Below are 65,635 nucleotides of genomic sequence, written 5' to 3'. Positions count from 1 at the left end.
TGAGCCTTCGGATTTCAACAAAAATATCTTAATTTGTGTTCTGAAGATGAACGGAGGTCTTACTGGTGTGGAACGACATGAGGGTGAGTAATAAATGACATTATTCTAATTTCTGGCTGAACTAACCCTTTAAAACTCTCTAAATTACTGGCAATATTTATGGATTGAAATGTAATTATAATTTGCTTTTCACGTTTTTGTATTTTATTATTATTATTTATTTGTGTTGTTTACAATATGCTGCTTGGTCGTATTGTTACCAACATGAAAAAATACCATAGTATATTATAGTAAAACTACTTTAGTAAATACTATAGTGTTTTACAACCATACTATAGTAAAGTTTCTACAGTAAATTGTAGTATACTGTTGTATATTATAGTATTTACTACACTTTGCATACTGTAGTATTAACTATAGTAAATTGTTAAAATATAGTAAATACTGAGATATACTACAATTTATTGAAGTGTATGGTTCAAAAACACTATAGAGTAATTTTACTATATAGGCCTACTAGTATTTCTTCATGTGGGTAGTAATGTGTTTAACAATGATAATGCGTTAATGCCTGTTTGTTATTTGAAATGAATTAATAAAGTTGATGCTGATGCTGCCTTCACGTGCTCACGGAACCATCGTAAATACTATTTTGCAGCATTAGTAGTTTTCAACTGGTCACGTGGTCGCGACTCGCTCCATTTTAAAATGTAAAATATTTGGGGAGGAAATAACTATTAATTTATTAAGGTTTAAAATAGATAAATTAGACAAAAAAAAATACTGAGTGCGCGGTTAAACTGCAATGCTGACTAAAATACGGTAAGAATCCTACAGCACCATCCTCCTCCTACACTCATACACAGTTTATGAAGCCTACACGTAACCTTGGCAATGGTTATGAGTGCAAGAAGTGTGTAAGTGAAAGAGAAATGTATACCACTGCTGCTTAAAAATAAGAATCGAGTACATTATAATAGTCACCTGTACTTTTTCCCCATTCGAGCATCGGTTTCTTTCACGTGGCTGTATTAATGTGCATTTGATGTGCCACAAATGAGCATGTTGAGCGAAAGCACTTTGACCAGATCTAGGCTTTCACTAGTGCCGAGTTTTAGCCGGTACAATGGCGCCATCTACTGTTCACAACAGGCAAGACGCTTTACACAGGCAGAGAAGGCCAATATGTCCTATTCATCATATTATGAATGTGCCAAAACATTCAAGCCAGGCTGTAAAGTAGACTAGCATCTCCATATTTAAGTGGAATATAAATGACTGCAGAAACGCGACAGACTGAATAATGATGAAGCAATGCAGTTCAGTTTTAAGGGGAAAAAAGCCATGATGGATGAAAACACAATAGCCTACTTCATTTGCACTGCTGTTTTGTGTAAAACATTACATGTGAATACTAATGAATTCTTGTTTTTTGGTCTTTTTGGTTGAAATTATAAATGTGTCAAGCTACTTACTGTTGACTGAAGTCCCCAAATACATTTGAAGATTGATTTTAGACTTCAGAGTCTGTATGTTATATTGAAGTCATGGTGGCATTTAGAGCTTTGCAGGAGAACATTATTAAATTGGGCATCTTGAGACTAGTGAAAGGTGGCAGCAATAAATGACAGAACAGAGAGGAGAATAAAAGGGTCATGATGATTCGATAAGCCGCTGTTATTTTATTTATTTAATATTTTCGCTTTCTGATCATCCCCAGTGATGGAGTTTTTTATCCAAAATAACAACCAGTCCTTCAAATTTGTTATTTTTTTTTTTTAATTTCAAATTGTTTTATTTTCAAATATTTTTAACATGTTTGACGTAGTGTTTTTATTAAACTAAACTAAATGATATATATTATATATACACACACACACACACACACACACACACACACACACACACACATTTTAGGTAGGGATATTTTCGACACATTTAGACATTTCTATTTTTAATTATTTTCATATAATTTTTTAGAGACAGTTATAATCAAAATATTCTTAAGGTAATTTGCAATGTATTTAATTAATCAATTTAAAAGTCTATTTTAGGTAGGGATATTTTCAATGGTTTTAATTTGTATTTTATTCACATTCTTTTTTTTTAATTAGATACAGTTATAATCAATATATTCTTAAGCTAATTTTCAATGTTTTTAATTAATTTAAAAGTAGATAGGGACATTTTAGACATATTTAAGCGTTTTATTTTGTATTTATATTTTTCATATGATTTATTTTAATTAGATACAGTTATAATCAATATATTCTTAAGCTAATTTTCAATGTTTTTAATTAATTTAAAAGTAGGTAGGGATATTTTCGACACATTTAAGCGTTTTTATTTTGTGTTTATTTTTTCATATTATTTTTTAAAATTAGATACAGTTATAATCAATATATTCTTAAGCTAATTTTCAATGTTTTTAATTAATTTAAAAGTAGGTAGGGATATTTTCGACACATTTAAGTGTTTTTATTTTGTACTTATTTTTTCATAAATATATATTTTAATTAGATACAGTTATAATCAATATATTCTTAAGCTAATTTTCAATGAGTTTAAATAATTTTAAAGTACATTTTAGGTAGGGATATTTTCTTCCATGGTTTATTTACTTTGAAAACAAACCGACACCGTTCGGTTTATCCACTTTAGCTAATCAACACATGTTTGCTTATTTCTCGCGAGATTTGCGTCCAATAGTTTTAAACGCGTGCAAAACCTCAAACTGAGAGTTAAGTTCATATCAAAGCTCAATTTGAGTATTTGAAGCCATTTCGACCTCTCCTACATTTACAGACACCTGCCACATAGCGAAATCCTTTTGATTCACGGTGTGTCGATTCAGCAAAAAAAAGCAGCAAAAAAGCCTATTCCGAGCAGCCTCAAAAATATGTCATGGCGGCCCAGAAAAAACTGTTAACTCCTGACAATTTCATTGGTTAACGGAGCGGCCATCTCTTTCATAACATGGTAGGACAGATTCGCTTGCGTAGATTGTTCTGTAAATATATTTCTGACGCTCTTAACGGACATAAAGCGTCGCGGTGGCGGTGCACGTGCGCTCGGTATGATGAAAGAAACGCTATTAAACACTGAACCGTGTATGACAGAGGCATTTACTTTGACTTGATGTGAGGCTGTAGGGGGAGTGAAGTGTCAGGCAGACATGGTGGTCTGGATGGGGGGATGCAGTCACTTCTTTTGCTGACTATTTATCCTGTGAAACCTGTAGTACTGGAATGTATAGATTAGCTACCCCTGTGATTTCTGTTGTAATGGAAACGAGTTTACATTCATATAGGCTATTCATTGCATGTATGCAAATATGTTTTGGTAATAATAAAGAAGAATTGGAACTGGGTCGAAGTGGCAATAAGATTTTTAAACGTGCAAAACATACTGTACAAGTATTAATATATTTGGGGAAGTTATATACAATAAATAAAACCTTTTCTGGGTCCAGTTTATAAATAACTTTAAACAGTATTGTTTTGTAAAAATACAGGGGTCTAAAGGGGTCTTGTCTTTGTTATGGTTGTTTTGTCACATGACAAGCAAATGGCTTCCACCACGTTGGTTGCAGACTTTTGATCTGGCATACACAGAAAAGGGTTTTATATTTATTTATATATATATATATATATATATATATATATATATATATATATATATATATATATATATATATATATATATTATAAGGGCTGTCAAACGCTTAATTCCAAAATAAAAGTTTGTTTACATAATATATGTGTGTGTGTACTGTGTATAATTATTATGTATATTTAAATGTATATTACAATACACATACATTAATATATTTAAGAAATGTATATACTGTATGTATATATATAATATATATATTTATATATCATTTATATTATATATAAGCATAAATGTTTTATATATAAATATAAAAAAACTTAAATATATATACATGCATGTGTGTGTTTTTCTATAGGCTACATAATAGTTATACACAGTACACACATGTAAACACAAACTTTTATTTTGGATGCGATTGACAGCACTAATATATATATATATATATATATATATATATATATATATATATATATATATATATATATATATATATATATATATATATATATATATATATATATATATATATATATATATATATATATACCTTTTAATGTTAATTTTACAGTCCTGGGACAGTTATGAGTTATCTCTTCTTATTTTTTGCTCCTTGAAGTTCCACACAAATTTGAGTCTTTGAAAAAAACAAAAGCACAAAAACAGAGCGTCACATCGATAACTTGTATGCAAAGTAATTTCATAATGAGAAAACTACATATAGGTTAAGTGATGTATAAAACACACACACACACACACACACACACACACACACACACACACACACACACACACACACACACACACACAGAGAGAGAGGCCTATGTGTGTGCATACAAAATTAAATTCTCTATCTCCAACTTTTTTATTTTATGACTGTGGGCCTAGTGCTGTGTATAAACGTAAAAGCAGAAAGAACATGTAATATAGTTGTTATTAATTAGCCTATAATGTTTGTAGACAAGTAAGGCAGAATCTTTCCCTTTTTGTTTTAGTATAGTCTAGCACTTTTTAATTTGGCCATATTGTTTACATAATGTAGCCAGTAAGCCTGTACTTTGTCAAATGTATCATATGTTGAATTCAACATTTCTCTCTGTATTTGTTGATGATAATATGCATATATGTCCATTATACTATTAAAACACTTATTTTGCTGTCTTTGGGTGTGCATCCACGAGTTTGAGTGAGTTGACTGCCACTTCTCTTCTCCAGATGAGTTTCGCCGAGTTTACATCCGGGTTTTTCCCTAGGCAATGGGAGACGCTTTACCGCTGTTCCTTAGGCAAAGTGAAATAAATTCGCCGCACCGTCACAAAAAGTAGTCCTCTTCACAAAGACGTTTTGAGGAAACTTCACGTCCACTTTTACACTGAGCGCGCGCACTTTTACAGCAATCGCGATGTCTCTGAGTCGTTTGAATAGATGTTTAAAGTATTTGTGCTTTTCGACGGCTACTTTTCCAGCCCCCTTCGTCTCTCTCTTCCTACGCGGATGGATACCCGGGTGCTGCGGCTGTGGTGAATGAGATTGAAGAAGAGTTCTTGTTTTGTATCTCAGTTTCTCTCTTTTTTACACACACAAATTAAAATTAAACAAACAAAAAATAAGGTGGTTAACCTAGCTAAATTCGGCCCCGAGGACCACTACAGCTATGTGAGGGATCGGATCGGACCGAGATCTCGGAGTGTTTGTAAATATTTATTTAAATAATTTGTGGGGAGAGAGAGAGGCACTACTGCTCAAGTGAGTAGAGGAGGGTAAGTGCACCTTGGGATCTTTTTTTATTATTGCAACTTTTATGCGCCTCGTTTTTGGACTTTAATCGTTCATAGACTCTTCGCCGCTTTCCCAAATCCAAACCCCGTCGCGATCGGGTAGGTAGAGAAGTCAGGATCCCGATGATTTTGGGGCAAAATTGCCGCTTATTTCTAGGAGTTGAGTGGTGTATTTCTAAGTGCAGCGCGTGAACCAAACGTTCCGCGCGTTTTGTTATTTTGTAACATTTTAAACTTCGCTGGGTACATTGTTGCCGCAACGGTTGTTTCCAGCTCAGTGGAAACAATGTATCCGATGGCAGCGTGCGGATAAAAGAGGGAAGAACGAAGATCTTTTGCTCATGCATGGCTTGAATTAGTGGTTGCGGCTCAGTCGAGTCCATCTAACTGTAATTTGTGCTGTTGGCCTGTTAGCTTTAGCAGAGTTAGCCGTAGCACAATATGAAAGCTCCTTATATCCAGCAGCAGGTTTGTAAAAAAACATTCACTCCTATTTTGGTAGTTTTCAACGCTTTTAGTAGCTGGACTTGTCGTGGGTGGGTGTTAAAGCGATGCTTTTCATAACGCTGCGATTTTTTTGCTTGTTTAGAAAGTGATTTTCTTTTATGTTGCTTTTCTTTTTTGGGAGGGGGGGTTGGCTGGTGGAGGCTGAGTTATTGGAGCTGAGGTGTTTTAGCTTGCACCAACTACGTCCAGATTCTTTTAGAGAGCGGAAAAGAAACTCAAACGCATATTGTAGTGGTTCAAAACATGCATAACCACCTCCTGTATGAATATTTGTTGAAGTATGCGGTGGTGTAAACACTGCATCATCTTCCGTGTTTCCCTGAGGTTTATAATACTGGCCTAATCAAAGTGCTGCCCAACTTTTCCTGTCATTTGCACATCCCTGATAAGATGTACACAAATAAAGCCGGGTTTCATGTATAGTAGCTAATTTAGGCTCAAACTGTACCTTAAGTGTTTGCACACTACTGTAGTTTTGCAGGTGGCATATTAAAGCTTATTTGGGATATCCGTCATGGTGGAATATTTCGTCTTTAGTCTTTGTTGGAAACTTTTTTTATTTGAATTAAGTACTTTTTCACCTAGGTTTAGTGTCACTTTACTAGTTAACAACTGGTTGTTGATGTTTGACAAACTCTAGTAACGTGTTTGCTATTGTTAACTTTGTTTTTATGCTCATTTTTGTCTTTCATTGTTTATATTTTGTTGATATTTGACATGTTTGTATAACTTTACACTGTGTTTCTCCTCCCTCACCTTCTTTCTTTAGGTTTTGCTTTCCTTATACGTGTAGTTTCACTTTGAATGTTTATGAATCTTTTAGGCCTCTTATGATTCAATATAGCGATGTATGTAATGCGTTTAATCCTCACAAACTGCATAGGAGTTTTGTTGTTTATGCCGTTTAAGACTATCAATCAAATATGCAAAACAAAACGTTGCTGGCTTATGTAACATGACACTGGAAGTATTTTAGTCGTATAGTTTGTGTCTTGTCAGGTGTACTGATATTCTGTTACCTTATCCAGGCCTGGATACTATTTATAAAGGGCAATATTTCACATTTCCATTATTACGTCTATTTTTAGCTGTCTTATATCAGTTTTCTTAAGTAAAGTTTATCTATTCTCAGCACTTAAATGAATCTGTTATTTATAGGTCAATTAAAACATGATTGCCTGTTGTTACATTTATAGGTATTCATGTAAAATAACAGCTGTTTATTTATTTATTTGTAGAGTACTAATATTGTGTATAAAATACATTACAATAATATGTTGTTCTGACTTATTCTCACTTTTATGTAATCCAGATTGCTGTGTTTTACTTTTTGCAAAATGAAGATTATATATCTGCCAAAGTTTTATTCTTCTAGATTTACAAAAAAACAACGTTTCAACAGGTCACTGAAAACTTTACACAGACTAGAAAAGCCGCCTGTTACTGTTCTGTGTAACTTTCATATTGCAAATAAGAACCTCATTTGAATTGCAAACTCAAAATGTAAATATATTAATTTTTCATTACTGATGCAAATTTGATCTGCTCATTTTGTTTTTAATATGCAGGGTTTTTAGACACCCTTTTTAAGACGTTGGCTAGTGCTTACTAAAAGCCAGTCAGCATTATGATTTAACATAAATCTCTTTTATGGCGTCCATGACGAGATCAATTTTCCTCTAACCAAAGTTTCATGAGTTGGATACTGATATCTATTATTGTTATTACTGATTGTTGTTACTACTATTACTGTAACAAATGCTAACTTTTTAATAATAGGAAGGTGACTTGCAAGTTTCAGTAAATCATTATTGAGACTTAAAGGGATAGTTCACCCAAAAATGAAAACGAGCCTATGATTTACTCACCCTCAAGCCTTCCTAGGTGTACATGACTTTCTTCTTTCAGACAAACACAATTAGGAGTTATATTAAAAAATGTCCTGGTTCTTCCAAGCTTTATAATGGCAGTGAATGGCTCTTCCATAAAAGTCCAATAAAAGTGCATCTATCCATCATAAAAGTGCATCTATCCATCATATAACTGCTCCACGCGGCTCTGGGGGGTTATTAAAGGCCTTCTGAAGCGAAGCGATGCGTTTGTGTAAGAAAAATATCCATATTTAAAACGTTATAAACTAAAATAACTAGCTTCCGACAGACAGCCGTACGCATCGATTTACGGAAAAAGAGTAACGCTTGACCTGACGCATGACGTATTGATAAATGTGGAAGCGCAGAGAATGGAGTAGAACAAAACACCAGTCACGAATTAGAAGTCTAAAATTAGAATTTTTAAAGAGAAATGTCGGAGGATTTCGATATAAGAGAAGAGGGGCTTGAGTTTGTTGCCCAGCCCTATTTGTTTGAACCGCGAGAGGTGTCAAAGCTTGCAATATTCCTACATCGCGTCAGGGGTTACTCTTTTGCCGTAAATCGACTTGCATAGGCCGTCTGCCGGAAGTTAGTTATTTAGTTTTCAAAGTTTTAAATACGGATATTTTTCTTACACAAACGCGCCACTTTGCATCAGAAGGCCCTTATTAACCCCCGTGGAGCTGTGTGGAGCACTTTTATGATGGATGGAATGGATGCACTTTAATGATGGATAGATGCATTTTTATAGACTTCAAAACAAAAACGGCCATTCACTGCCATTATAAAGCTTGGAAGAGCCAGGACATTTATTAATACAACTCTGATTGTATTCGTCTGAAAGAAGAATGTCATATACACCTAGGATGACTTGAGCGTGAGTAAATCATGGGCTCATTTTCATTTTTAAGTGAACTATCCATTTAAGGCTCGTTCACACCAAGGACGATAAAGATATAGTTCTAAAAATCATTCTAAACATAAATGAATATCCGAGTCCACACCATAACTATAAGGATAACGGCACAAAGAAACAATATCGTTGGAATCGCTTTCAGAATGATTTTTATCCAACTGATGAATGATAAAAAACATTGACAGCCATCAGAATCCTCCTGACTTTAAAGAACGCAAGCATTTAAAGTGGCAGACGACAAAACTGCTGCGCATTTTTAGAATAAACAGAACAATATCGTCTGCTGGTGTGGACGCTAATATAGTTATCGTAATAGTTCTCGTTCTTGGTGTGAACAGGCCTTTAGTTCGTGTTTTGGATGGTTACATATAGCGTTGTTTCCTGGTAGCAGCAGAGATGCTTAACCGCTGATCCACATCAGCTTGTATCTTTCTGCTTGTTAATATTAGTTTTCAAGAATATCGGTGCTGGGTCAGGCTGGTATTATGTTGATTTACTATATTATAAATATATGGACAGCGTGCTTTTAAAATACTTTTCAGAATGAAAACTGCCTGGAAAAAGGTACTTAATATCAATTTAAGTTTTCATAGTCACTTCCAATTTTTGTGAGCACCCAATTTGACATGGTTCCCCTCTTAAAGGGATAGTTCACCCAAAAACTTGTATGAATTTATTTCTTCTGCTGAACACAAAGTAAGATATTTTGAAGAATATGGAAAACCAAACAGTTGATGGGCCTTCCAAAGTATTTTTTATAAAAATATATTTATATATAATATGGAAGTCAATGGGGTCCATCAACTGTCTGGCTACCAACATTCTTCAAAATATCTTCTTCTGTGTTATAAATTCATACTGGTTTGGAACAACTAAGTAAATGATAACAGAATTTTCAAGTGATTGTAATATTAACTTGTGTGTTGTTGTTATATAGACTTTATTTGATCAAAGACTCGCAGACTGACTCAAAGACATGTCGATTTGAGAGGTTGTCATTTCCTGTGACTTGTAGGCTGAAGGTCCTGATATACCCGACTTCCGTGTGGTCATGACAGATGTCCTCTCTGGCGAAAACAGGCTTCGCTTAAAGGGTTAGTTCACCCAAAAATGAAAATCCTGTCATTAATTACTCACCCTCAGGTTGTTCCAAACCTGAATGATTTTCATTCATCTTCGGAACACAAATGAAGAACCTTTTGATTTCTGTCCCTCCATTGACAGAAGTCTACCACTTTGACACTTCAAAAAGTTGTAAAACTAATCCATATGAATTGAGTGGTTTAGTTCAAATTTTCTGAAGAGACTTGATCACTTTATATGATGAAGAGATTGAATTTAGGCTTTTATTCACATATAAACAGATCAGAGAATATAAACAGAAGCTCAACCGAACCTGCTTGACGCGCAATAATGAACCTCATTGGTTCTTGCTGAAGCTCAAATGTGATGCGTAACACGAGAATGAACCTCATTGGTTCGTGCTGAAGCTCAAACGTGATGCGTAACACGAGAATGAACCTCATTGGTTCTTGCTGAAGCTCAAACGTGATGCGTAACACGAGAATGAACCTCATTGGTTCTTGCTGAAGCTCAAACGTGATGCGTAACACGAGAATGAACCTCATTGGTTCTTGCTGAAGCTCGGTTCTTGTGCGTCGAGTGAACGTTTGAGCTTCCGTTTACCACAACTGATGTGTGTTGATGAATGTTTGTATGAATAAAAGCCTAAATTTGTTAAATTTGCCTACAATTTTTGTCATCTTTGACAAAAGTCTCTTCAGAAGTCTCTTCAGAAATGTGGACTAAACTGCTCAATTCATATGAATTAGTTTTACAACCTCTTTATGAACTTTTTGAAGCATCAAAGTGGTAGTTGCGTAGGTGTCAATGGAAGGACAGAAAACTCTCAGATTTAATTTGTTTTCCGAAGATGAACTAAAGTCTTACGGGACATGAGGGTGAGTGATTAATGACCGAATGTAAAATTTCGGGTGAACTATCCCTTTAATATCTCAGAACTCCATTTGGCAAGACGGCACAAAGGATAAATCCGATGCTCGAGTTTGGAGGAAGATATTTTTAGGTCCGCGAAGATGCCGGGAGATGCACAGGGATGCAGGACTTTTTGTCGTGGGGTTCATAGACGGGATGAGCAATTAGAAGCCCGCTGAATGCTGCGCTTGCAATGTCGCCCCTTTTTTCACAGACTGTATAAGAGAGAGAGAGGGAATTGGAGTGTCTCTCCCCAATCTAATAGGCTCTGTTTGTGTGTGTGTCTGTGTGTGTGTGTTTCATCTTGAGCAGGGAGTTGGAGAGAGCGCGTGAACACCAGTCTCAGTGCCAGCTGGTAAGTCCTCTAATAGCCTCTGTTATAATTGTCCTCTTGGCAAAGGGCCGCACACCAAAATCAATGAGAGTGAATGAATGTCTGTAACACTGCCTCCGATCCGCCCACTGTTACTCTAAAGTCTGCGTCGAGGTTGTCGAACAGTCCTGCCCGTCTTGTCACAAGTTTTTATCCTCCACCAACCGCAGTTTTCGTCTCCCAGAAAACTGCTTTACCTCTATTGAGTTTAGTCCTGTTTGGCCAAGTTACTTTTTGAACTTAAACAAGAGGTTCTTGCAGTGCGGAGTCACTCTGGGAATACGACCCGAATAAAGCGTGTCTGTTTACCACCACTTGAGACATCATGAATCATGCCTCGATTTAGAGAAGTGCGTTTTTCCCTCAAACCGCATTAGATACCGACTTGTGTTCCCCCTTGTGGTGCCGTTGGATTAAGTCAACCTCCAAGCATCTCGCGAAATAAAGGTTAAATATATAACATGGGAGAAAAAAATCCAATAAGTCTCCGAAACCTCTTTGTGTGATTTCTCTAGACAGGCTGAAAGTTTCCTGGGACTCTCTTTCTGGCGAACTGGATCAATGATGGAATTGCAAACATTACAGGAGGCCCTGAAAGTGGAAATACAAGTCCATCAGGTAGGAGATCTCACAATTGGGCTTCTAATCAGTTAAATCATGTGGGAAAAGCATTCTGAAGTGTCACTGCACTCTCATTACAAGAGTTAAAATCTCAAGCCCATGCCGGGAAAGCTTCTCCTTCGCTGTAATGACAGAACGCGGATGATTTCGGAGCCTGGCAGAACAGGTCTCCAGGTCCTCCGTTGCACTTGAGCGTTAGGGATAAATGAAGATGTGTTTCTCTCCTTGTCCCTCGCAGTCAAGAGACGGCGTGTCCCAGCAGGCAGAAAATTAGTCGAGCTGTCTGAGTGGGGTAGGAGAAAGAAAAAGACAGGGAGGGAGGGACCGAGAGAAAGGAAAAAGGAGGCGAATCGGGGTCATACTGGGCTGATAAAGCGTTAGCCATTACTTCGATTGTAACGAATCATCTCAAGCAGGTGTTCTTTTACATACTGAAGGGTTTTGTTTTGTTTTTCGTCTGCTGCCATCTGGTTTTGTCTTCATATCGCTTGGAATATTTGACAGGCAGGTGGAAGTGGGATTTCTTGCCTCATCCGGGGCAGCTGAACGGGTTGTTTTGTGGTCTCGCATGACTCACTGTTGCCTACTGGTGGACTGCAAAAACTTTAAAGAAACATAAAATCACTGTTGGACTTCTTTTTGTTTTTTTTAATTAAAGTGGGACAAGATGTGTCATGATTTGTCCTTATGTTTCATAACAGCCCATGATGTGGTTGTGAAATGTACATAAGAAAGTTGATGGACTTCTCTTTTTTACGTTACGTTTACGTAAAATTAGCTTGATTTTAAAACCAATATATGTATATGTGGCCAATGTATAAAACCAAGCTTTACTAAATGTGTTAGCTAAAGAAAAACCATGCTTGTGATTTAAATCATGATTGTTGTTAAATAATAAATGTGGCCTTAAGCTTTACTTCTGAAATAGTTTCACTGCATTTTACAACTGGTTTATGAAAATGCGATTTTACATTTTTCTTTAGAAGACATTTCAATGGATGCCGGTTTCAGTTGATAGCGGATGTCCTGAAATATAATTAGGGGGGACACAACATCTCATTTCTCCTTGCCTGGAGGACAACTGAGTATAAAGTGGCACAGCTTACCCCACTCTCCCCTATATTTTTCACTTCTTAAAGGGATGGTTCACCAAAAAATGTATTCTGTCATTTAGTCACCCTCAAGTTGATCTAAACCCCTTTCTTCTGTTTAACGTAAAGGAAGATGTTTTGGGAACCAAACAGTTACTGGTCCCCATTGAATTCCATAGTATAAAAATACTATCCAGAAACTTTGGTTACCCATATTCTTCAAAATATCTTCTTTAGTGTTCAGCAGAACTTCTAAATGATGACAGAAATGCTGTGAAAGATTGATTTCACCCCAACTGGATCAACTTATTTACTGAAATTGAATTTGCAAATGGAGAATGTTTGTCCTAAATGAACACATTAAACGGTGTGTGCACAAACCGTTGTTCACTGGAAGACAGTTACCCTTACAGAAAGCCGTTGGCAGGCTGCCTGCTGCTCTGCTTTTGTTTGAATGTGAGGCTGTAGTTCCACATGTGGCCTGTAGATGCCACACCAACTCTCTCCTAAACTGTCGGCATAAGTTTTGACTGCAAATTCTTGTCTTCTCTTCTGTTGCCATAGAAACTTGTCGCCCAAATGAAGCAGGATCCACAGGTAAATATTCTCTATGACGTTGCTCTTCAGAAATAATCCTCTGGTTTGTTTGAGAACTTTAACATGATTGACGGCTGAGCATTTATATTTTGCAGCTTGGTGTTGTTTAGAAGTGTTTTATTAAACAAAGGTTCAGCAATTCTGAATGTATATCTTTCCAAGCATTTGTACTCCGTGTCATGGTTGTTGAAAATAAGTGATTCTTACAATTGTCTTTGGTATTTTTAATAGAACGCAGATCTGAAGAAACAGCTTCACGAGCTCCAAGCGAAAATCACGGCTCTGAGTGAGAAGCAGGTAGGAACTTTCACAGTAGTTGTGACGTCATTCGCTGATGCAAGCGCTGAAACAAAGCTGAATGTTTTTGAACAGTGAAACGTGACTCGAATGCTTTATTGCCTAATGTGTCAATGAGCAAAGTTTGATTGTTTTTGTGATTTTTGGTTGGGGAAAAAAACTATTTACTACATTAGGCCTCATATCTTTTACATTTTTCACCTCAAGAATATGCATAATGTATACTTTATGTGTATATTTATGCATTTTGTACTGCTGTTCCCAAAGAGATTGATGGGAAATGTAGTATTTAGTAAAATTTCTGAAATTCCCCTGATGTCAAGCAGTGACTTGACTGTTTTTGCTTTGAAGCCAGTGTTATTTTAGTATTATTTATACATTAATATAGTTGTTATTAAGATTTTCAATTAGCTGTTGTTTTAGCAGTTTTTTATACATGCATACAAGTAGTTATTACATTGTTTTTTTGTTGATAACTACTTGGGTGTAGTATTTTATTTTAATTTTAGTTTAGTTTAAGTTCATTGCCAAGGCAGCAATTTTTGAGTGTTTTATTTTTTCATTAAATATTTACGCTTTATTCTATTTCAGCTTGATTTCGATTGACAAAATGTTTTTAATAGTTTTATATTACTTAGTGATAATCAGTGCTGGGTTGTAAGTGATTATATCTGGTTTACGTAATAAGATTCCAAAAAAGAAATACTAATAATTAGATTATAAATCAACATTTAGGTTAGATTATTATGTTTTTAAAGACCTCATAATCAAACTACAGTTATGTACAAAGTACATGTTTGCTTAATATTCACAAAATGGCCGTAAATTGTTCAGAATTCATTGATTCTCCATAATTAATATTTTTTTTTATTGGTTAAATGTGCTTTTCTCAAAAAATAAAAATAAAAAAAAGCTTATTGCTTATATATGTTCATAAAGTCTTCCAGTTTTGTGGAATTTTTTTGTGGAAAATTGTAAGGCCACACAGCGTAAACAAATGACATATTTAATCTTTTTGTTATATTATAAAATCATCTATTTCTTTTAATTTTTTTGGGGGGGGGGGATTTAAATAATCATTAGCTTTTTATCAATTTACAAACCCCCGCAGTTCCTTCCCGAACCCTAGTATGGGAAACCCTGAGGTTACTTCCCGACGTTAACAAAAGTTGGAATAATTTTTATTTCTCTTTGTATTTGTCAATATGGTACATGATGAAGTCAGGTCGAAAGTAAATAAAAAGTAGTCAGATTATGTTACCTAAAATGTATAATGTAATAGATTTACATTACTAACTATTTTATCATGCAATTTGTATTCAGTAATAGGCTATAATTTCGAAGTAATCTATCCAGCACCGCAGATAATAGCCGGGTTAAAGCAACACCACAAAAACACCAACGTGTTTCAGCAGATCTGTGTGTCCGGTGATTTTTGATTTGTTTACTTCAAAGTGGTCTTATTGATTTCCTGCAGTGGCAGTTAGACCTTGTGGGAATCTTAGTTTTTAATGATAAAATGACAGCGAAACAACATATATTTAATTGGTTTGCGGTATAGAAAAGAGCAGCCAGCAGGAGAGGCCTGCGTCTGTGCGTTTAAGAAGTGTGCATTCAGCCGGCTATGTGTGTATGCGCATGCGTTTGATGTGTGTGTGTGTCGGGGCTTGTCTCGTCTCCTGCTGTTGAAAACACTTCCAAATTGTCAGAGAGTTTTGAGATTGCACTTATTCGATCGCTTCTTGAAAAGTCTGGATTTTTAGCACAGCGGTTTCGGAGTTTCACTTTTTCTCTCTCTCTCTTTCTCTTCCTACTCTTGAAATTCTCCAGTTAGTTTCATCAAAAAATTGTCCCAGTTTACTGACTCGCAGATCACTGGCTTAGCTTTGAGCTTTTATCCTTCGAGAGAGAGATGGAGGGAAAGAATAGATCAGTATAAGTACACACGATTTGATTTTTTTTAAAAACTCTGTACTCAAATGTGGAGGGCAAATATTGTATGTGTGTATATATATATGTGTGTGTGTGTGTGTGTGTGTGTGTGTGTGTGTAGCTTTAGTCAAGCCAGACGAGGATTATAGAATGAGATGATGAGACAGTCCAGTGAATGCTAATTCAGTTCTCTCACGAAACTGTCTAGTACACATTTCACCTCAAAATCAAAAGGAAATAAATTGAATTATAATAAATTACCATTATATTATATTAATGTGCTGTAATTTCTTTTGACTGTACTAAAGCATAAAAATACCATGTTGGCTGTTATTTAGGAAACCTGCTGAGTTCACATACTTGTTTCTCAGAAAAGCAATGCTGCAGTCAGTTATTCTACTTTGAGATGTGTGCTCCATGTCGGGATGTCTGTTTTTGTTTTGGTCTGTGTTCCGCCCGCTGCCAATTCACCCAATAGTATTTCAACAGCCCGGGTTGCCAGTTGGCGAAAAGCACTGTGTATTGTAGCCATGGAAGCCAGCAAACAAACTGAGATTGCAGAGCATACCTGACTAAAAAGTCTCACCAACCATCTAAAAAGCTCTATGACCAGAGGCATAAATCAACTCCTAAACTGGCTCATCGCCTTTCGTTGTCAAATTGCGCTCGTTCCTGTTGCGTGTCTTCAATCTGGCAACCCGCTCTTATTCATATAAATGCTTTTAAACTATTCAAGCACTACTAGTCAAGTCAACTTTATATATATAGCGCTTTTAACAATGCAGATTGTTTCAAAGCAGCTTTACAGTGTTAAACAGGAAAATAATGCAGCAGAAGTACTAGACAAAAGAGAATGTGCTGTCTGTGAATGTCTTCACTGTATCGAGTTCTTTCACGCTTGAACGAACGATAACAGAATTATTTCAAAAGGCCAGTTTGTTGTGTATTCTCATAAGAGCAGTCTTAAATGAGTTAAGTAACGTCTTAAATGAACTTAAAGAGAATTAAATGCGCATGACAGCGCATCAGATCCGCATCATGTTCGGCAGTGGCAGATCTTATGGTGCGTTCACACCGGACGCGAATGACACGATTCGCGCGAGTGATTTATATGTTAAGTCAATGCAAAGACGCGAATAGACATTCTGCGGTGCGATTCGCGCGAATGAGGTGATTTGTGCGAATTGAGCGTTTGACGCACGATTCGTGTGAATGCCGCGAATCGCCCGAGTTGAAAAATCTGAACTTTGGCGGATATTCGCTCCGTGTTAACCAATCAGGAGCTTGCTCTAGTAGTGACAACAATGAGGAGAAAATCTGTATAATATTAATATCTGGTTCAGACAATATGATTATCACAGTGATAACATTAAATTACATGAAACACAACCCAGTCTCTTTTTGTTAAATGCAAGTTTATGTTTGATCAATAATATAAAAAGTATAAGTAAAAGGTATAATAAACTATACATGAAATAAAGCAAACAATTCAGTCAAACATTCAAAGTCAGTGCTAGTCGGCTACAACTGTAACGTAAAGTTATAGCCTAAAAATGAAAAAGTAATGAAACTTCACTTTACCCTCAGCCTAAACGATTTGCCAGGGAACAAATTATAGATCCATGAGACCAAAGATCGGCGGTTACATCTACACAAGACGAATTATAGCTCGAGACACCACAGAGACATCAGAGCCAGCGGCAGACAGCAGAAGGACTAGCCGAGGAAAGGCTTCTCTCGCCGGGGTAAACAAGCGTGGAGCGCTGCTGATCGCCTGGATCTCTCAACTCCGAAAACGGCAGATAAAATGTTCAAATAGGCGCTCTTTTTATAAATAAACCACAGATTTGAGCTTTAAACAACTACATTATCGCCTGAAAAAGTCTTAAAACTACGTTTTGTCACACATTAACAGTAGTTTTTAACAAAAAAGATGTGTAAACACAGCCCATGTCAGCCATTTCTCAACGAGACGAGCCGGCTGGCAGAAGCCCCTTCCATGACGCGAATTCGCGTCTGTTGAGAAGCGAATGTCACGTCCAACTTTGGGTGAATAGCGTGAATTATTTGTGCATTCGTGTCCGGTGTGAACGCTACATTAAAGTGACAGCAGCCTAATAAAACAGTTGCAGTGATGTCTGTCATTTAATGTTAATCAAAAATCAAAGGTAACAGAGATAATTGTAGCTTTAATACGGATTAATCTAGATTTACTTTATTATTTACGCAGTGCAGACTGTTTGATAACTTTATTCAATTTCTGTAAGGGCACAGGTAAGTATGACATTTATTATAATGGGTTTATGTGAAGATTGTTTTAAAGGGATAGTTCACCCTGAAATGAAAATAAAGCCATCTTTTACTCACCGTGCTGTTGTTCTAATGCCCTATGTCCTTCTATCTTTTTCGGATCTCAAAAGGAGAAATTTTGAAAAATGTCCTGCACGCACTACTCCATTTAAAGGTGTCATGAACTGGCTTTTTTAATTATTTTATACTGTTGTCTGAGGTCAACTTATGACGTTTGCGTGGTTTTTACATTCAGAAACATCGTAATGAATAAGTAATAGGCTATTTTCTGCATTGGTTTTGAGGCTCTCAGAAAAGCAGTTGGTTTTGTTGGGCGTGCCGCACTGAAGACTTGGAAGTAAACGCCCATGGCTAGGATTGGATAAGATTTGCATATTTAATGAGCTTCAGCTCCTCTCAGTACATGTGGGAATTGTTTCGAAAGCGTCTGGGGAATCGCTCACAGGACTCGCAAAATATCTTTATCAAACAAACACAAAGATTAATCTATCATCCAACCGCGATTGATTGGAATGTTGTCGCCCGATCAGTGAATATAACCGCGAACCATACACACACACACACACACACGTGTGTGCGCACGTAAGGAATGTTATTTCACTATTTAAGATAGCCCGTCGGTAGGCTGAAAAACATATAGCCCCGGGGACGTTGGGCTTTTAAAAAAAGTCAAGTCCGAGCCCTGGCCCATAACGTTACAAGTCCGAGTATGATCACGAATTAAGTAATAACACTTCAAATAGAGGATTCTCCAGCCTGTGACCGCGTGCTAAGGTATGTAATCAATAGATTTCAAACGATCTGTAACAATGCAATACTAACACTTATAAAAAACATGTTTTACTCACATAAGTGTGTGTTGCACTGTTCCTGTCGGATCCAATATAGAAGGCACAGCATCGTGTTTTAATCTCAATATGGCTGCAAATCCAGTCTCGACCTGTGTGTTGTTTACAATCGATTCTGCGGTGAAATGAAGCGAACAAACGCGCAATGTTTTACGCACGTGAGCTGGAACCGGCATGTTTATTGCTCGGTAGCACGACCCGTTTAGCTCCACGAGTCGGTGGGTGGGCTTGAGGCGGTGCTTCTGCATCCTACTACATCAGGGGTCGACATATTCTGAGATCGATCGTTTGCTGGGCCTGGTGTTAATAAAAGCTTTTCTTTGACTAACAAGGAAGTTTTCAGCTCTGAAACTTGCAGGATGTTCTTATATCACGATTAACTTTTATATATCAAAGGCTCAAGGGAAAGTTGATTTCTCAATTCATCACCCCTTTAATGGCAGTGAATGGCGACCGGACTAAAGCTTTACAAAAAAAGATACAAAACTATCACGCAATGATACAGTGAGTCGCGCACCATGTATGGAAAGTGTTCAGGAGGCATACTATAAGGTAATGCGTGAAAGAAACCGTATTATTCAGTCAAAATACTGAGCTCGGACGTTACACTGTGCTGTCTTGTGAGTGTGTGCGAGCCGTCAGCTGTGAATAAAAAACTATTCCATTACAACTTGTATTGTACACTATTTGATTTAAAAGATATAGTTCAGTCTCAGACTTTGATCCAGACATCTAAATATTTATACATAGTGAATTTAGTTTTTGCTAATTACAAAATGTACATTATATTACAATAGGGCTTTTTTTTTTTACTGGTAAATATGCAAATTGTCATAAATGTCACAATGCAACAAATCTTAGTAGTCCTAAATATAAGCAAATTGTTAAAAATAATTGTGAAATATGACCTGCACAGGTTTTCATAAGATTCATCTAATTTATCCATAAGGTACGTGTGCCTGTGTGCATTGTGTCGGGTCGAAAGGTTGATGCTTCCTCAGACTCTTTTTCAATACTGTCGGCTGTGAAATACAGTTTGTCTGCCTTTAAATCTCTGTTCCATTCAAATAAATTCTAAACTCTTTCCACGTCATGAATTTTTAGTTGTGATTTTTAGGCTCTGTGAGGCCCGCAGCTGGCACGGCGGTCTGTTGCGTATGTAAACTTTCTGCTTGTGAGTCTAAAGCCGCTACTATGTGATTGATCGTCCGCTTAAAGAGAAAAATAGTTTTGTCAAAATTCATTTTGAGGAAGAGACTTTCATTTGATGTTGTGCTTAGCGCAAGGGCTTTGTCGAGGAATGTGTGTGTGTGTGTGTGTGTGTGTGTGTGTGTGTTTCCACTCTCAGAGGTGCGCTTTGGCTCCAGAGGACTCTGAGGCAGCAGAGTGTGTGAGATGAATTTCAATCACGTATTTCTCTGTGTATGTGTGTGTGGCGCTCAGTGGGCCTTTATAAAAGCATTTCCAGTGTTGTTAAGATGGTCTCGCACCTGAAGGGTCTTTTAAGGCACAGCTTAGCTTCACACCCAGAACAAAGAAAACCAGGGAATTTGGTGACTAATGATCTATTATTAGAAACCATTGCGGCTAGAAATAAAAAAGAACATTGAAAAGACGAGATGGGGGGGCTGGTCTTTTCATTAAGTTATTTCCCAGAAAAAGTGCGCCTGTGTGTTTCAGAACAATTTGACATGTTCGGTTGTTTCTCTGCAATCACCATTTCCTCTAACACACAATCAAAATGTGAATGTGACTGGATGTATAATTTCCCAGTAATTTCTCCCTCTCTCTCAGAAAAAAGTGGTGGAGCAGTTGCGGAAGGAGTTGCTGGTCAAACAGGAGCCCGAACTGAAGCCACAGACGTTCCAGGCAACCGCAGACGGTAAAACCGTGCTGCTGACGCCCGCCTGCCCCCCTTCACAGCCGCCCACAGGGCCTCCACACAACCAGGGGGCGCCACAGGTACCTCTTTACACCCCAAACACCACACAGTTTATACACTAAATGTGTAGAACGACTCTATACTCAGAGGTGATTTGCCGTGGGATATTTAGTCACATCTGGTGAGACATGAATTTAATTTCTCTTACGCAGCAGAAAATTAAATGATTAGCTAGTTTACCCAAAAGGTTTATTGAAAAACAATTGTCCTGAGTCATCTGTGCTGCTCTGTTCTAAAGGTACGCTCTGTAATTGCAGACTCCCAAACCGCTGTCCTTGAAATGAGCTTTGAGTTTGTAAAAAAAAAAAAAACAAGGGCAGAGTGACCGGAGAGGCTGTTATAGTATGTTATTGATTTTATGTAGATAATAATGAATGACCTCAAACTTCTTTTGTGTTTTTTTTTTTTTTTTTTTTTTTTTTTTCCTGTGCTGAGGTTAGAAGACCAACTACTATTGAGCTTTTAATATAATTAAAATCCACATGAAATGGCATTTACATACCATTTTATTTCTGTAATGTGGCGTATTTGGGGAAGCAGATATTTAAAAAAAATTATATATATACTTTTGTAATGTAGCATGTTTCTAAGTGAAACTGAATATTTAACATGAAAAAAATAGGGTGGGACTATTGTTTCAATATTATTAATCATTATATTAATATTAATTTATGACATTTGGGTGGTACATACAAGAATAGAGCTAAACCTGCAATGAGAGTTTGCTTAAACAATGCCTAAATAGCCAATTGGTGATTGGCTAACATTATCCAATAGCACTTGCGATCTAGCTGACAAGCGAAAATGAAAAGTTGGGTTACACTTTATTTTAAGCGTCTGTTTTACAGTGTAATTATACATTTAAGTACTGAGTAATAATAATTAACTACATGTACTTACTATGGAGTTAGAATTAGGGTGTGGTTTGGAATAGTTCACCCAAAAATAAAAAATATCCCATAATTTACTCAACCTCTCAACCTCAAGCCATCCTAGGTGTATATGAACACAATCTGAATTATATTAAATAATATCCTGGCTCATCCTAGCTTTGTAATGGCATTGAATAGCGCCAGAGTTTTTGAGGCTCCAAAAAGCGCATCCATCCCTCATAAAAGTAATCCAATACATCTCCAGTTGGGTAATAAATGCCTTCAGAAACAAAGTGATGGGTTTTTGTAAGAAAAATATCTATATTTAAAACTTTATAAACTAATCACTGGCTTCCGTCAATGGCCGTACACGCGTTTGAGAGTCGAGTTCCGGCGGAAGGGTGACCTCTGACCTAACATATGACGTAGCTCCTCTTATCTTATATTGAATTCCTCTGACATTTTTCTTTGAAACTTCTTCATTTTAGACTTCTACTTCATGACTGGCGTTTTGCTTTGCTCCTTCTTCTGTGCTTCCATATAAGTCAATTCTTACCTAAGAATATGCTACGCCTACATCATACCTCGGGTCAGAGGTCACCCTTCTGCTCAAACTCTCTGCATATGGCTGTTGAGGATAGCCAGTGATTTATTTTTAAATATGGATATTTTTCTTACAAATACCCATTGCTTTACTTCAGAAGGCCTTTATTAACCCCCTGGAGTTGTATGGATTACTTTTTTGATGGATGGATGCACTTTTTGGAGAGACAAAAACAAATGCCGTTAAAAAAGCTGGGAAGAGCCAGGACATTTTTTAATATAACTCTGATTGTGTTCAGCTGAAAGAAGAAAGTCATATACACCTAGTGTGGCTTGAGGGTGAGTAAATCATGGGATATTTAGAATTTTTGTGTGAGCTATGTAATGTGTAACAATGACACCGTAAAATAGTGGGTCACACTTTATTTTCAGGTGTCCGTTTTACATTGTTGTAAGTGCAGAAATTGTGTGTTGTTTTGAGTACGCCAGGTAGTTGGTCACATGGGTGTTTCCTGTTTTTGTATAGAGAGGGGGTGAGTATGACCGCTCACTTTCTGTTGACCGTTTCTGCAGTTTCTAGCGTTTCTGATCGTTACGTGTTTTCTAGCTGCATATGGACTATATATCACATCATGGCAATAAACGTTCATGGTTTTAAATTCATGCAAACACGTCACGGATTGTTTCCTGCTGATTAGCCTCCCAACGGCTATAGGCTAAGTTTAATTTATACAAGTACTGAGCAATAAGAATTAGCTACATGTACTTACTATAGGGTGTGATATAAATTGTGATGCACGATTTATAGCAATTGCACTAGTAACTACATGGAAGGTGTAAGAAGGACACTCAAATAAAGTGTTCCCAAATGTTTTTCTTTCATGCACCGATAATGTCTACACAATAACTGCAGAGAAGTCTTAAGAATGTCTATAGCATACATTTTTATTAATGCTGACATTAACGCCGTCTTGTCTCCTCCTCCTCCTCATTCATTGCTTCCCTCAATCAAAACCTACCCCCCACTTCCTCAACTAGAAGACTCTCACCATGACGCCGGTCATAACTGCAAAGACTCTACCTCTCGTGCTGAAAGCTGCCACCTCCACCATGCCTGCTTCCATGGCAACACAACGCCCCACAGTCGCCATGGTCACTGCCATCAGCAACCCCCCGAGACCCGGCGCCAATTCCGACTCCCAGAGCACACCAATCAACCTTCAGGTGGCCAGCAAGCTATCCAATCAGGACATGGATGCCGCCACACGGATTGTGTCCAAGAATGTTATTGTTGTGAGTGTGAATTGCCTCTAAGGTTTCTTCCTCTTCACTTAGCCTTTCCATATAACTTGAATGTATATAACAACCTTAAATTGAAGTATAAATACCAGTCTGTATTTTTGCATAGCTTGATGTAGACTGTTAGTAGTCAGACCCACTTTGCTTTGATGTGTTTAGAACAGGATGTTTATGTCTCCAGTTAGTATGAAGAATTGAAATGACTTCCTTTTTGACAATGATGTGCTTGGCAGGGGTGTATGGTGACATACTTCTGTGATGCAACCAGAAAGAGGCTAATTTCCTCTAAAAGCAGACAATGTTATGAATTTCTCTCACTTCAATTGCTGAGTGCCCAATGAACGGCTGGTTTTATCACAGGTGCAGGCCACCACCACCTCTGCCCAGCCCATCAAAGTTCCCCAGTTTGTCCCTCCTCCTAGATTGACGCCTCGACCCACCTTTCAGCCACAGGTGCGTCTCTGTTAGATCTGCCCCCTCCCCTTATGTATGTGCAGTTCCACATTGACGCCACCAGAGGGACACACAATCTAGTAAAGGCCCGGTGTCGGTAAAGCCTTTATTTACGGAGACAATCCGATTACAGTAAACTTCTCATCTTCAAACAGAGTTTTTAAGATGGGAACTGAAATCGCTCGAACACAGTCATCCAAACTTCTAAAGACGAATTCTAAAGAATTACTCTCCCACACCTAGAGACTCAAATTCAGCTTTTTTTCCTCACAATAAAACTGACTCCCACCTTCTCCTTCCTAGCACTGGCTGTTGTTGTGATACTGTTTGCTCAGGGTTTTATTTCTTTGTTTTAGGACGCTTACACACTAGAGCTTATGCTGTCATAGATTGCTACAAATCTGTTGATTTCAATGGGTTTTATGTTGCAATGATATAAGAAAAAAACAAAGCAAAGGTTTGAAAAAATTACGCTCTTTGTCATGCGACCTAAAGAAAACGTATAACTGCAGTGCACTCTGACCTAAACATCAGTTGACCACTGAAAATTCAATTAAGTCCAGTCTATTACTGCTGACCCGCTTCTTTCCACACACTCTAAATGCATTCATATTTGTCAAACACTCCATCAGAGCTTTCTCAAGTGTGTAAGCTCCCTTAGCATTGTGTCTACACTGGACACGACCCATAAGTGCAGCTACAGCTTGAGTCTTTCCACACTGAAAGTGTCCAAGCTGCACAGCATTCTTCAACACCGTTTATATGTTAACATTTAGTTGAATAACTTTTCAACACAGATCTATTGGTATGAAAATGCACTTACTGTAAGTTGCTGATCACGTGTGGTGTAGACACAGTGTTTAAGAGTGAGACAATGTTTTGCTGTTTGTTCCTTTGTAATAATTCTGTTGCTTCAGTTGCAGCTTTTTATTTCTGCTTATGTTCTTTTAATATTGCTTTGGCTGACCCTATCATTAACCCCACCCCCTTAAAGTGTGACTGTATATAACCTTGTACCTCAAAAAGCTACGTAATGCTGAAGTGAGCTCAGATGAATCCACTTGAACCCATCATTTACTTACCCATAAGTCATTCCTAACCTCTATGCCATCTTCTGTGGAACACAAAAGAGGATATTTTGAGGGAACAAAGTCAAAGTGGTCCAATGTTGTTTCAAAATATTCCAAATTTCTTCCTTTGTGTTCCACAGAAGAAAGTCAGTACAGGTTTGGAATGACAGGAGTGTAAGTAAATGGGGCTTTCGCACCGGAGGAACCTTTTCATAGTTCCCAAAACTAATGGCGGAAGTGTTCGCACCTCAGGAACTGGGAACAATTTTCACTATTTGGGGGAAACTAAATTTACTGCTGCTTCAGAGTAGGGTCTAACCAAGCACAATAGGAAGTGTATGCTGATTGGCCGAATGCACGTGAAATACCAGCATCCACCATTTTTAAAAATGCTGTTTACACACACAGATTATAGCGTATATACACTCACCTAAAGGATTATTAGGAACACCATACTAATACTGTGTTTGACCCCCTTTTGCCTTCAGAACTGCCTTAATTCTACGTGGCATTGATTCAACAAGGGGCTGAAAGCATTCTTTAGAAATGTTGGCCCATATTGATAGGATAGCATCTTGCAGTTGATGGAGATTTGTGGGATGCACATCCAGGGCACGAAGCTCCCGTTCCACCACATCCCAAAGATGCTCTATTGGGTTGAGATCTGGTGACTGTGGGGGCCATTTTAGTACAGTGAACTCATTGTCATGTTCAAGAAACCAATTTAAAAATGATTCTAGCTTTGTGACATGGGGCATTATCCTGCTGGAAGTAGCCATCAGAGGATGGGTACATGGTGGTCATAAAGGGATGGACATGGTCAGAAACAATGCTCAGGTAGGCCGTGGCATTTAAACGATGCCCAATTGGCACTACGGGGCCTAAAGTGTGCCAAGAAAACATCCCCCACACCATTACACCGCCACCACCAGCCTGCACAGTGGTAACAAGGCATGATGGATCCATGTTCTCATTCTGTTTATGCCAAATTCTGACTCTACCATCTGAATGTCTCAACAGAAATCGAGACTCATCAGACCAGGCAACATTTTTCCAGTCTTCAACTGTCCAATATTGGTGAGCTCGTGCAAATTGTAGCCTCTTTTTCCTATTTGTAGTGGAGATGAGTGGTACCCGGTGGGACTGCCACAGGACTGCTGCATACTGGATGTTTTACCCTTTTCACACCATTCTTTGTAAACCCTAGAAATGGTTGTGCGTGAAAATCCCAGTAATTGAGCAGATTGTGAAATACTCAGACCAGCCCGTCTGGCACCAACAACCATGCCACGCTCAAAATTGCTTAAATCACCTTTCTTTCCCATTCTGACATTCAGCTTGGAGTTCAGGAGATTGTCTTGACCAAGACCACACCCCTAAATGCATTGAAGCAACTGCCATGTGATTGGTTGATTAGATAATTGCATTAATGAGAAATTGAACAGGTGTTCCTAATATTACTTTAGATGAGTGTATTTACTCCATGAATTTACTCTGCGAACTTGGAAAACAGTACTAGATCGACCTCTCAACCTTTACGCTAAGGAGAAATTCCATTGCGACTTTGAGGGGACCTAGCAAAACATGATTATGTATTTCTGCTCAGCTAGCAACATTGGGCATCAACCACATGGCAAACGCTAATACTTTTTCATATTCTGTCTACTTTCTTTGTATAATAGTTCTATCTGATAATATATTAGACAGGACTGTTAAACAGATTGTAAACTAATGAAGACGGAGAATGTGAGTGCTGCTCAGGCTCTGCTGTTCTCAGCGCTGTCAAGATAAATGTCCGCCGGGCAGTCAAAATAAAAGTCACAATGACAAGTGCTGCTAAATCACTTTAGAGTTCCTACTGCCGGTGCGAATGCAACCAGGAAAATGGCCTCAGGGGAGCATTTAGTTCTCGGGGAACCACCCTGGTGGCTAGTTCCTATAACTACCAGTGCAAAAGCCCCTACTGATGGCAGAATTTGGGGGGTTAACTATCCTTTTAAGGCAGGGACCCTCAAAGTCCACTGTCTTGCAGAGTTCAGCTTCAACACTAATCAAACACACCTGAAAAAACTAATCGAGGTCTTCAGGATTACTAGAAAGTTACAGGGAGGTGAGTTTGATCAGGGTTGGAGATAAACTCTCCAGGAAAGTGGACTTCGAGAGCCAGAGTTCCCTACCTCTACTTTAAGGGATTGTTTTGTTGTTACTAAATTGAGCTCTGCACACAATAGGACATTTTCATCCACTTTCAAGCTAGTCACTGTGAGTGAACCAGAGCTCAGTGTTGGCATTACTTGGTCACTTAACACAAAACAGCATGCATATTAAGGGCATGACCTAATCATTTGGTTTGGCAAGACTGTATCTGCTTAGTAACCCCTTTCTCCATTACACAGGTTCGACCAAAACCCCCCATGCCCATCAATGTGCCCATCGCTCCAGCGCCTCCTCCCATGGTGGCGGCTCCTTTAATCCAGCGGCCCCTGATGCTCACTACAAAGCTGACGTCATCTCAGCCCGCCTCCACTGGGCCCATCCACCAGGTGCGCATTGTGAACGGACAGCAATGTGCCACCATTGACAAGACCACGACCGCAGTCACAAGCGGCACCACGCAAGTCACAGGCATCATCATCAGTCCTGCCCAGACACTTCAGATCAGCAACCTTAACTCAGACTTGAAGGTGAGAGCTACATTTTAATTATCTTACTTGTTTGCTCCAGACATGCAAACTTATCCAGGAGAATATTTTATGTGGTGTTCTTGCTCTAAGAATCAAACATTCAACTCACTGGAGTGCATTCCTTGTTTCTTGTTCTCCACATCAGACTGTGAAACCACAGGGAGGACCAGAACAGGTGGTCACAAGTACACCACCCTCATCCTCTCCTCCTCTTCCTCCCCCTCCAGCTAAGGTCAAACGAGAGGAAAGCCCACAGGTATAATGCACCTTCACAGAGTTAACAAAACCATCATGTTTGACACAATCTGCCTCAAGACAAAATAAAAAACGAATATATTCTCCCTTCAGAAACTTGCCTTTATGGTGTCTCTTGGGTTGGTCACACACGACCATCTTGAAGGCAAGTCCCACTTGTATCAACATTATACTGTGGGTTTCCACTAAATTAAAGTTATTGGACAGGATGTTTTGCAACCAGATGTTAATGGAATGCCTTGTCTCTCCAGAGATTCAGAGCAGAAGACAGGAACGTAAGAGGAGAACAACAGCCAACCCAGTATACAGTGGAGCAGTGTTTGAACCTGAGGTACAAAAATGTTGTGTAGCTCGCTCCTCCATCTGGTCTGATTTTAAGAGCCCAGATTGTACTTCCACCTCCTCTAACATTCTGACTTCTCTCGAATGTCTCAGAGGAAAAAGAGTGCTGTCACTTACTTGAACACTCCACTGCATCAAGGCACCAGGAAGAGAGGTCTGTACTTGCCTGTCTTAGTTGCTTAAGTTGATGTATTGTAGCCCTGCTGCTTATATGTACCACCTAACAGACACCTAATAGACACCTATCTGCTTTCTTCTGCAAACCTGCTTTGTTGTCTTTTCTAGAGCTTGATCTCTCTGCAGTCCTACAGCTGTTCAGTAGACCTAAGATGTCACGTATGATGTTTTATAGGATAAAGTTGGTGGTTGAGGAACTGCTCCCTCAGTTTGTATAGCTTCCAGATATGGAGACTTTTGGCTGGCGTTGGACTTGTTAACATTTGATTTGATTTAAGACTCCAAAATTTGAACAATGTCGGTAGAGTCAGAAGGTCTACAGGGATAAATATGTCTTCCCAGTCTTGCTTTACTTTAGAGTTGAGTCTCTTGTCTCTTTCTTTGAACATATCCTGTTATTTGCTCTTGAATTTCAGAGCGGTCCTTCAACATGATTGATTTAGCTGGATTTGACCTTGAAAGACTTGACTTGGTCTTCACACCAAATGCTTGAGCATTGACTTGATCTTGCCCCTTGGACCAACTTTGGTTTGGTTTTGAACCCTATGACACTACCCTAAGAACAATAAACATGTCTAAAAATAAGTATAGACAAACATTCTAATATTAAATGCAAATGGGGGACCGATGTTCTTCTGTGGTGAATCCAGAGACAACTACAGTATGTTGATCCTATCCTGTTCTCTGACACCTTATTGAGCTTATTGAGAAAAACGTGTTACTTGTTCCTGTTGGCAACATCTGCAGAGAAATATTTTGAGATCTCTTTGTGGCTTAGGCTTAGACTCTTTCACACTCTCTCTTTTTACTCTTTCTTTCGCTCACTGCTTTTCAAATTCCCTGCATGCTGCTGTGGTCGTCTGTTGCACTAACTGCTTTTTGTGACCCTCCCTTCCATTTTCTCCTTCGCTCTCTCCCTCCTTTCCTGTTTCCATGCTAGCCAATGAGGATCCCCTCTCTAAGGTATGTTGCAACTGGAAAATGCCATTATTTTATTTCATCTTTGTGTTTTTTTTTCTTTCTTTTCCCTTTTTCCTCCTCCATTTTTCTGTTCCTTTTGGTTTTGTTTTTTTGTTTGTTTTTCTTTTCTTGTCTGTCTCATTTCACTCAGGTCGCCCTCCCAAATACAGCACCACCATCACCAGCAGCACGGCGGTGCCGGAGCTGGGCTGCAACCCCCTGCTCTCCCCCACCAGCAGCCTTCCCGCCTCCCCAGCCCCTGAGCGGCCTGACACGGGGGGCTTTCCCCTCTCTGTCCACCCTCATTCTGTCCCCCAGCCCAGCCCCAGCTCCGGGGATGTAAGTAGCCACCTGCCAAGTCTGGGCGACCATGTTGTTGACAGCCCCCAACTTTATTATTGTTCTAGTAGAGTTCTCTACATCACAAGTTGCCCCTACCCCCCAAACCCTCCACTGCATTCATCCTGTACACCTCAATGTGTACCGGAGCAAGGTAACTCCTGTTTGTTAGAGTCCAGCATCCACCCTGGAAAGAGAAAGACTGACCTACCAGCACTGTCATTCATGTGTTTATTTGTTGTATTTGTTGAAATGGAGCCAGCAGTCTTACAAAGTGAACAGTCTTTCTCTACTTTCCTCACAAATATCAGGCCTGAAGTAATTATAGTATAGAATTTTTAAAAGCCAAAATACCCAATACTGATAATTGACATGATACATTTTAATAGTGTTTAATATAGGGCCCAATAATAATAATACAATACTAGCTAAATATCCAGTGCCCTGACTAATTGAACAATCCAGTCACCAGTGAGCCACTAGACAAATAAATCCAAACCGCAGTCAGTTTCTCTCCTCCCCACCCTTCCCGCTATCATCTGATTGGTCCAGACCAGAAGGGGGGGGCGGTGGTACTGACACCTGCCGTTCTTCCCGACAGGGAGACATCCATGAGGATTTCTGCACTGTGTGCAGACGCAGTGGACAGTTGCTCATGTGTGACACATGTTCGCGCGTCTTCCACCTCGACTGCTTGGACCCACCCCTCAAAAACATTCCCAAAGGCATGTGGATCTGTCCTAAATGTCAAGACCAGGTAAATAATAGCAGCACAATGAGCCCTTGCCCTCTCCTCTCCCAGGCTAGTCAGTGATGTCTTCTTTTAACTGGAATTCAGTCCTTTAAAGCACATACACTGTTATATAATTAGAAATGGGAGATCGACTGAGAGATCAAACTCCCCTTTCCCTGCCAAAATAAAGTGTACATTTCCCCCCTTACACAAATTGAGTTTCTTCAGGCGTTAAGGCTGTTTCGTCCTTTGTAAGCTCTCACATGGTTCGGTATTGATTGTGCCTTTTTTCCACCCATCATGTAAGTGTAAGACAGCATCCAGCACTCCCATTGAAGTTCTGTTGTTCATCACTGTTGCCATATACAATTGATCTCAGTTTTTCTCATGGCTTTCCAGAGGTCAAGTGTGCACCGCACTGGTCTGTTATTGAGAGAATTTCTTTTACAGATTCTGAAGAAGGAAGAGGCCATTCCATGGCCAGGAACCCTGGCAATTGTCCATTCCTACATTGCTTACAAAGAAGGTATTGATATTTAGATTTTCGACCGGAAAAATTTGTCCCCCAGTTTTACATTTTCAGTATTCACACATCTAATACATTTCTGACCATTTTGGATAAAAGTGTCTGTCAATTGTATAAATCTATTTTAGAGACCGTTAAATGTATGGGTGTTTTGTCCTTGTCCAAAAGCGAAAGAAGAAGAGAAGCAGAAGTTAATGAAATGGAGTGCCGAACTAAAGCTGGAACGAGAGCAACTAGAACAGAGAGTGAAACAGCTCAGCAATTCTATAACAGTGAGTTATTTATACATTTTCCTCTTTCACTGGAGTTTTTCCCATATTCAAGATTAATTATACTGCTGTACTACATCTCTGGGAAGGGGTGATTGCCTCAGAAAACCAATTTTCAGGCAAACATTCAGCTTTATTTTCTGGCTTGTCACACACTACACTGTTGCTTTTTTTTTAAAGGTCCCGTTCTTCGTGTTTTTTTGAAGCTTTGATTGTGTTTACAGTGTGCAATATAACATGTGTTCATGTTTCGCGTGTAAAAAAACACAGTATTTTTCACACAATGTACTTATCTGTATACTGCTGTTTTCACTGTCCTAAAAACGGCTGGTGATTTCCTCTTTCTATGAAGTCCCTCCTTCAGAAATACGTAACGAGTTCTGATTGTGCAAGCGCTTACCGTGTTGTAATTCGACCGCAGCTTAGCGCACGTGCCAGCAGTTCCTGTGTTGTAATTCGACAGCAGCTTAGCGCATGTTGGAAAGGTCACGCCTCTTAACGGAGAGATGTATGCGTTCAATAATCTCTACAGCGTCCCTGGGAAAGCCAAACAAAGGTGATTTGACTCCTGGATGAAAATAACAGCGTCTCGACGACATGGCGATAAACACACTCAACGCAACAGTTCCTTTTCTCCACGCGACACGTCCGCTTCTCCACGTGGGGCAGCAACAAGACCGCGCCCCCTTTTTCGCGTTTCTTTGTGGGCGGAGGTTAGTCTGTTCTACTGCTCTACTGACGTAAATAAAGAAGGAAGTACCAGGATGTAGTCCAAGCCAGCCGTTCGCTGTAGGCTTTGAAAGGGAACTTCTGTTAAATAAAATATCTCGCTTGGCATTGAACTTTGAGCTTTATAATTTTACAGGTATTATTTATGCTCTAACAGCAACATTACACACTAACTAAAGTTTGAACAATGGGATCATGCGGAATGGGACCTTTAAAGATTTTATTTAATGATTCCTAATGTTAAAGGGACCCTCAAGTTGTTCCCTTCTTCTGATGAACACAAAATAAGATATTTTAGAAGAATATGGGTAGCCAAACAGTTGATGACTTCCATAGTATAGGGGGGAAAAAATACTGTGGAAGTCCCATCGTCTGTTTGGTTACATTCTTCAAAATATCATCTTTTGTGTTCAGCAGAATAAAGAAACAACTTGAGGGTGAGTAAATGAGGAATCCCTTTAATATATTTTATATTAGATTGTTTGCGTTATGTAATGCTGTATTCCTGTTCTCCAACAGAAATGCATGGAGACCAAGAACAGCATACTTGCCCGTCAGAAGGACATGCAGTCCTCTCTGGAGAAGGTGAAACATCTGGTCCGCCTAATCCAGAGCTTTAACTTGATTCAGCCCATGGAGACGGACATCCTACAGGACTCCAAACAGGACTGCACAGAGTCAGGGACCATCAAAGACTCAAAGGATGCAATGCAAGTGTGTGTGCAGGAGAGTCCCACAGAGCCAAGCGTGCAGGTACCAGTCGCCGTAGCAGTCCCTGAAGTGAAGGCAGAGCCAGAGGTGGGTGAAATGGCAGAGCCAGCGGCCGCAGTCACGCCTGAGGCTGCGTCAGGTGAATCGGGAATTAGTGTCCCGGAAGTGCCCAAAACCACAGTTGGTGACGATATGATGGATACGGCGAAAACAGTGGAGGCTGTGGAATTGCCTCAGGTCAGGGACGTAAAGACTAATGGAGGAACAGACTGTGATTGTACCGGCTTGAACCCGGAAGAAGACGAAGGTGCTGTCGACGCTGCGGACTCTGAGAACATCCCTCCCAATGACAGTAGTTGTGCAGAGGATGCTGGGAAGATGGAAGTGGAGCTGCAGGAAGATGGAAGTCATGGCGTGAACACCAACAACGGCAAAACCTCAGAACCTTCTCAACAGGCTTTGCCAGCCCCTCTAAGCAGCGTGGACAACCCCAAATAGTTCTCACCCTAAACACACTTACATCACCAAAACATTTAAACAGATTTCCTATTGCACCTTGGACTGGTGCACAAAGTTGCCAATCTATACGTATATATATATATATATATATATATATATTATACATATATATATATTATCTATATCCAAATAAATGTTGTCGTTTTTTATTTTCTTTCTTTTCTTTTTCTTTTTTTTTTTAATGCATATGGTAACTGTGTCAACAGTACTTCTACATCCAAGACTGACGAGTCTTGGTTCTTGTAGACCAATAGAGCCCAAACTTGTGGGAGAAAAGGGTGACTTACGAAAGAGTATCATGCCAATTATTAGATTATTAAAAAACATAGTTTAATAATAATGATGATGGTGATGGTGGAAAAAAAATGATGATTTATCAGATCAGACCAGTGTGTGCCTCCAACATGGGGTTTGTTTCATAGGTTGTCTTAGTTGTCTTCTCTCCGGGAGGAGAAAGGCAGGGCAGACATGTCCAAAGACTGCATGAATATGCCCACACCCTGTGCACCTCCAGCCAGGCCTGAGTGGACCGGCAAAACCAAATGCTTCTCTTTCCAAACATGACAACAACAAAACAAAAATCAACGCATCAGTATTCGCAAGTGACAAGGCAGAGGCTTGGAATCCTGTTGCTGCCGTATGGTTAGACTAAATCAGGACTCGGCCAGGACTGCCTATAGCAACCCCTCTTATTTCTCTCCTCCACCCTACATCTTCTTGTCCGCATTTCCCAGTTAGCAGTAGAAAGTGTCCCATCTCCAAGTCATCTCAGGCTAGTTAGCGGTAGAGTGCTCTGCAAAGCCTCTCAAGATCTTTGACAAAGGGCTGGAAGAGAAAGCTACGCCAGAAGTCACATCTCGATAACTGCAACAGATCATGCGTGGTAGATTAGTCTGAAAAGCAATGGTGGTTCAGTGTATTGAATGAGTCTTGTTCTAAAGTCGGTGTGTATGTGTGTGTGTGTACTCGATGCTGTTTGTGGATTTGTTTTGTTTTTTTAAAGAAAATATATTCAGGTCTTCCTAGTCTTCATTGAAAATAAGTGCTTTTCTGTTTCATGAAACAGTTGTTTGTTATCAATGGTGTTTAAAAATGGCATGAATTATGCAAGCAGCTTTCTCGATCTCAGAGATGCATATTGCATAATGAGTGTCTGTTTTTGTTTGAATTCTGAACTGCCAAATGCTTTAGTTTTTTTTTTTTTTCCTTTTAATTCAAACTAATCTCTTAGTCTAGAATATAATGGACTAGTCCCATCCCCTTTTCCCCAAAAATCTTTTTCTTTTCTTGGAAAAACAATAATGACTTAAGTCACAATTTGCTGTCTTAAACTTGAGGGTTTGATGTATGAGCCAAATTGAGTAATAAGGAAACGACAGAAAACCCTTAATTAAAGCACAAGCTTTATTGCAGATAACTAAAGCAAACGCACTAAGAACCTCTTAAGAGACTTTCTGAGCAAAATTTTCAAAAGCGCTTAAATCTTTTCTGTTGGTTTTCACAATGTCTGCCAACGTAACGTCCTGTAAGATGGGGAACGGTGGTCAGTTGCTAAGTGGGAAGCACTGTTTAGGACGATCTTCTGCTGGTTTTTCTTTTTGTTGCGTAGTATCTTAACCTTTCCCAGGTAATGTTAAGTCTTAATGATGCACGGCTGGCACCTTTTTTTTTTTTTTTTTATGTTTTTCAGGCCATTCCGAAACAGCATGTCCCGTTTACCTTTGTGATGACAGCCGCTCAGGCTACGATTGAACGATTTAAGCATATCAAATTCCACGTATCTATTTAGGACATCTTTGTAAGTGCTGATTTTCGCCATTCCATGTATACAGTGCTTGTTGATTTGCGATTTTCAAAAGGACGACGCATTGCAAATTCTGACTGTTTAACCACAATATGGATTCTGTGCTTGGGATGACGTTTACCGTTTTTTGTCTTTTTTTTTTTTTTAATGATGGATTTGTCTTGTGTAGTCAGGATTTCATGGCTTTAAAACCCAATTTGTGGTTCTTGGTGGATGGGGTCTTGGTTATATCGACAATGTGCTGCAATTTCTCACAATCTACTGTGAAATTTCACATACTTCTCCTTAATACATTCCCATAACGCCCTCTTACCCTTTGAGCCAGGATTGGGTAATGATGGATAAACATTCATATCATGGCAACCATTATTGTGGCGTAAATATTTAAGGCCTTCCAGAAATCACCATTGTCCGTCTAGAGAATATTTAAAGAAAACTACTTTTACTCCTTCCTGTACAGGTGCCCAGAGTGCCTTCAACCTTTTGCATTACAGAATTGAATCTCCTAGCTCATGTCTTTCCCTAAAAATATCGACTGGTCATATTTCCCTCTCTCCGCAAAACATCACGTCTATTAGAAGCACATTTGTTGTAATGTCATCGGTTAAAGTGAACTGGTTGTAGTGATGTGCTTGTGTTGGTCTGGTCCTGTCTGTCTGTTTATGAAACCTAGTTATCTGCTGTGAAGTTCAAGAGCCCCTCTAGTGTAGGCGATATTTTAAGGAGTTGCCTTTAACACTCTGAACAAAAGTATATCTTTTAGTGATGCACAAAATTGGTCTGTAAAAAATAAGAGTTGTTCCATATAATGTGTTTTTAAAAGAATTCATTGGTTTATCGGAGCGCTCTGTGCCACCAAAATATTAAGTGTGTGAAACTTGCATTTTTTGGATTGACATTCATTGGAAAAGAAGTTCTGGAAGTTTAGGAAGTCATGGTTTCCTGTCTTTATGCACTTTCTTATAGGAATGTCCTAAGTATTACTCCGTTTTTGTTTTGTTTTGTTTGTCTGCTCATTTTAAATTCAGGAGATGTTCTTTTTCTCGTATCACAAAACAGGACTGTTCAGGCCAGTGACTACCACTTAATGTCGTACATAACACTCGATCTGCACCCTTTCTTATTCGCTTCATCTCTCCTTCAGTCACTGAGTTAGAATACTGGACTTGTACCTGAATCAGGTATTTAGATTTCGGCCTTGACCTATTAGCAAGGCTGAACGGATCAAAGAAAACCTGCAATCTGATTGGATAGACTCAAACTCCCAGAACACCACCTGTCCAATCAGTTCGACAAAAAGCATGCCTTCTTATGCAAATTTTTTATATAAGTTTTGTCAGACTTTTTTAATATGCATTTAGTTTTGAGTTTATTTTGTAAAGATTTTTATGTGAACTTTGTGTCACTTTCCTTTTTAACATGTCTGGCGAAGATTATGCCAAAACGAAACAGTATACATATGTACATCTCTTAAATACACATGCATTTTTTTGTTGTTGTTTAAATTATGAACAATATACACTTTCACGATGGCATCTGTAGGAAATAGTTAATTCATGTACAGTTACAGATGGGAATTATTTGCTGGCCACAATTCTGGGCTCTTTGGAACGTGGAAATGTGGCATTTCAGCTGTGTATGAATCTCATGGACCAGTACTTTCATTCGAGTCTGCCTTTGCTAGCACACCATGCTGAATGTTATTGTTATCTTGGGGCGCTGGGTGGGTGGATTTTGGGGGGTGGTCCAGTGGTTGTGAGAAGATATTTATGGTCTTACATGGCTTATATTGCAGAGTGCATGTAATCTTTTGTGGGTGGGGGGTATTTAGAAAGAAGGGGAGGGAACTTCTGAAAGCCACGCATTCAAGTTCTGTATACCCAAAGAGACTGCAAACATGAATTTTGCTCTTAGGAAGCCTTTTTATATGCATTCGAGATACATATCATTGAGAGTTTTTTTCCATCACGGTTGATTTCCGCTCTTGATTATAGCTCCAACGTGTGGGAAACGCTTTCCGCCAGCTTTCTGAGTTGTCTGTACTGCTTTTGCGATTTTGGTTTTAGAACTTTATAAAAGGCGAGAGGTTGTGGTGTACATTTTTATGCATAAAATCGGACCCATTCATCCTGTCACCTTGATCTTAACAGTTTGTAGATCGTCCATATTCTTTTATGGTGCATTATAATTCCACAGTGACAAAGAAGTCATTGTAGTTTCAATGTAATTTCTGTTCACTTTTCATACTGCGTCATGATTGTGGCCTTGTACTGTTGATGCATTTCATTTCTATTGTCGTGACTTCCCTGATGTTGTGCACTGTGTGTGAGCGAGTGTGTGTTTGAGCAGGTGTATGTGTGTGTGAGCGTTACCTCATCTACAGTCAACTGTCAAATTGGAAAACATTTTTGTTTACGCGTGCAAAAAAAAAAGGAAAAAAAACAAAAAAAAACATCTTCCACTTGATGAAACACAAAACAGGATACATTGTAGCGACATGAGTTATTAAAAAAAAAGAAAAAAGTTCACCTGGTGTGCTGAACTAAGTGTAAATGGTTTATTACACAATATGAATATTTGTAAAATTGTTTGTATTTTTTCATAATGATTTTAAAAAAGGAGTGTGTTTATTTTTTGACTTTTTTCTGTTACAGAGCTCTCTCTCTCTCTTTATCTCTCTATCTATCTCTCTCTCTCTCTCTCTGGTCTTTTTTCTCCTCGTTTGTTCGCCTGACATTGTGAGTGAGTCAGTTGGTTTTTACCTCTCCTGTATTGAGCCTGTGATGAGTCCTTTGTATGCAGTGTTTTGAAAATACTGTAGGGAACATGGGAAGAAATTGATATTAGGAGCATTTGATCAATTTGTATTTATTTATTTTATCATTTTGTTAATAAATTGACAAAGAATATTTGCCTCCCGTTTGTCTTGAATTGACATATGAAGGCTGAATGACATATGAAGGCAAGAGATTTAAAGTGTTGGGGTGGAGGTTGAGCTCAAGTGCAGGGCCTCCAAAGCCTCAAGCTGTGCTTTTAAAGGGTTAGTTCACCCAAAAATGTTTAATTCTGTGATCATTTAATCACCCTCATGTCGTTCCAAACCCATAATATTTTCATTCATCTTCGGAACGCAAATGAAGATCTTTTTGATGAAATCTGAGGGCTCTCTGTCCCTCCATTGACAGTCCACACAACTACCTCTTTGACGCTTCAAAAAGTTCATAAAGAGATCATTAATACATATTGAGCAAATTTTCTGAGGAGACACGATCGCGAACAGACTGAATTTAGTCTTTTATTCACATTAAACAAAGATAGCATAATATGAACAGAAGCTCAACCAAACCTGCTTGACACGTGAGAACAAACCTCATTGGTTCTTGCTGAAGCTCAAACGTGATGCGTAACATGAGAATGAACCTCATTGGTTCTTGCAGAAGCTCAAACGTGATGCGTAACATGAGAATGAACCTCATTGGTTCTTGCAGAAGCTCAAACATGCTGCGTAACACAAGAATGAACCTCATTGGTTCTTGCAGAAGCTCAAACGTGCTGCGTAACACAAGAATGAACCTCATTGGTTCTTGCAGAAGCTCAAACGTGCTGCGTAACACAAGAATGAACCTCATTGGTTCGTGTTGAAGCTCAAACGTGCTGCGTAACACAAGAATGAACCTCATTGGTTCTTGCAGAAGCTCAAACGTGATGCGTAACATGAGAATGAACCTCATTGGTTCTTGCAGAAGCTCAAACATGCTGCGTAACACAAGAATGAACCTCATTGGTTCTTGCAGAAGCTCAAACGTGCTGCGTAACACAAGAATGAACCTCATTGGTTCTTGCAGAAGCTCAAACGTGCTGCGTAACACAAGAATGAACCTCATTGGTTCGTGTTGAAGCTCAAACGTGCTGCGTAACACAAGAATGAACCTCATTGGTTCGTGCTGAAGCTCAAACGTGCTGCGTAACATGAGAATGAACCTCATTGGTTCTTGCTGAAGCTCAAACGTGATGCGTAACATGAGAATGAACCTCATTGGTTCTTGCAGAAGCTCAAACGTGATGCGTAACATGAGAATGAACCTCATTGGTTCTTGCAGAAGCTCAAACGTGCTGCGTAACACAAGAATGAACCTCATTGGTTCTTGCAGAAGCTCAAACGTGCTGCGTAACACAAGAATGAACCTCATTGGTTCGTGTTGAAGCTCAAACGTGCTGCGTAACACAAGAATGAACCTCATTGGTTCGTGCTGAAGCTCAAACGTGCTGCGTAACACAAGAATGAACCTCATTGGTTCTTGCACGTCAAGCAAACATACTTGAGCTTCTGTTTACCGCAAATTATGTGTGAGTTGATGAATGTTTATGTGTATAAAAGCCTAATTTAAATCTGTTCATCATATAAAGCGATCGTGTCTAAATTTGGACTAAACCGCATAAATCATATACAACGATTTCTTTATGAACATTTCGAAGCATCAAAGTGGTAGTCACATGTACTGTCAAATTATGGCGGGACCGAAATCTCTCAGATTCCATAAAAAAATCTTCATTTGTGTTCTGAAGATAAGGAAAGTCTTACGGTTTGGAAGGACATGAGGGTGAGTGTAAATGATATAATTTTCATTTTGGGGTGATCTGTCACTTTAAGGACTACAACTACCACAAGGATGCCCTCAAAATTCGCAAAACAGCTTTGTTTTAAAACGGCAGCTTCTCAATTTGTAGTAACTGAAGATATTTACTTCCAAATTAAAACGTATGTCCTGCTTTACAAGACTTAAAAGACATTCCTGAAGCAATTCGTGGCGAATTAAATATAAGACTAAACAGTTGAAAATTTTATGAAAATTTCCTATGAACAGGTTCTTTCACTTGATTTGTGGCATCATAATCAACCAAAACAGCAGCAATTGCAGTGGTAAAATGAAGATAGTTAACGTTACTGCAACATTCAATTTCTTTTGTCATTTTTAAAGCGGTGTGCAGTTATATTTGATATATTTTATTTGCAGGGGAATATAAATGGTGATTTAAGTATTTTGTCGTCAAACGCTTCCAGTTTAGCGAGCGGTGTTGTTGTCATAGAAACTGAAATGTCAAAGTAGTGAACAGTTCCGAGCAGCACTTATCAAAAAAAAAACAATGAACACCGAAGTCTGAAAATGCTAGTTTGAATGGACTCTGTTCAATAAGTGTTTGAAACCAAATGAATTGCATAGACATAGGAGTTGAAAAAGAAGGGAAGCTTTTATTTATTTAAAAAAAAAAGTGAGAACTTGACAAGCAACCGTTTTCTAATGTTCCAGGAGCCGCGTTTCGAAAACGAACGCACGCGAAACGCGCGTGAACCGCCGCGTCGTGCAACTTCACACACAATCTTAACTTTCCCTTTCCTGAAATTTCGTGCCCGGTCTGCACAAACGCCGCTTTCTTCCGTTTTCCATGTCATTTCCTGTAATAAAAAGATGGTGGTCATAGCAGAGAGAAGCAGCTGACTGTGGTACAAACATTTGGAGATGATAAACTTTGCATCGCCCGGGACTAGTGAAATCCCCCCGTGCTGTTGCGTCACCGCCGCGTTTCTCGGAGCGGCCAAAGACGAGACGCGCCACGGCTGAAGAAGACCACCAAAGACCCCTCGACGCACTGCGTATATTCTCTACACGGTGAGTAACACTCACTAGCCAATGTGGCCAATGAAAATGGCTTCCGAAAGCGTCAGGCAAATTGCCAGTTGCCTTGCAGACGCTAAACGGAGACCGAGCGCGCACGAGCATTGCGTACCGTCATTGTCATCCGCCGCGCTTGGTCGTGTGTGCAACATTTTCCTCACAATGTTAAGACGAACGCAACTTTGTAGAAGGTTTTGTCTTTCAAGAGTATTGTTGCCCTATTTGTTTTCCTGTACTCGTCTCTCACAGCTCTGGTAGTTTATGAGTGATGGCCGGTTTGGCCAATCAGAGCGCTGCTTTCTGACTGAAATATTTTGGAAGTAGGTTCTGGATCGGAAACGTCAGCACATCGGAGTGAGGGTTTCTTGCGGTCACTTTCCGAGTTTGCCGAGCGTGCTGTATGGTTGTCGCGTTATGCATGTTTTCATGAAAGCAACTTTAAGTTAACATTTATAACCAACAAATCCAAATGAGATGACAAGGTAGAGCCAGCATGACGGCACGGTGCCCCACTGTATTTGGGTAGTTCATAAATAACATGGGCATACACTTGTTTTACCCATACAGTATCAGGATTTTAGGGTAAACATTATATACATTCGGGAAAGTTTGAGATTATTATTTTTTAATACATTATTATATTTAAAAATGATTAAATTAAAGTTGATATTATCAGCATAAATATGTGACTGATGAATTGCAGAACAGAAGAACATGTCGAAGTGAAACGGGGCACACAGGAGTTTCTCCTTCCTGCCCAGATGGCAGATTCCTGTGCTGTTCCAAACCATTCTCCCATGGAGGCTGAGGCCGAATGCAGCACCAGGTCAGTCTTACAAAGTGTGAACTATAGGAAACATTTATAGAGCAATGCCTGCGCATACAAGTTGAAAAGAAGTAGTAATAAACAGTTTTTCTACCCGTTTACCCTAGTGCCTCAAATGAGAAGTCAACTGAAGAGCCACACAAAAAACTTAAAGTTGACCATGAGCACTGTACCAGTTTCTGGTGTAAGTATCATTTACATAAACATAGAAGTATTGTGTAGGTCTCTGGACATTTTAATATGACAGTGGCTATTTACACTATATAAAAATAGCCGTATTATACTATTTACTATTATACTATTTATACTTATAAATAGTGGCAGATACTATTTGCACCTTAGTGTTGTACATTACACGATATGCTATAATGATATAGTAAATGATTATGTTTATTAAAATTATTAAATGGATGCTACCTTATCGGGACAATAAATCCCTCCCTACCCTAAACACTTTATTATTAAACACACATTACACACTTTATTTCCACTTTGCAAATATTTTCTTCATTTTATTTGAAAATAAATGCTTTCCGATATGTGATGGATGAGTAGAGCGAGTTCGGTAAAAGGCGGATTCAAACACGGGTCGACTTGCGTCAATTTTGTTGAGAATGCAGCGTCCTCTGTAATTTTGTCTGACCCAACCAGACGTAAGTGGGCGGAGTTAGTGTAAATAGCCTCTGTCAAAAAGGCGGGCTATTTGCACTTAGTGTAAAAAATTTCAGATGTGAATTTTATATAATATAGTAGGGCTAGGTAAAAAAAATTAGATTTCTCGATTATAATCGATTCTCATTTGGCGCTGTGGCGCGAGATCGCTCTGGCGCAGCTCAGCTCAAGAGATCTTCTCTTCCGCCTTAATACCAGTTACAGCGCAAAATAAACATGAATGAGCATCTGAACGTGTGTTAAAAGATATAGTACAACTTACCGAAATCCGTATCATGTCACGGAATCGCTCAATTAGTGTTTCAACCAAACTGCTTGTAAACAATGTCATGTAACGTCACATTTACCTCAGGAAAACAATATCCAGTGTCTCCTCGTCAGTCAGCTAGAAAAATTACCTCTAGAGAGGAGCAATTTGCTAAATATAGGCACCATATTATTCATTATAATATTTATTGTTTGAATAAATCTGGCAAGTTTTTCTTTTATGACGAATTGGAGTAGAAATATGATTATGTAATTGTAAAGTTAATATTATAACTTTATTATTATAATTTAAGTGTGTGTATACAAATCAGTTATTTTTTTTACCTTTATTAGTAGGCTAATGCTCACCCTTCGCCGCAAGTTTGATTGACAGGCGATCTGACCAATCACATCGCCGAATCTGCTGTTTTGTCTGACAAAGCAGTCAGGAGAGTTAGTAGATTAACGTTGGTGGACTTGAACTTGGAAAAACGGTGTGTACTGACGTTTTTCGCGGTCAAAACAGAATTTCTTTTAGTGTTCATTCATGTTTATTTTGAGCTTATCAATGAACTAGAAGGAAGAGATAATCGGCTCACGAGCAGCTTTAACTGAGGCGCTACTGCGATCACCACACATTAAAGAGCCACAAAACGGTATTCATTGTTTACATTTCTTAAAAAAAAATGACAATTTCAAAGTTGAGACTTTGTTTCATATCAAAAGTAACCTGCTCTGTCCTGTCTGTCGGCGTGTTGTCCGTGTCCTCTTTGCTGAGAGCGCCATGGCTTGTCGGACATAGCAACAGTAACTAAAGGGGGCGGGTCTTTGCGAACAGTCAAATTGACTCCCATAGTTTACAGCATTAGTTAAGAGATTTGTTTTCCTTGAGAAAATTTGTCATGTATTGATATCCAAAATAATTGATATTGAATCAAATCGGAATCAAACTTGCGAATCGAAATCAAATCGAAATCAAATTGTGAAATTTGTGTCAATACCCTGCCCTATAATATAGTTTAAATAATGTATGTATAATGATGCTGTTTTTTTTCATTATACAGTTTGTGAAGAGTGCAAGAAGTATTTTTTGGAGGAGTGTCCTACCCATGGGCCTTCTGTCTTTGTGCCAGACACCCCTGTGGCATCAGGGGTGCCAAATCGGGCAGCACTTACTGTACCCTCAGGCATCGAGGTCCGCCGAGATGGTGATAAGGTGGATGTCTGCTGCATGGATAAAAATATACCAAAGGGGGCGCTGTTTGGTCCTTATCAAGGCCAAATAATGACCTCAGATAAACCTTCAGGCCCATACTCTTGGATGGTAGGATATGTTGTATGTTTATTCACCAGATGACATAGTTGTATGTATTTGTATTCATTTTTAATGCAACATTTTTAATGTCAAATGTTTTTATTACAGATTGTCGATAAGGACAACAAATATAAATTCATTGATGGGAGTGATGAAACTACAGCTAACTGGATGAGGTAATACCATGCCACTTTAATTCCTCTTTTCTTTTTAATTTAGAAAATTGTGCTATTGTAGTAACAAAGTGTTCTTTTAGTCACTTTGGCTATATTCATATGATTGTTTCCAGTGTTCATTTTCTTTATTCCTCTCAGGTTTATTCAGATTTCTTCAGATGAGAGTGAAAAGAACCTGAGTGCATTTCAACACGGCGATCAAATCTTCTTCCGAGTGTGTCAGAGACTGGCGGTGGGCGAGAAACTTTGTGTGTGGTACAGCAGCGAGTACATGAGGCGACTGCAGAGTGTGTCTCGGGACAGCATTGACCGCAATCTAGACACAGGTGAGACACCTCTCGCTGGTTCTTGAGAAAAAAAGAGGTTAAGGAATCCCCAAGCGCTTTTCAAGGTGCTGCTAATACAAAAATACTTGGTTCTTTCAGTATAAAACGTGGTGTTGAACACTAGATGGCAAGACTGAAAACTCACAAGATTTTACACAAATTTAAACAGTAGTTCAGCCAAAATTATTACTATATACTCATTCCTACGTTGTTCTTTTATGACGTTCTTCTCTGAAATACAAAAATTTGAGGATTCTACTGGTCACGCTTCACTTTTCAATTACAATTAATGTGGGCTGGAGGTTTCAAGCTTCAAAAGGGATCCAAAGGCATCATAAAAGTATCATAAATGTGCGCTAATTTGTGTGAGGAACAGACCAAAATATAACTTATTTCATATTGAACATTTTTGATCAACAAAAAAGTACCCAGACGAGATGTTCCAGGCCTGCAATGGTTTAACAGGTAAGTGAAATGGGATTTTATATTACTCATCCTGCTTTAGCCATCATACTTTTTTCCAGTTTTATACTTTACCACACAGTTTTTTTTTAAATATGCTGATAGTGTTTCCCTTATTAACCATTGCAATATTGTATTGCAGGAGTGAAGTTAGAAGAGCAGGATGAACCCAAAGGTCCAGTGTTGAGATCTGCAATGCATGGCAGAAGGACCCTAAGCAAGCATGGAAGTGATGAGGCAGAAAACCAGCCCCAGGCCAAGAAAAAGAAGATTGACCTCATTTTCAAAGATGTCCTGGAAGCATCTCTGGAGGCTAATCAAAGTCAGAACAACCCCCTGAACAGCACCTTGTCTTTTCCAAGAGCAAGAACAAACGTCTGCCAGGTTTTCAGCCAGCCTGACGGTGAGTGTAAAGTGTCAGTCTTTGCCTCTGGGTTGGCTTCCATGGAACACCACGAGAGTGGCTTTGATGCGAAATGTATTAAAACGGAAGACACGGAAGAAGACGCGACCCTGACCAGTGAAGGACCGTCGACATCTTTCTGCCCAAACTGTGTGAGGCTAAAACGACGAATCCGTGAGCTGGAGGCTGAACTGCTCCGTCTCAGAGGACAGGGGCATGCTGAAATTAAGCCTGTACCACTATCTGAGCCACTTCCTAGTGAGGACCACAGAGGTAGGTTTGCACCTGGGATAAAACGCTACCATGGATGAGAGCCTTTCTGCAATACATTTTTAACATTGATGTTTTAAAAAAATGTTTGACTATATAGACCAAATTGTCTCTTAATCCATCAACTAAAGTTTGCGTTCTTCTGCTGTTTTTTGCCATTGATTGTGTGATTTTGTCGTATTTGTTGAAATGTTTCAAATGGAAGCGCACTCTTAATTAAAAGTTTTAATAAAATTATTAATGAGTGTTTTCTTTTTGAAACCTGCCACTAAAGTTTAATTCTCTGCTTGTTTGGTTTGTTGTTTTTCAGAAACAAAAAAGTTTTAATTTAATCATATTTTTAAATGATTTGTATTGGTTGATGTTGAACTTGAGATAAATATGAGCTGTATTAAGGTGTGCTTATAATCAGGGCTTGACATTAACACTCCTTCTAGCCACTTTGGTTGAATTTTACATATAATATATTCAATTGTAACCCTTTAAAAAGGCATCTGAAATTATAAACCATGCAATGTAGTGTTGTCAAAAATATAGATTTTTTTTACTGAAATATCTGAAACGCTTCCAGTTCTCATTACGCATGCCAATACATGATACCAGCTGCGCTTTCTCGCTCTCTCATCTCTCCGACAGCGAGTTGATACACAAACCCGCCTCCACTCACTCGTTTCATTTGCTCCGGTTGAATATTGTGGTAACACTTTACAATAAGTTTCATTAGTTAACTAGATTAGTTAACATTAACTAATAATGAACTGCACTTATAAAGCATTTATTTATCTTTGTTAATGTTAATTTCAACATTTACTAATACATTATTAAAATTGTGTTAACATTAGTTAATGCACTGTGAACTAACATGAATAAACCATGAACAGCTGTATTTTTATTAATTAACGTTAACAAAGATTAGTTGTTCATGAGTGTTGTTCATGGTTAGTTCATGTAAACTAATGCAATTAACTAATGTTAACTAATACAACCTTATTGTAAAGTGTTACCAATATTGTTGGTGTTACAGGGCTTGAATTTCAGCGTTAGATTGCATGTATTGTGCATAATTTTACCCACAGATTTTGTGCTCCCACTCAAAATTGAGTTCTCTTTTGCTGCTTATTGCACTTAAACAGTCAAATACACAAAAATAATGTAAACTAAAATAATAGTAAGTCTTGGCGAGTATTCACATAAACACAGTAAGTTATGTTTTAACAGTTGAGAAAAAAAACGCATGTGTAACAGTATAATGGATCCGTGTGTCAGGTCTTAAAGTGACAGCAGCCTAATAAACCTGCTGCCAAATTATGCCAGATAATATAAAAATAACTATGTGGCAGGTTTTCCCCATTGTTTCAATGTCAAAATTGTAGCCAGTGAAAATGCTGAGTGGCTAGTAACTTTGGATAACCACTAGCCACAGTGGCTGATGAGCAAAAAAGTAAATGTCAAGCCCTGCTTATAATAGTTATGGAAACTCTGAAACCTTCATTCACGCCAAGTCTAACCAGTAAAGAATATTTTTTTTGGTTTTAATTCTGTTATATTTGTGTTCAGTTTAATGTTATGCTCTGTTTGCTCATCTGTTGTAGACACCATGACGCCCATCCATGCAGCGCTTGAAGAGGATGAACAGGATGTTGATTCTGCTGATGAATCCATTTCTGCCGACCTCATGGTGGCCGTGGATGAGTCTTCAAAACTCTCGGTGGGCTCAGGTCGTCGGATTCGCCGCTTCAAACAGGAGTGGCTGAAGAAGTTCTGGTTTCTCCGTTATTCGCCCACACTGAATGAGATGTGGTGCCACGTGTGCCGACAATACACCGTCCAGTCCTCCCGCACATCTGCTTTTATCATCGGCTCCAAGCAATTCAAGATCCACACCATTAAACTGCACAGCCAGAGCAATCTGCACAAGAAGTGTTTGCAGCTTTACAAACTTCGTATGCACCCGGAGAAGACTGAGGAGATGTGTCGTAACATGATGACACTCTTCAACGCTGCCTACCATCTGGCTTTGGAAGGACGGCCCTTTTCCGATCTGCGACCCTTGGCAGAGCTCCTCAAGAAGTGCGACCTCAAGGTGGTGGATCAGTACATGAACGAAAATGACTGTCAGATTCTCATCCAACACATCGCTCGGGCGTTCAAAGAGGATCTTGCTGAGAAGATTCGCCTTTCGCCCTTTCTAAGCATCATCATGGATGGGCAGAATGACGATCTCCTGGCCGACACTGTCGCCGTTTACGTCCAGTTCACCACCACTGATGGGCTTCCTGCCACCGAGTTCCTCTCCCTGCAAAGGCTTTGTGGAAGCAACGTGGAAGGCTACATTCAGGCCGTGGATCGTGCCTTTGGTGTCCTCGGGCTAAGATTCCAGGACATGCTAGTTGTTGGCTTTGGAATAGATGGCTCAAACATCTCCTCTAATCTGAGGGCAAATCTTTACATAGCCATACGAAAGACAATCCCTTGGTTGTTGTGTCTACCTGTGATGATCCATCGCCCCCATTTAGAGGTTCTGGATGCCATCAGTGGTAAGGAACTGTCTTGCTTGGAGGATTTGGAGAACAATTTGAAGCAACTGCTTAGTTTCTACCGGTATTCTCCACGCATGATGGCTGAGCTGAGGTCAACAGCTCCAACTCTCTCAGAGGAAGCTGAATTTCTTGGGGATATAAGGGCCGTCCGTTGGATCATAGGGGAACCCAATGTTCTCAATGCCCTAATTAAGGACTATCTGGAGGTGGTTGCTCACTTGAAGAGCATAAGTAGCCAAACCCAGAGAGGTGATGCTGCTGCCATCGCTCTGTCTCTCTTACAGTTCCTGTTGGACTATCAGTCCGTGAAGCTGATCTATTTTCTGTTGGACATCATTGCTGTCTTTTCACGACTTGCTTTCATCTTTCAGGGGGACTATCTGTTGGCATCACAGGTGGATGCAAAAATCGAGGATGCCATTCATGAAATTGGTCAATTAGTGGATTCCCCAGGGGAGTATCTACAGGAATTTGAAGACAACTTTCGAGAGAGTTTCAATGGTGTGGACCTCAAGAACTTGCGGGTTGCTGAGTCCAAGTTTCAGTCCATCCGAGAGAAGATCTGTCAGCGAAGTCAAGGCATCCTGGCCCAACGTTTTGATTCACGCAGTCGCACAGTGGTCCAGGCTTGTCAGGTCCTTGACCTGGCCTCGTGGCCTCTTAACAGGGATGTTCTCGGCGCATATGGAGAGGAAGAGATCCTTGTCATTTTTGACCACCTGGAGACAATTCCTTCATCCGGACGCGAGCTCACTCAAGAACGAATAGATGCCAGAGGAAGCCTTGTGGTTGAATGGAGGGATCTGAAAGCTGATTATTGTAGTGTGAATGGTTTTAAAGAATTAGTCAGCCACATCTTCAGATACAAGCAACGTTTTCCTCTTCTCAATCACATCCTGCAGATTGTCAGGGTCTTGCCAACGTCAACGACATGCTGTGACAAAGGAAGAGGTTCATTGCAAAAAGTGCGGCGAAATAGCCGTTCCAGACTGACTCTGGATCCGATCAATGACCTGCTCACCTTGGCCATTAACGGACCGCCTATCGGTAGCTTTGACGGAAAGCGAGCATTGGACAGCTGGTTTGAAGAGAAATCTGGGAACAGCTATTCGCTCTCAGCAGAGGTGCTGAGCAGAATGTCCACCGCCGATCAAAAGTCTGTGTTGCACAATATGGATATAAATGCAGAGTATTATCCTGATATTTGACTGATCAGAGCCAATTCCTCAGCCAACATGATTCCAAAAAAAGCCATCTCATTGGAAAAGGGCTGATCGGGACTATAATGTGATTGGCCAAGTAATTTGACACTGGCCCTGCTGCTAAATGGCCTAGATCAGCGTCTTCTCTAAGAGTCGGTATGAATGCCTTTGCAGGTCGCAGGCACATGAAACACTTTAAAATGTTCATGTAAAATGGTTGTGATGTGTTTGTGTTTTTGTTCCAAAGAGAAACTATTTTCTAGTGAGGATTGTTGCTGTTAGGTGAATGATCGACTGAGCATCATTTCATCAGGCTTTGGTGAGTGAAGCCTCCTTACAGTCTTTTGTAATCTCTGAAAATGTCACCTTCTTGCAAAAGCTGATTTGACTAAAAACTTTCTGGAAAAAGAAAAAAAAAACGTTTTATTATTCTGTCTGCAATATAATTCGAGCAATCATTCTGTATTTGTATGTAGACTTGTGTGTATGGACATTATCTAACAAAAAGTGCTTAATTTTTTAGCATGTTCTTTATGCTGGTTATCGGTAATTGGAATGGAAATAGCCACTATTTTGCCATGCAGTATATTCCTAACATTTTGTATCTTTTCTTTTTAGATGCTCTTTAAGTCAGGGTTCCTCAAATCACTGCCCTGCTGAGTTTACTTCCAGCCCTAATCAAACACACTTGAACCAACTAATCAAAGTCTTCATAGTTACTAGACGATTATAGGTAGGTGTGTCTAAGCTAAAATCTTCAGGACAGATTTGAGGAACCCTGCTTTAAGTTAACCATTACTCTTAAGATGTAAAAATGGTTTGAAAACATGTTGATGTGCCATAATAACTTATGCAATCGGGCACCTGTAATGTGCAGTTTACACACAATCTGATTTAAAGTACATAGCCTGAATATGCAAGGTTTTGAATACCTTACCAATAGTCTTTTATCATGTGCTGGTGTTTGATTTCTGGTACATGTTTTTATGTGCAGTTACAGACAGCCACTTCAGGTCCTCTTTATAAGCCAGTTCAAATTATAATATAGTTAAATTTTCATTTGGGTTTAACTAGATTTTGCATTAAATCAACAAATATATCATATGTTTACCTTTTAATGCTGCATATAGGCAGCCTAAATAGTCAAATGTTTACTGAAAACTCTAAATGTCCAACAGAAAATATTTCAGTAATAATAGCCCCAGTTATGATCACTTTCTGTCTTTCATCTGATTCAAATGCTTGTGCATGACGTCACCACTAGTAGGCGACACTGTACAACAATTTAACTTTGGAAACGTTAGTACCTGAAAGAATCTCTTTTTGATTTAATGTCATACAAGAACAAATCTTTTGTATTTTTGATTGTGTTATGTGCATTTGTGTAAGTTACCAGTGCATGTCTTATGGTCAGCAGCATATATTTTTTTCCTCTGACTTTTAATTAGTTATTTTTGCCATACCTTGCCACTAAATTCCATCAATTATACCTGTGCAATATATATTTTACACTTAAATTGTGTGTTCTTAAATACAAGCAAGTTTAAAACTTATAATGTTCCTTGAAGCCAAACTCTGGCATTTAGAGGTCAAGCATGCTTTATAAGGTGCCTATGGATTTGCCCTTTTTATTTAGTTCTACAAATTTCCATATTTTTCATTCATAACTATTTTTAAATGTAATTTCTCAAGGTAAAAAAAAAACTAGTGACCAGTCAAGATCTATTATTCAAATTAAGGCTATATTTGCAATGTTGTAGTTAAACATGAGTTAACATGTCAATTTTATTCATATAACTGTTAAAGCGTCATATTGCAATCTGTGGTATATCTCCATTTATCTCAAACAAATACATGCAGTATAATATGCTAAATTAAATTACCATGTTTATAAAGTACAGCGGTCATGTGGTACAAGTAGGAGTTTACAGGTTGTAATTACAAGCCCTACGAGGACGTGAACGCTCTTTACAAGTTGAGATCCCATAAAACGTAATTATGACATGGCGTGAATGCGCCAATATTAAATATTGTTCTCACTGTATAGTGCAAAATGGAAAAGGTGCAGTTTTTTCTAAAGTTGCGTTAACCTTTAACTACCCACATGCACAGTTAAGACTTGACTACCTTCCATGCGCTGCAATGTTTTACATTGATCAAATGTTCTACAGTAATTAAAACAGCTTGTCTTTATTTTAAAATAGATATAGATTTTGCACGTCTGAAAATTTAGCATGTGTTTAAAGCCTCAGAAAGCTTGTATTTTAGGGACAATCCCATTTTTTTTCATTCTGTTTTGAAAATGAATGTACATTTTAAAAACTGTGTTCAACGCAAAAGATGATTCTCTTTTAATATGTCAAACTATTATGTTTCAAAGTAGTTCGCTTTTTTGTTTGCATTTCTCGTCCCAGTGAGCAATTGATGTCATACACCCACATCTGAACTCATTTGGAGTAGCAATAGGATTGTGTAAAGGATTAATAAGTGCGCTGCCAAAAAAATCAAACCGTTTTGTTTCATTTTTGCATGTATGTGAATGCTTTTGAATGTTAGACTGTTACCTCACAGTGAGGTATGCCATCGAGTGAATCTTCTCATGTTGTGTTGGGAGTTATACGGCGTAGCTGCGTCGAATCTTCTTCAATGGTGAATTCTGATCAAATGAGCCAAAGTCAAGCCTGATTTTGTTTTGGTAAGGCTTTTAATTTTCCTTTCATCAAATACTACACGTACCAAATGTAAATGTCACGTCTAGATTCATTATTTTATACTTCTTGATTTACCTGTCATGTAATCACAATAATGTTCGTTGTCCGTATTATGAATTATTATTGTTTGTCAAACAATTATTGATGATTTGTTTTTATGTGGGAGACATTAGGTCTACGGCCTAAGGAACAAAGTTACTTCTGATTTTTATTTTCAAACGGAATAAGTGAATGGTAGCTCTATATTCTCATTCAGTATCTCTTTGCAGAGAAATATGTCATTTGCTTAGATTTATACATCATACACACCTTCTTCCTGAAAACAACACTGGAAACTCAAGAATATGAACTACATGTGAAATGTATACCTAGAGAATGTGTACATGTATTATAGAAACCCACTTAAAATGACAGCATATGGAATCTATATTCAACAAATAATGGTTTAATAAAGTTTTCTATGTTATTTTCATTGTCATGGTCATTTTTTCACTGGTTGCTTAATTGTCCCACTATTCATTCAGGGGTAAATGGGTTATGACATGACAAATCAATTTTGCCATGATCTTTTAACATATACTAGAGGTCTTTGTACCATCAAAACATCCTGCAAGTTTCATAACTTAAAGGGGACCTATTATGCAAAATTCACTTTTACATGGTGTTTGAACATAAATGTGTTGGCATTGTGTGTACACAACCACCTTATATCTCTTTTTTTTTAAATCCCAATAAATCATAAGTGTCTCAGAACCAGCCATTTGCAGTTTCTGTGCAATTTGACATCACATTGGACGGGAAACTTGTGCAATGGAAACAGGCCCCGCCCACGACTGCTGACAGACTCCGCCCTATTAGCATAGACCCCACCCTGAGTGAGCTGTAGACAATGTTTATCTCTTCGCCAGAGCATTTAACAGTAGCTTTAATAAGAATACATTTCTTACTTGAATGCTAGTTATTATAAGTTATTAAATTAAGAGCAGTGAGTGATTTTTCTTTTGTTGTTTGATTTATATTAACAGCATATTTAGTAGTAGGTACTGTATATTACGCTGCTTTCACTTTACTTCAGGTGTGCTGCAGTAAAAACCATATATCGGAAGTTTAGACCGATATGGCTTTAAAACGCATGCAGATAATAAACTTTCATGATGATGAACTGTAATGTCACTTGAGTGTGGCTGCGATAAAGATTATAATCAAAACCAGTATAATCAAAGCAGTATTTTGAGCTGAAACTTTACAGAAACATTCTGGGGACACCTGAGACTTATATTACAACTTGTAAAAAGGGGCATACTATGTCCCCTTTAAAATGTGCTCCTCGTTATAAACAAAGCATTTGTTTAATCAAGCTCCAAAAACGTCTTGTTTTGATATTGCAGCATCTGTGATGTGATAGGGCAAAAACATTTGCAGATGATACAGTTTACAGATGCGTGTCAGTTTCTGACACAAACCACGCTCTTAAAGGGATAGTTCACCCAAAAATGAAAATTTGATGTTTATCTGCTTACCCCCAGGGCATCCAAGATATAGGTGACTTTGTTTTTCAGTAGAACACAAATGAAGATTTTTAACTCCAACCATTGCAGTCTGTCAGTCATATAATGCATGTGAATGGTAACAAAATCTATAGATGCATTTCCACCGCGGGAACTTTCCCCAGGACTTTGGGGTGGTACTCTGTGTGTTTCGACTGCTGGAACCAGGGTCTAAATAAAGTTCCGGGTAAAGATTTCCCCCTCAAAATGGCCCTACTTGTGAGGTTGTACTTTTTCAAAGTTCAGGAACTTTCAGGGGTGGGACTTGGGCGTTGAACATGCTGATTGGTTGATCTGGCGTAGAGATATACGCGTGAGAGATAACCTACGCCAGATTGTCTGTCGAAATGGTCCCACACATTAGGCCTACTTCTTTTCACTTGCTTCATTTTGCGAAATATGTCTGTGTAGACACGTGTGGTTGCATGTGCCGACGCGCCCCGTGAGTTAACAAATATAGCATATTTTTCTTTAACCATGCAGCAAACAAACAAAACAAAAAAAAACCTTTTAAACATTTAACTGATAGTATTAATCGGTTAACTGTTAAACAGTCAATATGAGCATCCCTAACAGATCATTTCTGACAGAGGGTCAGAATGAGGGTTGAAAATAATCTTTGTGCATATACAGTGGGGAGAACAAGTATTTGATACAATGATGATTTTGCAGGTTTTCCTACTTACAAAGCATATAGAGGTCTGTAATTTTTATCATAGGTACACTTCAACTGTGAGAGACAAAAATCCAGAAAATCACATTGTATGATTTTTAAATAATTAATTTGCATTTTATTGCATGACATGAGTATTTGATCACCTACCAACCAGTAAGAATTCCGGCTCACCTGTTAGTTTTTCTTTAAGAAGCCCTCCTGTTCACCACTCATTACCTGTATTAACTGCACCTGTTTGAACTAGTTACCTGTATAAAAGACACCTGTCCACACACTCTATCAAACACACTCCAACCTCTCCACAATGGCCAAGAGCAGAGAGCTGAGTAAGGACATCGGGGATAAAATTGTAGACCTGCACAAGGCTGGGATGGGCTACAGGACAATAGGCAAGCAGCTTGTTGAGAAGGCAACAACTGTTGGCGCAATTATTAGAAAATGGAAGAAGTTCAAGATGACGGTCAATCTCCCTCGGTCTGGGGCACCATGCAAGATCTCACCTCGTGGGGCATCAATGATCATGAGGAAGGTGAGGGATCAGCCCAGAACTACACGGCAGGACCTGGTCAATGACCTGAAGAGAGCTGGGACCACAGTCTCAAAGAAAACCATTAGTAACACACTACGCCGTCATGGATTAAAATCCTGCAGCACACGCAAGGTCCCCCTGCTCAAGCCAGCGCATGTCCAGGCCCGTCTGAAGTTTACCAATGACCATCTGGATGATCCAGAGGAGGAATGGGAGATGGTCATGTGGTCTGATGAGACAAAAATAGAGCTTTTTGGCCTAAACTCCACTCGCCGTGTTTGGAGGAAGAAGAAGGATGAGTACAACCCCAAGAACACCATCCCAACCGTGAAGCATGGAGGTGGAAACATCATTCTTTGGGGATGCTTTTCTGCAAAGGGGACAGGACGGACGACTGCACCGTATTGAGGGGAGGATGACCGGGGCCATGTATCGGGAGGTCTTGGCCAACAACCTCCTTCCCTCAGAAAGAGCATTGAAGATGGGTCGTGGCTGGGTCTTCCAGCATGACAACGACCCGAAACACACAGCCAGGGCAACTAAGGAGTGGCTCTGTAAGAAGCATATCAAGGTCCTGGAGTGGCCTAGCCAGTCTCCAGACCTGAGCCCAATAGAAAATCTTTGGAGGGAGCTGAAAGTCCATATTGCCCAGCGACAGCCCCGAAACCTGAAGGATCTGGAGAAGGTCTGTATAGAGGAGTGGGCCAAAATCCCTGCTGCAGTGTGTGCAAACCTGCTCAAGAACTACAGGAAACGTATGATCACTGTAATTGCAAACAAAGGTTTCTGTACCAAATATTAAGTTCTGCTTTTCTGATGTCATGCAATAAAATGCAAATGAATTACTTAAAAATCATACATTTTTGTTATAGATACATCATAGATTTTTGTTATAGATTCCATGTCTCACAGTTGAATAGTACCTATGATAAAAATTACAGACTTCTACATGCTTTGTAAGTGTATCAAATACTTGTTCTCCCCACTGTATATATGAATTTGGGTTTTTATGTGCAGAAAACTTTATTAACATTATAAGTGAACCTCAAGGAACATATTCAAATAATAATACTTTTGAAAAACCCTTGACTCCCTTTAAAAAGAAGATGATTGTTGCATGCAAAAAATTTTTTTAATATATTTGAAATTTAGTGTAATTAACTTCACAGGATAAAAACATCTAAATCTGGAAACTGAAACTAAAAGCACTAACCGAAATTGACTCTGTATCTATTTTTGAGAGCTGGATTAGCAGACACACACACAAACATTATTTAAAATGCTGCACTGAACGCCGCAGCCCAAACAAAGATCAAGTGCTCTTTGTTGCTTGTCTGACCACAGCTTCATTGTTCATCTGTGCCTAGATTTCAGTCCTTTAAACGCAGTCCCACTCCGGCATTGTGGAAAAAGCCAATCATCGCGCCTCCTCCTGGATATTACACTTTTCTGTTCTCTTCGGTGAGGCAAGGGGAAACAAAAGCAACAACATGAGCACTTGTGTGGGCTGCCACACTTCACTGTGTTGTAAATACCAACAAATCCATTAGCTTAACCCCGATTGTTCTGCTGTCGTCAGATACAGATTCTCAGTTGTGTTTTGTGCCTTTTCAGATTCAGACTAAAATAAGGGCGCCATTGAGATGACATTTGAATTGAGTGCCTCCATGACTGCAGAAAGGCTCTGGGAAATGTGACACAGGCCTTATTGTCACCACCAGCTGCAGCGCTGGGAAACGTAGCAGAAAGGATTGGGTTTTAATTCTCGCTGTACAGATAGAGAGACAATTACATTCAACTAATAGAACAGAATCGAGGGAAGATCTTTTGTTTTAAGATTGTGTGTGCTATCTTTGTAAAGACAAATTGTGAATGTGCTCCATTTTAGGTCAATGATAAGCAAAAGGGTTTTTGAGATGCGTTTTTAAATATATGAGCTCGAAACAGTTGAATTGCAGCTTTTTTAGCTGGAAAAACTCAGTACATTGAAGCAGCCGAGATTTCTAGGGAACACACAGACAATAATGGCCGTTGAAAATCAAATCTAATTTTTCGGGTCCGTTTAATCTGACTTGGCATGTAGGAGAAACTCCATCAATGACATCATTCATGTAGGGCAGGGGTGAGGCTGGGCAAGAGCTCGAGCAGGGAAGAGGTGGCACGAGGAATGCTTTTGGTTCGCTGAAACGCACAAGCTTGGACGTTTGTGACATCTGAATACTTTTGAGCAGGGTAAGTGACGTTTAATATCATTCTGATGCTGCTGATGTTTCCCCCTACAGCTTTCATTCAAGTTTATACATATTTCCACCAGTTTTTGGTTCTGTTTAATTGCAGTTTATTGTTCATTATTGTCAGTCTCTTAGGTCAGGAAGGTTTTCTCATAATGAAGTGCTCTCTTGGACTTTTTCTACTTCTCTGTTGTGTGCCTCTTAGCTTCGGTGAGTTAAACGCTTGGTACTTGCTGTCGGGTTGGTTTTGTGTGGCTTTGGTCATGACCTGAATGCTTTTTATTCGAAACAGGCGTTAAGCATTATGGAATGCGATTCTCCTCTGCAGGCTCGTCTCTCCGATGCTACAAGTGTGAGGATTACACTGGGGGCCATTGCTCAGTGCAGCAAGTTTGCTCTTACGAGGATGCATGCTTATATCTTCATGAGAAAGGTTTGTGGATACAGCTTCATTATGCAGTACTTATCCTCCGGAGACAGAAACAATATTTGGCATTTATATTTTTTGATATTTTATGTAATGTGAACATTTTATATGCAATTATTATGATTTCATTCTTTATTATATTATATTATATTATATTATATTATATTATATTATATTATATTATATTATATTATATTATATTATATTATATTATATTATATTATATTATATTATATTATATTAATTATATTATATTATATTATATTATATTATATTATATTAATTATATTATATTAATTATATTATATTATATTATATTATATTATATTATATTATATTATATTATATTATATTATATTAATTATATTATATTATATTATATTATTTATATTAATTATATTATATTATCTATATTAATTATATTATATTATCCAAAATGTACTTGTACACTTAAGTCACTTCAAATATCCTGAGACAGAAAAAAATATTTAGCATTTATATTTTTAGTTATTTTATGTTGTGTGTACATTTTATATGCAATTATTATTGTTTAATTATTTCTGTATTATATTATATTATTTTCATATACTGTATATTATATTATATTATTAATGATATAATATTATTAAATATTATATTATTTTATGTAGTGTATACATTTTATATGCAATAGTCATTGTTTCTTTTTTTGTATTGTATTACATTATATTATATTAATGACATTATATTAATTATACAATATGATATGATATTAATATTATGTTATAAAATAAATTCTTGTACACTTAAGTCACTTCAACTATCCTGAGACAGAAAAAATATTTGCCATTTATATTTTTAGTTATTTTATGTAGTGTGTACATTTTTTATGCAATTATTATTGTTTCATTATTTTTCTTATATTATATTATATTATATTATATTATTTTCATATATATTATATTATATTATTTATTAATTATATTATGTTATATTATATTATATTAATTATATTATATTAATTATATTATATTATATTATATTATATTATATTATATTATATTATATTATATTATATTATATTATATTATATTATATTATATTATATTATAATATATTATATTATTATATTAATTATATTATATTATATTATATTATATTATATTATATTATATTATATTATATTATATTATATTATATTATATTATATTAATTATATTATATTAATTATATTATATTATATTATATTATATTAATTATATTTATTATATTATATTATATTATATTATATTATATTATATTATATTATATTATATTATATTATATTATATTATATTATATTATATTATATTATATTATATTATATTATATTATATTATATTAATTATATTATATTATATTAATTATCCAAAATGTACTTGTACACTTAAGTCACTTCAAATATCCTGAGACAGAAAAAATATTTGCCATTTATATTTTTAGTTATTTTATGTAGTGTGTACATTTTATATGCAATTATTATTGTTTCATTCTTTTTGTATTATATTATATTAATTATATTATATTATATTATATTATATTATATTATATTATATTATATTATATTATATTATATTATATTATATTATATTATATATTATATTAATTATATTATATTATATTATATTATATTATTTTCATATATATTATATTATATTATTAATTATATTATATTATAAATTATATTATGTTATGTTATGTTATGTTACATTATAGAAATTATATTATTTTATATTATATTAATTATATTTATTATCCAAAATGTACTCGTACACTTGTCACTTCAAATATCTTTACATTATATAAATTATCAAACAATCTACAAACAATTGACATTAGACATTTTCTTTTTTTCCCTCCTTTTTTATATTTTTTTTATTGAGATTCAACATTAGATAAACATTTAACAAATTTTGAAAATAAATTCAGGCCAATGTTACGTAATTAACCACATTTTCCCATTGCAATGTAAATTGTTTCAGTTCATGATTAACAAATGCCTTTCCATTCTGTAAGTGTCCATTATAATTTCCATCCATGCACTTATAGACATTTTCTAAGGTCTAACTTCACTTTTCTTCACTTTTGCAATAAATGCTAACCAAATAATGCTGAGTAGTGTTGGGTAAGTTCCTCTTAATAAGTAATTTGTGTACTTTACTAATTACTCTATAACCACTTAATATTTATCAGGGGTGTAACAATACTCTCATGTCACAATTTGATACGTATCACGATACTGACCTCACGATACAATATTATTGTGATACTACAAGACATATGGTAAAAGGTTAACAATTTTTTTTACTGTTGATTAAAATGCTAAATTTGGTATTACAATGGGAGTGGAAATGAAGAGGTTTGGACTTGGTGTTCGTAACATAAAGGACAGCACAATAGTGACACCAGAATAAAAATATTCATGATTCTGAAGCTGAAAATACAGAATTATTTTAGACGAATATGCTTGCACTCTGTCACTGACTAGATGTATGCAAAAAACGACTAAAATCTCCTAAGGGTATATTTATTTATTGTTGTGGTGATTGTTAGTGGTTCACCTCACGAAATTAGTAGATTTGAACTAAAAGGCTATTTTTGTGCAATTGAATTCTAACTTTCTTTCCTCGTTACGTTTTGCTTGAAAAATTTGCTCTTTTTAATATAATGATTGTATAGTATATATAGTATACACCAATCAGGCATAACATTATGACCACCTTCCTAATATTGTATTGGTCCCCATTTTGCTGCCAAAACAGCCCTGACCTGTCGAGGCATGGACTCCACTAGACCCCTGAAGGTGTGCTGTGGTATCTGGCACCAAGATGTTAGCAGCAGATCGTTTAAGTCCTGTAAGTTGCGAGGTGGGGCCTCCATGGATCGGACTTGTTTGTTCAGCACATCCCACAGATGCTCGATTGGATTGAGATCTGGGGAATTTGGAGGCCAAGTCAACACCTCAGACTCGTTGTTGTGCTGCTCAAACCATTCCTGAACCATTTTTGCTTTATGGCGGCGCATTATCTGCTGAAGAGCCACAGCCACCAGGGAATACCGTTTCCACTAAACTGCAACAATGCTTAGGTAGGTGGTCCACATGGATGGCAGGACCCAAGGTTTCCCAGCAGAACATTGCCCAAAGCATCACTGCCTCCACCGGCTTGCCTTCTTCCCATAGTGCATCCTGGTGCCATGTTCCACATTTAGGTGGAATGTGGAATGCCCTCCCTGAACACCTGAGGGCTCCACGAACAACTGATGCTTTTAAAAAGGGACTAAAAACGTACCTGTTTAGAAAGTCTTTCAATGTTTAAATTGTTTTTATTTTAGTTGGAAGCTGATTTTAACTTAATTCTTAATTGCTCTAACTGCTTTATTTTATTTTTTCCTCCCTTATGTAACACTTTGAGATTTTCTTTAAAATGTTAAGTGCTTTATAAATACAATTATTATTATTATTATTATTATTACTATTATTATTATTATTATTATTATTAGTGTTCTCCAGGTAAGCGGCGCGAACACACCCGGCCATCCACGTGATGTAAAAGAAAACATGATTCATCAGACCAGGCCACCTTCTTCCATTGCTCCGTGGTCCAGTTCTGATGCTCATGTGCCCACTGTTGGTGCTTTCGGCGGTGGACAGGGGTCAGCATGGGCAGCATATGCCGCCCCATACACAACAAACTGCGATGCGCTGTGTATTCTCACACCTTTCTATCAGAACCAGCATTAACTTCTTGAGCAATTTGAGCTCCAGTAGCTTGTCTGTTTGATCAGACCACACAGGCCAGCCTTCGCTCCCCACGTGCATCAATGAGCCCTGTCGCAGGTTCACCACTGTTCCTTACTTGGAGCACTTTTGATAGACACTGACCACTGCAGACCGGGAACACCCCACAAGAGCTGCAGTTTTGGAGATGCTCTGACCCAATCGTCTAGCCATCACAATTTGGCCGTTGTCAAACTCGCTCAAATCCTTACGCTTGGCCATTTTTCTGCTTTTACCACAGCAACTTTGAGGACAAAATGTTCACTTGCTGCCTAATATATCCCACCCACTAACAGGTGCCGTGATGAAGAGATCATCATCACTTTATAATCATAGTCATATGATTATAACACATTCATAATAGTCATAATGTTATGCCTGATCGGTGTGTATAATATATATACAGCTTTGGAAAATATTAAGAGACCACTTAACATTGAGAAATCAATGTTAAGTGGTCTCTTATTCTTGTCCAGAGCTATATATAGTATTGTATTTTTTTCTTTGGTATCTTTTGTTATCTAAAGCAATGTTTTTCATACATTTTTGAAGTGTGGACTTCTATTCTGGTCTATTCTACAGGGGTTTCTGTCAGCTGTGAGGCACCTTAATAGCACTTAGTACTTTATAATAACTTGCACAAGCTGCATTTTTGCACTTGATTGTGTTCTGTATTTTATTTATTTATTTATTTGCACATTATGTACATTGGGCGTTATTGTGAATTCCTTCTCTGCTGGTTGGTCTTTGTTGGTGAGTGTTGTTGTATGTTTATGTGTTTTATTTGGAGCATTTGCTGCAGATCCAATTTCCCCTTGTGGGACAATAAAGGTACTTTGACTTTGACTTTTCACAGTGATGCCATAGAAGAATCATGTTATGTTCTGTTCTATTTACTAATTAAGACATTTCTCATTTTCCAGGTGGGAAGACCATTCGCCGGTGCATTCGATACACTGATTGTGATAACTCTCGTCTGTCCCAGAAGTTCCCGTCGATATCAGAATACACTTACAGGTGTTGCAACACTGACCTGTGTAACAGCGGGCCGGCGACAGCTGCGAGCACGTCGTTCTTATACCTGCTGCCGGTGCTCAGCGGCCTCTGGTCCTGCATGATTTCACAATAGAGCTTTTCTGTTGCCATACCTCTTATGGATATCTAAATATTTCCTATGTACCGTTATTTAGTGATTGTTTGGATTTTACTAACCACTTATAAATCAAAAAGCACTGCTTGTTGTAAACTATTTTTATTCTTAAACCATTGTGTTCTGACTTTTTTATTTAAATAAATTAGATTTGAGCTGATATTTTAAAATAATGTAGCAAAATGTTTGATCTTTTCATATATGACCTTTGTATGTGGTACCTTTACATCAGTATAATAAACAATTAAAAAAAACTTTTTCTACGTTTTAAACATTTTTAAAGAAATAGTGATGTTTGGGTTTTTTAAGGGTTGCCTTACTCCTTACCAACTGTTCAAGTGTCCATTCAGAACCACGGACAGCTCCACTTCAACTAGCCATTTAAATTCAGCATCTAAAACAGAATTGTTACGGTAATTACGACCGTGTGAACGCACTTTAACTCTGAGGAAAAAAGGAGGAAAATATATATGCAGTAGACTGCTGAGTGGATTTAAAACAGCCGATTTTAAAATCTCCACCATCTGAACACAGATGGACCAGCTTCCCTCTGAATACCAATCGCTGCAAAGTCTCTAAAAGTAAACTCTGCCCAGCTGTTGACCCATAATCCTGTGATATAACATGCACGTTTTCCGAAAAAAAGTAAAGAAAACACCAGGAAGTCCTTCAGTCAGATATACAAAATGTCATATACTTTATTAAATACATGAAATACACAAAATAAATTAACCCGCTGATATGTAAACAGTAAAATCAACACGGAATGTATTCTCTAGTGGTTTAAATAGCTTAGGACGGACACAAACATGATGTGTTCAATCAGGTCCTATATTTCACACAAAATTGCACAAGGTAAACTCACAATATGTCAACATTTACAGTCACAGTAAAAACAAAAAGGTCTCGTAAACACGATCACATCTCATAAAACAAGATGAGGACACAAAAAGGCAAAGAACTGGAATATTTTTAAAAGGGTTTATGGTATCAAAACCCAACATACAAACATATACAGCTGCCTCATGTTTGCTTCAACAGCAGCAGCAATATATTTTAGTCGGGGTAGATGGCACATATAATTTGACGTGAATAAAAACAAAGCTGTGTATTATAGAATGACAGTTTGTGCCACACAAAACGCGTTTTTGTATTTCACTGCGCTGCTTTTCCATTGTTTTTCTATGTAAACAAACGCTAGATGGATGCGTTTGACTGTTGCGCTCGCGCCTTGTGTCTTTGCAGTGTCAAGTTAAAGGAACACGCCAACTTTTTGAGACTTTGGCTTATTAACTGTATTCCCCAGAGTTAGATAAGTCCATACATACCCTTCTCATCTCCGTGCGTGCCATAACTCTGTCTGACGCACCCACTGCTAGCCTAGCTTAGCACAAAGACTGGAGGTATATGGCTCCAGCTAGCCTACTGCTCAATAAGTGACAAAATAACGCCAACATTTGTTGTGATGTGTATCCATAGTTTTCACGTGTCGCCACACGCTTATTGGAACGCCCACCTGGAGGGCAAAACAAGGCTCTCCTCCATTGCCCGCTAGTCATTTTTACCAGGTTTGTAGTCAGTATTAATGTGGTAAGACAGTGATATTAAAATACCAAATTCAATATACACCTTATTGATGTTGCATACTTTGTACAGGAAAGCAGACGAACAAAGAATATTAGTGCAACATGAGGTTTCTCGTTAGGTATTTTCCCCATCGAAACCCATTATAATAAAAACGTGTTGCGTTCATATTCTTGCCTCATCTACTCGCCTGTTTATAGTATGCATCATCAAAAAGGTGTAAACTGAATTTGATCTTTTAATATCACTGTTTTAGTACATTACGGCACTTTAAGGGTGGGTTGCACTAAGGATTCTTTAGCCTGTCTTCAGTTCACCTCCGTCTGCCGCTTGATCAGCTCTATAAAGTTTTTACTGCGTAATTAATCTGTGTTTAAAATGAAGTGGAGCAACGACTCGATTTAAAATAAAACCCATATCAACAAATCCTTTAAACTTTGCTTAATTTAATCCTTATTGGTGCAACTCACCCTATAGTGTTTTTTTCACGTTAAGCATTTTAAAAACGTCCTGCTGTTTTCAGTGATTGAAACACTGCAGCAGATGCTGTATATGGATCATAAGTGCCCAAAACGTGCATCTTGTTCACATATTTTTGTTTTAAGATGGAAATTTGACAGGCTTGTGCTGGAGTTATATGGCGGTTTTGCCCTCCAAGGCTCAGCGACAGTCACGTGACTGAAAACTATGGATAGTCACAGCAGGTACAAATAACAAGGTTACATGAGAGACAGCCATCTTCCACTCTAAAAAATGATGAGTTAAAAACAACCCAAATTGGGTTGAAAATGGACCAACCCAGCAATTGGGTTGTTTTAACCCAGTGAATGGGTCGTTTTGGGTTAAATGTTTGCTTAAAACAACCCAATTGCTGGGTTAGTCCATTTTCAACCCAACTTGGGTTGTTTTTTACCCAGCATTTTCAGAGTGTATAAACGAATACATATTGGGGACTACATTCTCAGAAGGCGCAGCACTGCTCTACTTCAGGGGAGTGATTTGATCTTTCAGGCGCATTGTTGGCACGTTGCTGTTTAGAGGAACTGAAATCGACTGCCCCATTGACCAACACAGTATTTTTTGTGTTATTTAAAGGGCGCGTTAGTAATGTGCGCCTATAGGCGGGTCCACAACGCGCGTACACTCTGCTTATTACACACACAAGGACGCGCAGCAGCAGGACACAAACATTTTTAAATATTAAAAATAAGATTCCTCTCTGGAGAAGCGTTCAGTCTTTCCACCATGTAAATAGCATTCCGCCATGGTGCGAGCGCAACTGGCTTTTAAAGGGAATGGGAGATGAGACTCTGATTGGTTTATTGCACGTTACGCCCAAAACACACCCATGACTCATTAAGAGACCTGGTACAACCCTTTTGGACCACGCGCCTGGCGCGCAGACCGTTTTCTCCGTCGTTAAACAAGCAAAAGTGGATTCAGACACGCCCTGAGTGCACCTTCAGACCATGCGTTAAGATTGTTAAAATAGGGCCCTAGATATACAAAGACGGTGCACTCATATTACTATGAATGGGAGAAAGTGCAACGCCCAGTATGGCCGAATAAGTCCCGCCTTTTAAATAAAAGAGTCAAACGCCAATTGGTAAAATCATTGCATTACTGAAGATGCCGTAAGAAACTTGGGTTGATATAGATACAGTCAAAGAGATAAGAGCTTCACTTGCATGACTGCAATAGCTGCACGAGAGGTGTTTCAAATATGGCCGCCGAGTAACATGACTTGCCTGAAAGGGACTTTGGTTTAGTGTATGTTTACTTAGTAGCACAGTGGAACACAAACGCGTTGTGTGGAAGTTTGGAATTTACTGTAATTCTATGCCTCACAGCCTCCCTTTTTATTCTCATCAAACTATTTATGCCGTCTACCCT

The 65,635-nt window shown here is 38.2% G+C and overlaps 2 protein-coding genes across 6 annotated transcripts; both read left to right on the top strand.

The window, feature by feature from the left end:
* The first annotated feature begins 5,120 nt into the window (after positions 1 to 5,120).
* Positions 5,121 to 33,175, top strand: phf21ab (PHD finger protein 21Ab). 2 transcript variants are annotated; one of them, XM_079808859.1, is made up of 18 exons: positions 5,121 to 5,372; positions 10,995 to 11,037; positions 11,571 to 11,673; positions 13,332 to 13,364; positions 13,596 to 13,661; positions 20,546 to 20,713; positions 23,147 to 23,401; positions 23,768 to 23,860; positions 27,327 to 27,614; positions 27,760 to 27,870; positions 27,963 to 28,014; positions 28,121 to 28,200; positions 28,305 to 28,365; positions 29,500 to 29,687; positions 30,289 to 30,444; positions 30,871 to 30,946; positions 31,115 to 31,218; positions 32,464 to 33,175. In XM_079808859.1, exons 3-18 carry the CDS (start codon positions 11,617 to 11,619, stop codon positions 33,151 to 33,153), a joined length of 2,478 nt encoding a protein of 825 aa, XP_079664985.1. In that variant the 5' UTR covers positions 5,121 to 5,372; positions 10,995 to 11,037; positions 11,571 to 11,616; the 3' UTR covers positions 33,154 to 33,175. The 2 variants fall into 2 exon arrangements, with proteins under 2 accessions (XP_079664985.1, XP_079664986.1); XM_079808860.1 differs by lacking the exon at positions 30,289 to 30,444.
* A 7,260-nt stretch (positions 33,176 to 40,435) lies between these two features.
* Positions 40,436 to 52,261, top strand: prdm11 (PR domain containing 11). Of its 4 annotated transcripts, none has more exons than XM_079810039.1 (8): positions 40,436 to 40,647; positions 41,357 to 41,479; positions 41,587 to 41,663; positions 43,462 to 43,721; positions 43,821 to 43,888; positions 44,027 to 44,214; positions 44,819 to 45,352; positions 46,942 to 52,261. In XM_079810039.1, the coding sequence occupies exons 2-8, from the start codon at positions 41,415 to 41,417 to the stop codon at positions 49,095 to 49,097; spliced, it is 3,348 nt and encodes a 1,115-aa protein (XP_079666165.1). In that variant the 5' UTR covers positions 40,436 to 40,647; positions 41,357 to 41,414; the 3' UTR covers positions 49,098 to 52,261. The 4 variants fall into 4 exon arrangements, with proteins under 4 accessions (XP_079666165.1, XP_079666167.1, XP_079666164.1 ...); XM_079810038.1 differs by lacking the exon at positions 40,436 to 40,647 and adding an exon at positions 41,018 to 41,135; XM_079810041.1 differs by lacking the exon at positions 44,819 to 45,352.
* The last annotated feature ends 13,374 nt before the right edge of the window (positions 52,262 to 65,635 follow it).

The sequence above is a fragment of the Gobio gobio genome (genome assembly GCF_949357685.1).
Source record: "Gobio gobio genome assembly, chromosome: 25".
NCBI lineage: Eukaryota > Metazoa > Chordata > Actinopteri > Cypriniformes > Gobionidae > Gobio > Gobio gobio.
The sequence above is the reverse complement of the archived record's forward strand: the minus strand, read 5'-3'. Positions and strand labels throughout refer to the sequence as shown.

Excerpts from the sequence above, each read along its gene's own strand:
- phf21ab (XM_079808859.1), top strand. The coding sequence starts at position 11,617 with ATGATGGAATTGCAAACATTACAGGAGGCCCTGAAAGTGGAAATACAA. Across the intron at positions 23,861-27,326 it reads GACCCACCTTTCAGCCACAG|GTTCGACCAAAACCCCCCAT; the intron begins GTGCGTCTCTGT and ends TCCATTACACAG. Across the intron at positions 30,947-31,114 it reads CTACATTGCTTACAAAGAAG|CGAAAGAAGAAGAGAAGCAG; the intron begins GTATTGATATTT and ends CTTGTCCAAAAG.
- prdm11 (XM_079810038.1), top strand. Across the intron at positions 41,480-41,586 it reads GAGGCCGAATGCAGCACCAG|TGCCTCAAATGAGAAGTCAA; the intron begins GTCAGTCTTACA and ends CGTTTACCCTAG. Across the intron at positions 43,722-43,820 it reads CAGGCCCATACTCTTGGATG|ATTGTCGATAAGGACAACAA; the intron begins GTAGGATATGTT and ends TTTTTATTACAG.